At 65.5% G+C, this 54,483-nt stretch overlaps 1 protein-coding gene across 2 annotated transcripts; it reads right to left on the bottom strand.

Annotated features, from left to right (window-relative positions):
* Positions 1–6,104: 6,104 nt before the first annotated feature.
* On the bottom strand, positions 6,105–51,783 carry KDM4B (lysine demethylase 4B). Of its 2 annotated transcripts, XM_040990665.1 has the most exons (23): positions 51,701–51,783; positions 48,845–49,012; positions 46,538–46,713; positions 46,285–46,399; positions 45,387–45,580; positions 35,304–35,353; positions 32,812–32,915; positions 29,368–29,505; positions 20,724–20,920; positions 17,403–17,504; positions 16,903–17,099; positions 14,167–14,591; positions 13,933–14,053; positions 12,597–12,775; positions 11,953–12,175; positions 11,120–11,196; positions 10,966–11,021; positions 10,656–10,764; positions 8,521–8,706; positions 7,865–8,029; positions 7,669–7,788; positions 6,752–6,844; positions 6,105–6,633 (listed from the first exon to the last, which is right to left on the bottom strand). In XM_040990665.1, the coding sequence occupies exons 2-23, from the start codon at positions 48,983–48,985 to the stop codon at positions 6,472–6,474; spliced, it is 3,330 nt and encodes a 1,109-aa protein (XP_040846599.1). In that variant the 5' UTR covers positions 48,986–49,012; positions 51,701–51,783; the 3' UTR covers positions 6,105–6,471. The 2 variants fall into 2 exon arrangements, with proteins under 2 accessions (XP_040846599.1, XP_040846600.1); XM_040990666.1 differs by lacking the exons at positions 6,105–6,633; positions 6,752–6,844; positions 7,669–7,788; ... (13 more) ...; positions 32,812–32,915; positions 35,304–35,353 and adding an exon at positions 43,877–44,545.
* Positions 51,784–54,483: the final 2,700 nt, after the last annotated feature.

The following is a 54,483-nucleotide window of genomic DNA, read 5'->3' as shown; positions in this document are numbered from 1 at the left end:
GAGACCCCTCACGCGCAGCAGAGCCCACGGCGGCGCCTGCCCCCTCCACCCACACCGTGCCAGCCCTTTGGCCCCAGCTGCCCCGGTCTCACCCCAGGAGGGGCGGACCCGAGGGTGACCCCTGGGAAGGGCACCTGGGGTGGGGTGGACGTGGGGGATCCGGCCCCGCGTGTACATAATCAACTTTGTATTAAAGGAGCGCGTCCGACCCGCCCCTGGCTCCCGTTCCACCTGTGTGGCCGTGTCGCAGGGCGGGCAGGCGGGCGCCGCCTCCGTGGCCAGGCTCACGCAGCTGGGCCACGCGTGTGGGTGCAGGGACAGGAGGGCCAGGGTGGGAACTCTGACCCCGGGAGAAGGCACGCGGGGCCCACTGGCGGCCAGAGGAACCCCCCTGGGTGCTGGCTGTGTGCTTACTCACCCAGCACGAGGGGAGTGACGGGGAGGCTGGGGGCGAGGGCCCCCACACCGCCCGTGGCTTAACACGCCCAAGGACTGCACCGGCGCCGGGCAGCTGGGCCGCGAACCCGCGGAGGGCGGGCTGGGCAGAGGGCAGCAGGGGCTGACCGTCTCCCCTGCAGAAGGCCGGAGGAAGCCGCTGGGGGGTGGGGGACACGGAACACGCCTCAGCGGCTCCTGGGGACCAGGCATCCTGCCGCGCAGTGAACCCCCAACCTACAGGAGATGCTGGAGTCGCTCTGGGCTGCAGTGGTCCCAGACGCACCCACGTCCCGAGGGGCACCACGCACACCCAGACAGCTGACGCTGCCAAGGGGCGCCGGTTCATGTCCCGGCTGCCCCGCTTCCCACCCAGCTCCCTGCTGTGGCCTGGGAAAGCAGTGGAGGACGGCCCAGAGCCTTGGGGCCCTGCACCCGCGTGGGAGACCGATGCCTGTTGGGGGAGCAGGGGGTCCTGGCCTGGCACCTGCTGGCTGACTCCGTGTGGAGTCCTGGGTCTTTGGCAACCTCGGCCCAGGCACCACGCTGGAGGCCGAGCGCTCGTCGCGGCCACCGTGACCGAGGCCGACGTGCTGCACGGCTCGTCCAGGTCACCCTGCCCGACACACCAGTTACCGTGCTGACACAAGGAGACGGGATGTGGGGGCCCCACGAGTGGAGGGGAGCAGGAAGCCCCACCCTCAGCAAGGACACGGGCCCTGGGGTTGGGGGACACAGCGGGGGTCCCGTTGTCATCTCTTCCCCTCCGCTTCAGTCCCATGGCTGGACCTCCTTCAGCGGGGGGCTCAGGTGCAAGGGGGCCTGGGGGAGGGGAGGGCTGCAGCTGTGGTCCCCCACTTTGCTGGGAGACTCCCCGTCTGCTGAGCCAGCCCCTGCCAGCCGCACACACCCCGCATCCGTGTGACCCCCTCCAGCGATGCCCCAGCATCCGTGTGACCCCCTCCAGCGACGACGCCCCAGCGTCCCTGTGACCCCCCCAGTCTGCCGGAGAACAGCTGGGACCCCCCATCACAGCCCTACACGACACCACACAGCTGGCCCGTGGGCCCCCAAAGCACAGAGCACCAGGACACGTGACCCCATAACACGGGGTGGTGACCCCATAACACGGGGGCTGGAAGACCTTCCCCCCTCCCACCCCGACCATGGGGATGGGCACCTGCTGACCCGCGCAGCAGCCAAGTGGGCACCACCAGCCTGCCCCGACGCAGCCTCCAGCTGCCCCACCTGCAGGGAGCCCGTTTGGGGGCCGGAGAAGCAAGGTTCCCATTCCCGTGGGGTGGCTCGCTCCCCAGGGCCGGCCCAGGAGCCGCAGCCTTCCAGATTTCTCCCACAGGAAGGCGGCACCGAGGACCAAGCACGCGGGCACCACCCGCTGCTTCCAGGGGGTCAGACCTCCTGCCCGGGTCAGGGCTGAGCACAGTTGTGCTGGCCCCGCCTGCGGTCCCCCCGGGCGCCCCCACAGCCTGTTACCTCCTCTTCCCCAACCTTCCACTCCACTGCTGCAGGTCTGGCTTTGGACATCGCGCCAGGCCAGACTCATGGGAAACAGAGGATGGAGAGTCAGTCTCCTGTCTAGGGGTCTGCTCCGCCAGCCGGGGGCTCCCTGGGGGTCCCAGGACCAAGCGCAGGCATGGTCACCCTCCAGCACCCCTGCAGGCGCCTTGCTGGGTGGCAGGGCTGGAAGCAGCGCCAGGGTGGGCAGGTGGGCAGCCAGCAGCGGGGTGTCCCCCACTGGAGGCCAGACCCAGGGAGGGGCGGAGCCAGCCCAGGGAGGGGGTGGAGCCAGCCCAGGGAGGGGAGGGGCCATCCCAAGCCCCACCCACCAGCAAGTCAGCAGGCTGGGGAACTGGCTGGGACCTGCAGGATCCAAGATGGGGCCTGGCATACCCCCGGTTCCTGGAGGACCTGACCCCGTGCATTGCACTGTTGCCATGGCAACCTAGGGCCGGGACCCCCCCAAAAGCCTAGAGCCCCCTCCCATCCCTTGGAGCCAGCTGATGCCAACGCCTCCCACAGCACCCCAACACTGCCACCCCCAATCAGGGGTTCACCCCACCAATGACTCCCACAGTCACTCCATCAAGTCAGGGGTGAGTGGGGGAGCAGCTTGACTCCCCAAGTGCCAAAGCCAGGAGCTTCTTCCAGGTCTCCCACGCGGGTGCAGGGTCCCGAGGCTCTGGGCCGTCCTCCACTGCTTTCCCAGGCCACAGGCAGGAGCTGGGTGGGAAGTGGAGCAGCCGGGACACGAATCGGCACCCGTATGGGATCCTGGCACATGCAAGGAGAGGACCTTAGCCACTAGGCTACCATGCCAGGCCCCACCCGCTTCCTAAAGGACCAAGCGTGGGGTGAACGGGCGCGCCCGCGGGACCGCGCTGTGGCGTTCCTGGTCTCCCGGCCGAGGCCCCGAGCTGGCTCCAGCACAGCCGACTGGAAGCAGAAAGAACGCTTTTTCAAGCATTCTCAAAGGCTGTTTTTCTTCACCTGCTTAGACCCAAGCAGCTGAATCCACTGCGGCCCGAGGTGGATTTGCGTTTTCTTCTTGCATTTCAATCAGCACGGACAATGGCCAGGGTTTGCCCGCTCCGGGCCCTCTCAGGCTTCCAGACAAAGGGAGGGCGTGCGGAGGGGGAGCCCCACAAAGGCACGGGGCCCCCGCAAAGGGGGCTCGCTCTCCCCAGGGCTTTTGGCGATGTGAATAGGGTCCGGGCTCGGGTCTGGTTTAACCCCGTCCCTTCCAGCATGCACAGAGCTGAGCTGTACCCCTCAGATCCGGGGGTCCCTGGGGAGCTGGTGTAACCCCCGCAGCGTGGCACTGGCCCTCCCCAAGCAGCCACGCGGCTCCCTGCTCACGCCAGGAGGCAGAGGCCATTGCTTCTGGGATGGGGTCCCCCACCACCCACGGGGGAGACCCCGCCACCGCCCCCGGAGTCTGGCAGGACGCATGGGGCGCGCCCCTCCACACTGCCAGTCATGCCTGCCGATCCTCGGGGGGCCTGGCCAGGCCCACCCCTCCAGGGGCACAGCCGCTAGTATGGTGGGGGTCCAAGGAAGACCCTCCAGAGAGACGGGGACACGCAACACCGGACAGCAAACATCCCGGACAGAGGGATCCAGGGGTTGCCAGGGCAAGGTGACCTGGCTGCTTCCAGGGCCAGTGGAATGTTCTGGAATAAGTGGTGGCAGCTGGCAGGTGAGGAATTTCCTACTGTGAAATGACCTTATGCGGGGTCAGTGGCTCTGGCCTCCGTGGGAGTGCCAGGCCCGGCTGCCCCACCGCCTACCTGGTGGTGACCAGGGCCACACAAACACCCATGGTCGTGGCCCGAGTTTGGCATTTTCCCTTCTGTAATAATCTAACTGGAGCCAGGGTGTTTGTTTAATCAGGGTCAGTAATAAGAAGCACAGGTGCGTCCCCGGGAGGCGGGAATGCACGGCTGCCGGCCTGACCTCGGCAGGGTTCAATCACGGACTATGTGGGTGCCCTTCCCTTGGGGTCTCCGGCCCAGCAGGCTGCCGTCCTGCTCGGGAGCAGGAGTGGACCTGGACCGGGGCCGACCCAGCCCGGCCGAGGCGGGCCTGTAGCTGGGGGACCCTGGGGGCTCCAGGAAGGTGGGAGGCCGAGTTGTCTGCCCGCCTCCCCTGGCCAGTCCCGCCCGGCCCCGGGCACAGCTGTGTGTGTGTGTGTGTGTGGTGGGGGAGATCTCGGTGTGCCTGGCAAATAATTTTTTTTTTCTTGCAAATAATTTAAACATAAAAGTGTACCCAGAACTGCAGCATCCAGGAGGGCTTGCTGGCAGCAGCGGCAGAAGACGGGGAGGCTCTGGTGGGTCCCCGGGGGTGGGAAAGGCCTCACGGGGCACTGAGAGGTGGGGGGACCTGGGCCCAGGAGAGGGGGGACTGCTCACGGTTCCTGCGGGGGGCTGGGCGTCTGCTGAGGCTCCCCAAGCCAAGCGGTGTCTTCGGGGCTCTGGGCGAGGGGCGGCCTTCCCTCCCACGGCATCCTGGGAGTGCAGGGGAAGCTGGGAGCGCCTCGGGCTGGGGGCGGCGCCCACACACCTGCAGCCCATAATCCCACCTGCAGCCGATAATCCCACCGCCAGCCAGGCCAGCCCCCACCAGGGAGACCGGGATGGAGCTGCAGGCTTCCGCCCCGGCCAGGGGGAGACCGTCTCCTCGTGTTGTCCTGGGGTTCCGGGTTGGATTCACCCTGCGAGGTGTTGAGGATGGCTCATTGCTGTGGGGGGGACCCTGGTGGGGACACAGGGTGCATGGGGGAGCCTCCGTGGGAGAGGGCATGACACACACACCTTGCTGCTTATGTTTGAAAATCAGAGAAAGAGAGAGAGGGAGGGGGAGAGAGAGAGAGAGAGAGAGAGAATGGGGGACCAACTCCAAGCAGGGCTTGCAGAAGGCCAGGCACCGCGGCCATCACCGCTGCCTCCCCGGGCAGGACGCTTGGGCAGGACTCGGGGCAGGGCTGGGCGTGGCCTGTGGCAGTCAGCTCCTGGGCCTCATGCCCCACTGCCCATCTCCCACCAGGCCTGAGCTCGCGGAGCCGGCCAGGGCCCGTCCAAGCACGAGGTCTGGCCTCCGCGGCCCACACGGTTGGTGGGAACTGGAGAAGTGGCTCCTCTGAGCTGCCCCCCAACCCCCCCCCCGGCTGCCCCTGACCTCAGATAATCCGCTTTCTCCAGCCCCTCAGACCAGGGCTGGCGACCAGGCAGGTGCCCACGCCCACCAGGGGCCCGGCCGAGGCCGCCGGGGTCAATGCTCCCCGGGACCTCAGGTGGTGGTGGTGCTGCCCGCCTGCCCACCCACCCACCCCACGCTGGCCCAGAAATGAAGACGCAGGCCGGGACGCAGACTGGGGCTTTGCACAAGGCGGGGCCTTTAATTCATGAAAGGCCAAAACACAACAGATCCTTAATCTCGGGGCGGGGTGGGGCGTGGGGGCGTCCAGAAGCCCTGGCGGCAGGTACACGCCAGGCCGGCCGCCCCCCTGGGTCGGTATGATATAAATAGTGTCTTCCAAGTCCTGTGACCCCCGCTGCCATGCGGGGACCCCCCGCCCCAGGTTCTGGGGCCTGGCCAAGCTCCCTGGCGCGGTATCTTACACAGCCCCCTGGGTCCAGGCCCGGCTGGCCCACAGGCAGGCGTGGGTCCCCCTGGGTGTGGGACGGTGGCTCTGGAGGCCGCGTTGCGTCTGGGTCCCCGGAGGGGCCTCTGTGCACCCCACGCCTGTGAGGAGCCGGCGACACGTGGTCTCGTGCGAGCTCTGGGTCACCGGGAGGCCCTGTGCAACCGTGCCCACCTGTTCCTGGGCCCCTGGTGGGCCACCGCTCGGAGGGAGGGCGGGGCAGCCCTGGAAGCTTCTGTGGAAGGCTCTCCGCGGCCGTGGGGTAATGATGGGATGGGAGACGGGGGCTGGGGGCGCTGCACGGGCCTGACCTCCCGACAGCCAACACAGCGACAGGAAGGGCACCCCTGGCCCTGCTCCCGGGCCCGCCGGGGGCTCCGGGTGGCCGTGCAGCCCCCCCAACTACCTGTGCTGGGGAAAATCAGATTGGAAAAGGTTAACAAAGGAAAAAACCCAAGGAGGTGATGCCTTGTAGCGCATCCTGGTTCTGAGAAAGAGGGTGTGTGTGTGTGTGTGTCTTGTAAAGCCACAGATGCAGGAAATGGCCCGGGAGAGGTGGAGGGCCGGGGCGTTTTCCTCTGGCCTGGCCTGTGGAGAACCCTCGGCGGGCGGTGCGCCCTCGGCACCGGGAGACGAACGCGGTAGCACCTTTTGGAGAAGAGCCTAACAAGGTTTACAAATCTGAGTAGTTGGGCGGGCGGCGCGAGCCTGCGGCCCCGCTCCCTGAGTCCCGGCCGGCGCCAGCCGAGGGGTCCAGGCCCCCTGCGCCTCGCGGGCGGATGGGCGGCCTGGCCACGGGCTGCCCAGCACAGCGCACAGCGCCCAGGCCTGTTGGCCGGGGCGTGGGGGAAAGGGTGGCGCGGGTGGCTGTCCTAGAAGGGGGCCCCGGGCTGGGCCTGGGCCTGCAGCAGGTTCTCCATGAAGGCCAGGTAGTCGAGGCTCTGGCCCGCGTCCTCGGCGCCCACCCGCGGGCGCTTGGCGGCCTTGGCCTCTCCTGGGGCGTCCGGCTCCTGCGGGGCCCCGGTGCTCAGTGACTGCGGGGGGAGCAGAGAGCACGGTGGTTAGCGCCGGCGTTGCCCAGGACCCCTCAGCCAGTGGGACCAAGCTCTTGGGGGGCCTGAGGCGGGCGTGGCGCAGGCAGGGGACGCTCACCAGCCGGGACCGCACGCGTTTGGGCAGCTCTTCCTCCAGGGTGAAAATGTCCCCTCGCTTCACCGTCAGCTGGGACCCGTCCTCAAACTCCACCTGTGGCAGAGGGAGAGCGGGAGGGACGCGGTCCTCAGGGCTGGGCAGGTGCCACGGCTCCGGGCACCCACAGCGCACCCCGCAGCACCCACTGCCGCCGCCCACGTGGGAGGCACTGGCCGTCAGCATGGGCAGGGTGGATGCCTGGGGCCTGGCCCAGCCTGGCGGGACCTCAGCCTCCACCCACTCAGCACAGGCCCCTGCAACAGTATGCTGCCCCACAGTGCCACGGGGGTCCCCAGAGACCCCACAGAGGCCAGAGCCATGGATGAGAGAAGAGAGACTGTCACCCCTGCAGAGCTGCGGCCCCGTGGCGAGTTTCTGTGGTCCCTCTGGACTGTGGACCCTGTCGTGCCCCCACTGGCGAGGGCAGGTGCCTCTGGGGGCGAGGCTGTCCCAGACTGGCCCTGAATCCACTGCCCCGGATTCTGGGGTGAGGATGGGAGTACAAGGCATGCCCCACATTACCCCGAATGGCAGCCCCCCAACTAGTTTTTCCTGCTCCAGTGTGTGCCACCCCGTGTGGCTCCTGCACCCATGGCCTGATAGGTGCTGCCCTGGGTGACACCTTGCCAGCAGGTGGCGAGGGGTAGGGGGCGTCCCCTGGGCCCAGCTGCTGGGGATGCTGGGGGTGGCACACGGGAGGGAGATGCTGCCAGCTGGAGACCCCACCCACCATCTGCCAGGGGCAAAGGGCACGGCAGGGGCCCAAGCTCCACAGCCCCAGCCGTCAGGGTCAAGACAAAAGCCAGGGGTGCCCAACCCGCACAGCAGGTCAGCAAGCAGAAGCCCCGGGCCTTGGCTCGTTGTCCTGGCTCGCTCACCTGGTAGAGGTGGCTCGTGGTGGAGGAAATGAACCTGGCCTTGTACAGGTTGCCGTCCGTCCACCGCAGCTCCACCAGCTCGCCCTCGGGCGGGGGGCCCAGCCGCACACAGTCCCTGCTCTGCGTGGTGGGTGACAAGTGAGCGGGGGCATCGGGCCCGGTGACCCCCCCGGCACCCCACGGGCCCCTGGCCTACCGTGATGCTCTCGGGGTGCAGGTTGTCGCTGTAGGAGCCGTCGTCAAAGTTGACCTCGTAGAAAGTCTGTGTGGCCGTGCCGATGACACGGCCACGGTAGTAGAGGCCACTGCGGTGCTTGGCCAGCACGGCCTGGCCCAGTGACACCGACCGCAGGAGCTGCACCTGCGGCAGGGGCGGGGTCAGTGCAGGGCAGGAGGGGCATGGTGGGCGGGGCATGGCGGGCAGGGGCGGGGCATGCTGGACGTGCAGGGCGGGGTCAGTGAGGTGGGCATGCTGGACGTGCAGGGTCAGTGGGGTGGGCATGCTGGACGGGCAGGGTCAGTGGGGTGGGCATGCTGGACGTGCAGGGTCAGTAGGCAGGGCATGCTGGACGTGCGGGGTCAGTGGGGTGGGCATGCTGGACATGCAGGGTCAGTGAGGTGCAGGGTCAGTGGGGTGGGCATGCTGGACATGCAGGGTCAGTGAGGTGCAGGGTCAGTGGGGTGGGCATGCTGGACGTGCAGGGCGGGGTCAGTGGGGTGGGCATGCTGGACGTGCAGGGTCAGTGGGGTGGGCATGCTGGACGGGCAGGGTCAGTGGGCAGGGCATGCTGGACGGGCAGGGTCAGGAGGCAGGAGGCAGGAGGTGCTCCGGGACGAGGGCCCTCTGCTCACCGTCTGGCCCCCGGGCTTGTGCTTGAGGCAGGTGATGGAGACCACGTAGGGCCAGTCGTCGGGCTCCATGAGGACGCCGGCGGCCAGGGCGCAGGTCACGTGGAAGGAGGTGGAGCAGTGCTCGTAGGAGCACTGGATGCAGGCGCCCGACACCTTCTTCATCCGCTTCCGGCAGTACACGCACTTCTGCGGGGACACGGGCAGCGCGGTTGGACAGTGACCCAGTGACCCCCACCCAGCCCTGCCGCGCCCCCCAGCGACCCCCACCCCAGCCCTGCTGCGCCCCCCAGTGACCCCCACCCCAGCCCTGTCGCGCCCCCAGCCCTGCCGCGCCCCCAGTGACCCCCACCCCAGCCTTGCCGCGCCCCCAGCCCTGCTGCGCCCCCCAGTGACCCCCCCAGCCCTGCTGCGCCCCCCAGCGACCCCCCCCAGCCCTGCCGCGCCCCCAGCATGGCCTGGCCTGCCCTGCACGGTACTGCACGCTGCTGCAGGGCTGCGGGGAGCAACATGCCAGCTGGACACCAGGCGCTCCCTGCCCAGGTGCTTCCTTGCCATCACAGGCCCACCCCAAAGAGGGGAGGCAGCCAGGAGGTAGAGCTCCTGGGGCCGGGCTTCCTGGCGTGTGTGTTGTGAGAAAGTTCTGGAATTAGCAGAGCTGGCTGCACAATCTGAGAACACGCTGGAAGCCCCTGGGCTTTTGTTGGCACAGCAGGCTTTGTTCCGTTTCCCACAGAGCTGCCTCCTGGTTCGGGGGGCAAGGGGTGGCGAGGGAGGGGCCGCCCGCTCCCTCAACTGCCCCCACCAGCCGTGTTATCATCTCGGTGGTGTTTTCGCTCCATAAACCGCGTTCAAAGGTCAGGGAAGTGAGTGCAGCCCCAGGGAAGGCCGATCCATGGCAATCAGATGTCATAATTAAGGTGTCGATACCCGGGCTGCCGCCAGCGGGGATGGGCACCGATGCTTGGCACACAGTACGTGGGGCTGACCCCAGGGGCTCACACTCCAGTGCCAGGCGGCGAGGGCAGAGCCTGGCACCCATCCGATTCGTCCCTGCCCCTCGGAAGGCAGCTTGGCACAGCTGCCCAGCCCCTTTGGTTACCTGCGACCCACGGTGCAGTTCTGTGGACAGCAGGTCCAGCTGGCTCAATCCCCCTACCACACACACACACACACACACACACACTGGCCGTGCTGGAGTGGAGTCACCCACTCTGAGCCCCTCCCCCGGACTCCCCAATTTCTCCAGCAACTTTGCAGGGCTTCAGCCAGCTGCCAGGAGCCAGCCCAGCTTGGAAGGGTGCAAGGGTCCTCTCCACGCAGGCTGCCCTGCACTGTGGCTGCCAGCCACACCCCATCGCCCTTCAAGCCCAGGCTGGCGGTCACCCTGGAGACGGCTGTAACCGTCCCGTGCCTGTGGTCCCCAAAGGCGGGCAAGTGGCACTGGACCCAGGGAGGGCTGCGTGGAGCAGGATTCTTCAGTTTCTCTTGTGAGGACCGGAGAATGACAAACGGGGAGCAGGCCGTTGGGAACCCGCTTGCGGAGAGGGGCCCCCACACTGGCCCTTGGCCACTGGCACTGCAGAGTACGCACCTGGAGCTGCGGCCGGCCCGTGAGTCACCCCTGAACCAGGCCCAGCGGGCAGGCATGCTCCGTGAGCAAGGCGCCTCTCCCTGCCAGCCAGGTGGCCCTGCACCTGCGTGGCGCCTGCCTGCAGGCACGCAGCCGGGGTCGGCAGTAAGGGGTTGGCCCAGCCCTCACAGGACTTATCCAGCAGGCCCCGCTGCCAACCACACTGCCCACAGCCTGGTGCCTTCCTGCCCAAGACTGCCACAGGCAGCTGGGACAACCAACCAGGCGGTGAGAGAATAGGCGGGAGGCCATTGGCGCACAGCCTCCAACTCCTGAAGCAAAGTCCCCTTCTTGCATTTGCATCTGAGAACACGCACTTGCCAGCACTCGCCAAAAGGGGGCCACCCCGGCCCCACACAGGGCTTTGCAGAAGGGGCACGGCTGCCCCGCTGCCCGGAGGTCATGGGGGCAGGGCCAGGCTCTCCAAGGCCACTGGTGCTCATACGGGGTGGGCCCGGGCCAGGCTGGGGGTCTCGGGGCGGGGCGGGGGTCTCGGGGCCCATACCAGTTTCCACCGCTGCTCGGGGATGGCGCTGATGTCCACAGGGTGGCGCTCAGTCACGTTGAGGAACCGGGCCTCGGGGACCGCGATGGCACACAGCACGTGGATCCACCTGCGTGGAGGAGGGGCGGCGTGCGGGGGGCTGCATGGCCCCGGGGCCCAGGCCAGGCAGGGTAGGGGGCTGGACGTGGCTCCCACCCCTCCAGGACACTCAGGATGCCGCCCCTCTCCGCCCCAGCAATCATGCAGCAGTGGATAACCAGGGAGGCCTCCGGACGCTGCCAAGCCCCTCTCTGGCGGCAGTGCCACCCACCTCCTGTCGGTGGTCACCTGCAGGGCGCCCCCCCGGAGGTTACACAAGCAGCACTCCTGTGGGGACACACAGCGGGGGGCTCAGGGTCGAGGTGGGGGCAGGCTGTCAGGCCCAACCCGCCAACCCCACACGGCCCAGGGCACGGGCTCCTCACCGCGTTCCAGGCGTGGGCTGTGCACCGGGAACACGTCCATTCCTCGTTAACCAGCTCGGGGCGGATGCCATAGCAACCTGGGACAGATGGTGGCACCGGCTGAGCCCGCCAAGCCGCCCAGTGGGGAGTTGCACAGCCACCGCAGGAGGGCCCGAGGGTGGCTGGACACAGGGGTCAGGAGGGAGGCCCCGCACAGCCCACCCACATGCCCCAGCCTGGGGGTGCCTCACTGCTCCCCGCCACCTCCACGCTGCATCTAGGAGGACCCCAGGCTCAGCTCTGCCAGCAAGGCAGCCCCGCCATTTCTGGGCTACACTGCTGTTTCTCCGGCCTCGAGCCAGAGGCCAGAGGGGTTCCCAGATTGGAAATGGGCAGGGGGTGTGGAGGAGGCAGTGGGAGGGCTAGGTCAGCCCCCAGGTGGGAGACGGGGGCTCTTGTCTGCGCCTGGGGGTCCTCAGGGCCAGGGGAGGAGGCAGCCCTGTCCCTTTGCTGTCAGTAGTTTCCCATTATCCCCCTGCTCCGAGGGCGGAGCTGGGGGGAGCCCTACAGAGGTGGTCCGTCCACCGCAGCTCCACCAGAGGGGCCAGAGGGGTGATCCTGGCCCGGGTTCTGAAGGGAAGGAAGCTTCTAGAGATGGAAGGTGTCTCGGGTCCTCTGGGGAGCATCAGGGCTGCTCCTCGGGGGTGGAGGGACCAGGGGCCAGGCCCCCTGGCCACAGGCATGTCGCGGTGTGGAGAGCCCCGGCTCTCAGAGCTGGCCCTGCTGCCCCGCTGCCAGGGAAGCTGGGTAGGAGGCCCCAGCGTGCCCATCCCCGCGGCCCGGGGGACACTCACTGGCGTGCACCTGCAGGCAGCACTTGGAGCAGACCATCAGCGGACTGGTACCGTCGTCGCCGACACCGGAGCTGGCGGGCAGGGCCTCGGGGTTCTCGCTGCTGCAGGTGAAGCACAGCTCGGGGATGAGCGGCCGCGTCCTCCGACGGCTCCCGGCAGGCGGGGCAGCAGAGGGGCCCTCCCCGAGGGAGGCCGGGGGCGCCTCCTTCTCTGTCTGCAGGGCCTGCGGATGAGAGCAGCAGCCTTCAGTGGCACCCTCTCACCTGCACCTGCCCTGGTCAGTGGGGGCCTGCCCTGGTCAGTGGGGGCCGGGGCAGGTGGGTGTCAGCGGGGGCCGGGGCAGGTGGGTGTCAGCGGGGGCCGGGGCAGGTGGATGTCAGCAGGGGCTGGGGCAGGTGGATGTCAGCAGGGGCTGGGGCAGGTGTCAGCGGGGGCCGGGGCAGGTGGGTGTCAGTGGGGGCCGGGGCAGGTGTCAGCGGGGGCCGGGGCAGATGGGTGTCAGCGGGGGCCGGGGCAGGTGGATGTCAGCAGGGGCTGGGGCAGGTGGATGTCAGCAGGGGCTGGGGCAGGTGTCAGCGGGGGCCGGGGCAGGTGGGTGTCAGCGGGGCCGGGGCAGGTGGGTGTCAGCGGGGGCCGGGGCTCACCTGGCTGTAAGGGTAGAAGAGGGTGCAAATGGCACAGTACGGCTCTGTCCGCGCAGCCGCCGCGTTCAGCTTTCTCTCGGCCTGGAAGCTGACCGCCTGGCTCTTCCACTGCAGGGACAGCGGGGACCTCAGGGCGTCGGGGTCGCCCGCATCCTCCTCCGCAGACAGAGGGAACGCTTCTAGAATAAACAGGAGCAGGGTGGAAAGCTGAGCGCTGTGAGAAAGCCATCCAACACAGGCCTGCATCGCGCTGAGTGGAGGCCCCCACCCCCCCCGGCGCGTCCCCCCCCCCGCCTGGCTGCATGGCCCAGCTGTCCTGTCCCCTTTTCCCATCTGCCCAATGCCCACGACGGTCCGGGTCCCCTAAGCATGTGGAGTGTCTGTCTTGTTCCCTAAGGTCTGTGTCCCCTACACGCTGCCCCTCGGGGCCATTCCGGGACAGTGAGAGCTGCTGCGGCCCCACACAGCAGGCGGAGCCTCCAAGCTTAAGACACCGGCTGCTCCCCGCAGCCCTGCCTTCTTTGAGCGCCTGGTCTGCCAGCCCAGGACCACTCCCTGAGACCCAGGCCTAGCCATGGCTGGCCCCTCGTGGGCCCTGGGTGCCTGTCTGTGAGTGGGCATGTGGCCGCTGATGGCCGTCCCGCCATCACGCTGGGCTGTGGGGCCATGGGATTAGCCAGAGCAACACCCTGGGGTGCAGAGGAGGGGGAGGGCACAGTCAGCCCCCTCCTCCCCACACCTGCCCGCCCAGACTCCTTCCTGCCTTGGGGGCTCCAGCCCCACCCTTTGAGGTATTTCTGGGGACTCCCCCTCTTGAAACCCTCAGAACAGACTCCGATTTGATAAAGGGGCCATGGAAGGATTTCCAAAGCCTGTTGGGGGAAGCGCATCTTACAAGAAAGGCCGCAGCTGAGGCAGCCTGCTCTGCCTCTCCCTCCCTAACACAGCTCCAGCCCACAGCCGTACCCCCTGCGCCCCGAGGCCTCGGAGGTTGGCTTTTTTCCCCTTCTAGGGGGACACCAGGGGCTTGCTGACTCTGCCAGATGGCACCCAAGGTGCCCTGATCAGTCTAGTCCCAGCATCTGAGGGTGTGAGCAGAAGAGGTTTGGGCAGGTGGATGTGGACAGCTGAGGCCATGGCTGGAGGTGGGAGCCAGTTTGCACCCAGCGCCTGAGCAAGCTTGGGCACAGGGTCCTTCCCGACTGCCCACTGGGCGGGGAGGACCAGAGTGGGGGGTGGGGTGGGGTCCTGGGCAGGGGAAGCCGGGACTGAGGGCGGGCTGGAGCACAGGGAAGCTGTGTGATGTGCCGAAGGTTGGGGGCGGGGGGCACCTCACCCTCGTCGCTGGAAGCCTCCTGCTTGACCACGGACAGTGGGGAGCGCGTGGGTGGCCTGCCCAGGGGGTGACGCCGGCTCCTCTTGATCTCCACCCTCAGCTTGGGCGACACAGATGGGACCTGGAACGAGGGAGCAGGGCTTGTGGGGACAGGACTTCCCTAGGTTTCCCCAGAGGGCAGCCACGCAGGAGCCACATGTGAGACAGGGCTGCTGCGTGAGCAGCTTTGCTTACCTGCACCTCCTCAGCCCTGGCCTTGGACTCCTCCGGCCCCGTCAGTTCCATGGGGGCAGCCTGATCCTTCTGGGCCAAGTGCTCCGAGGCCTGTGGGCTGGCCACCCGCTCCCTATCGGCCCCCGCTGTGCCAGCCCGGGGCACCACGTACAGCATGGGAATGATGGGCCTTGGCTTGACTTCCTGCTCATCGCCGGGTGTCTCGGGGGGCACCACGTTGAGGGGTGCCAGTGGTGGACTCTCCTCTGCAGTCCCAGGGCCCGGGGCCAGCACCGGGAGCTCCACGGGAGGTGGCAGCCGCAGCGCCTCCTCAGCGGGGCCAGGCACCGATGGCGCTGGGGGCAGCGGGGGCGACAGGGGAGTGCAGTTTCTCTTCCTGCGGTCACCCTTGGCCTTGGCGGGCCGCATCTTGCCCCTCCCGTCCTCTGTGGAGAGGGCAAATGGTCAGAGTTGGAACCCAGAACCTGTGAGGTTCCCAACCCCCCCCCAGGCAGCGGGGCTGGTCCAGCCACTGCGGGCCACAGGTCAGCTGGAGACTGTCATGCCCAGGGCAGAAACGGGGCCCCGGGGTAGCTGCTGCCGGGGGCCTGGGATGACCAGTGGGCCGTGGGCATTGGTCCGGGTGATGTGGCACAGAGCTGCCGACATTTGTGTGGTGCTGTAACCACCATGCCCACAGCGTGTGCCCAGGCACAGGCCAGGGCAGAAGCAGCCCGTTTCCTCCCACGGCTCAGCCTGTGCTGCCCTCACCTCCCTGTCAGCACAGATGTCCTGGGGACCCTCTTGGCCCAGGCCACAGGAGCAGGCGGGCCTTCCTCACACGGTACTGCTGGCTTTGGAGATGCGGAAGCAGCTGTGAGCCCAGGAGGGTGCTGTCTCTAGCAGCTGGGGGACGTGCCCTGTACGTACCCCAATCCCAGTGAAACCCCAGCGGGGGGCTCACCGGCTCCCCTCCCACCACCTGTGCCTCGCGGGGTGCACAGGGCAGCTCGCCTTGCAGGGGTGCACCTGCCGCCCAGCACTCTGCCCTGGCGGCCACAGTCCCCTCCTCACATCTCCAGGTTCCAGGGCTTGGACCCTCCCACAGGCAGTGATGGCAGCAAATACAGGGTGTGACACCCCCAACTGCCCTGCGTGCCTGGGTCCACCAACGGCCTCCCTACCCCGTTCACGGCCAACCCGGGTGGCTCCTCCTTCACCACCTCAGCTCCTAACCAGCTTTGTGAAGGGAAGGAGCGTGTCTGCCTTGGGCCTTGAGCGTAGGGTGGACGCCTCCTGGCCGTCAGCTCTGGACGGCGTGACACAGAAGGCACAGCGATGGGCAGCCACCGATGCCAGGCACGGCCGGGCAATGCTCTTCGGGGCGGCCATCTCCAGCGACCTGGCTCGGGCCCAGGGGCTGGCCTGTCTTCCGACAGCCAGGCGTCCCTTCCTCCACAGGAACCGGCCAGGCTCGGGCCTTCTGGTCGGTACCAACATCCTCCCACTCGTGTCTAGCGACTGCCATGCCTGGTGTCTCCGACACGAGTTTTCAGGCAGAGCCGTCTGTGGCCTCATCTTGGGGGCCGATGTGGAGACACTGGGGGCCACGAGCTCTGGGACCAGCCGGGACAGGCAGGACCTGGAGTCTCTGTGGGCGCCCCAGTCCCCGTGCCATCGGCTTGTCCACTCTCCGACCACCCAGACCCCAGAGGGCCAGCTGGGAGATGGCCATGTCTGCACATCTGGGTCTGCTCCTATGGCCGAGACACACAGGGCTCATGCGTTCATAAGCCTTTTCTGCTCTCCGAGACCCTCCCCGCTTCTACATCGTGGGGTTCGCTGGGGCAGCCGTTTGGCCTGGCAGCCAAGGGCACTCGCTGGTCAGATGTCCTGGTCCCCTATTGGAGAGCCGGGTTCTAGGGCTCCAGCTCTGGGCCGGCAGCTTCCAGCTGGTACATGGCTGTGCCTGCTACTCACACAGGCAACAACGTGGCCTACGGTGCTGACTCATTGCTTTGGCCCTGCTGAGCCTAGACCACTGTGTGGCCAGGGGTGTGCAGGGGTCGTCCCCCCAAGCTGCCTCTGTCTGCCTGTGGTCAGTAGAGCGTCCTCCTATAGGCTCCGTTCTCTGGGCGGCCAGTCTCCGCGGACCACCTTCCTCCCCAGAAAGGCTCTCTGGGTAGGTGACGGTGTCCACGTGGCCACAGGACGCTCCTCGGGGCCGAGGAAGGAGTGCCCTGCAGGTCACTCTGCCCTCTCAAACCCAGGGTTCAGGGGCGCAGGCTCATCTGCACAGCCCTGCTGCGTGGTGGGCGGCGTGTGGCTGGGGAGACTGCAGTCTGCAGACAGTGCCAGGCAGGGATGGTAACCCCACGCCCTGCACACCCTGCCACTGGCCTCAGGATCCACGTGGGAGAACTGGGGCACCAGACAGGAATGCTGGGAACACACTCATGCAACACCACTGCCCCGTCTCAATGGCCGTCTCACTGGCCCTCGGAAGACGCCCTGGAGAGAGGCAGACACCAGAGGCCAGTGGGAGCCCTACACCCAGGCTGCTCCAGCCCCCAGGCCCGGCTCCCAACCCCTAGGCCTGGCCTCTGCCCAGGCTGTCTCATGGCCCACTTCTGTAATATCCACCACACACTGGAGACTTTTACAAACGCCCAGGCCTGTCGGGCTGACATGGCTGGATACAGGGATGCACTCAGGCTCCAGCCGGGAGGCACCAGTGGGGGCCCCGTGGGGACTGACCTTCTGAGCCCTCAGCCTCGCGGCCCGGCACTGGCTGCAGCCCCTCCTCCTCCTCCTCGGGGTCGGCCTCCTGTGCTGCCTCTTCCTTGGTGCTGCCCGCGGCCTCCTCCAGGAGGGCTGCCCCGGCCGCCTCCTCTACGGGGGACTTGGAGTCTTCTGGCTTGGGCTTCTTGGGCTGTGTCCGCTTCCTGTGAGACCTGGGGAAGGAGACCCATCAGGCGGAGGGGGGTGTGGTGTGTGGACAGCATGGGGAGGGTGCCCTCGGTCCAGGTGCTCTGTTAGGCGGTACCACCGGGCCCCACCCCGCGCCCCACACCTGGACGAGTGCCAGCTCCAGAGGCAGGGGAGGGAGACGAAGGGGGACAGCCTGGGCAGGGTCTCTCTGGGGAACAGGGTGGGGGGTGCTGATGGTGGCTGCAGATGGAAGCCAGCTGACACTGAAGGGACGGGGGACAGGAGGGTGAGCTGGACGGACATGGACAGACAGAAAGGACACTTACGCCGGCCCCGGCTTTTTGGTCTGCTCTTTCTTTCTCTCTAGACTCGGTTTTCTCTCCTCCTCAGCCTTTTTCCAGTGTCTGTTTTCCTTCAGACTAATTTGTCTAGAATGTAAATTTCAGGGGGTTGCTCTCTTAGCCCACGGGCATGGCTGCTCGGGGCGTGGGGGTGGGCGCTGCCTGTCGGGCCTTACGTGGCGCGTCGGCCCCGGCTGGCTGGCCCCCCTGGTCCTCTCTCCAGCCCCTCCAGAGGCATGCATGGGAACTCGAGTTCACTGCCGCTTCTTGGGGCCTCCTTGGTGCCGAGATGGGCACAGGGCAGTGGGAGAGCACAGCCCGCGCCCGGCACCTCCGGCCAGCCCCAGGTGCGATGTTCACCCTGTGCCCGGCAGGCTCGGCTCAGCTCCAGCCTCACAGAGGCGAGGGAGGAGCGGGAGGGACAGCCAGGAGAAGGCAGGAGTGGAGAGGTGGGCGAGCCTGCAGACGCATGCTGGGCCCTCCTGGCTGCTACTGAGGGGTGCGTTGCCCCACAAGCAGGGGAAGGTGGGTGGGGTGACACCTGTGCCTCCTCTGTCTGATGCCCCATGAACCCTACAGCGGGCTGGGCAGAGCCACGAGCCCCTGAACTCCGAGTGGAGACCCCCAGGCCTTGCCCCTGACTCCTGCTCGCCCCTCCCCTCCGCCCGGAAGCTCCCCCAGCAATCACAGCAGCATGAACCTCACAAGATGGCCAGTGGCAGGAAGCGGGTGCATGAGCAGGGACACGTCACACACGCAGGGTGCACGGAGGATGGTGGCTGCGGGGCAGGAGGGGCAGCTGGGCCCCGGTGTGGGATGGGAGCGGGAAGGGAGGGGGACAGCCAGACCCTCTCGGGGTCTCCCCACGGTGGGGCTGCACCAACTGCCCCAGGCCACCAGCTCCAGGCGCCCCTTGGCCGTGGCAGGAGCTCGGGAGCTGGCACTGGGGTCACACCCGCCCCAACCTCCACCCCAGCAGAATTCCATCTGTACCAACTCACCTCGCATGACTCCTGCCTCCTCCTCCATGTCCCTCTGGCCCACCCTCCACCCACGACGCCTATCAGCCCTGGGGCCACTTCTGACCGTTCCAGCTGCTGTCTCCCCAGAGTCCCAGGCAGCCCTGGTCCCCCAGGTTCACTGGGCTTCATCAAGGTGGTACAGCCCCAGGCCACGACCCCAGCCTTGCCCCTGACATTCTAGAAGGGGCCATACCCAGGCCAAGGTGGGCAGCCATCAAGGAGCTCCCACCCTGAGAAGATACACAAGGGGACCCCGAGTAGGGAGGCATGCTGAGCTGGCCCCACGCAGACCCACAGCTCGCCTCCATTCACCACCTGTCTTCTTGCTCTGCTGGCAAGGGCGGGCACTGGTTGTGGCTGATCCCATCGGGTAACCCTGGGACCAGACGCTCAGGGTGTGGCTGTCCCTGGCCAGCAGCTGCCATCACTGCTATCTGACTCTGCTATTCACAGCTGCCCTGCAGGTACTGGGCCAGCCCGGGTCCCATCCTGGTTTTCCAGGGAGCTCCGAGCCTCGAGACTGCTCGAGCCGAGGTTGGCTCCGTGTCTCCGGCCGCTGGCCACCCTTCAGGGCCTCACCCGGGCTCTCCCTAATGAGCCGCTTCGGTTTCTGCCCTCGTCCAGTTAGTGGGGGCGTGCCGGGGTGCGCCTGCTGCGGGAAGGAGATGGCTCTGCATCCTGATGCCCTCCCGCAGGCAGGTGGCCACGGCCACGCACAGGCTGCTGGGACTTCACACCCCTGATGACCGCGGCAGCCACAGCAGGGCCGGGATGAAGGCAGGAGCTGGGAACTCCATCCGAGCTTCTCCCAAACTCAGGGGCCTCGGCACTGGGTCACCTGCTGCTTCCACCGGTGCGTGAGCAGGGAGCTGCGATGCTGGCGTCTCCAGGGATGCCAGCTTGTCTCTGCCCCTCCAATTCTCCTTAGACACACTACACCCGGGCCACAGGCATCCTCAATTCTGGATGCCTAACTACCTTCGCCTCTCCCTGGGGATCAGTGTCCCTGTGGCAGCAGCAGCAGGCCAAGGGACCGTACCTGGATCAGCAGCCCTCAGGGTACCAGCTGTGCCCCAGGCTCCTTCCACTCCGCAGAGTGAAGTGGGACCGCCACGGCTGCCCTGCCAGCAGGGCCTGGCTCTCACTGCGGCTGGGAGGCTGTCCTGGGTATGCAGGGCTCTGCCACCCAGCACCATGACCTGAGATGACATCTTAGCATTGAGGAATCCCACCTCTGGAGACCCTGGAGCACAGTCACCTGGCACTGAGACTTGGTGTTTGGGGGGTGGGCCCTGAGGCCAGCAGCAGTTCAGGATCGGGAGGGCCCGCCCTGCGCAGTGGGCTGTGTCTGAGGGAGCCAGCGCGAGCACAAGGCTGGCATGCTGCAGACACCTGCTTCCTGCCAGCCCGCTCTGATGGCCAATTAGCTTGAAATGCATGCAGTCAACTCAGGACTCCGCAAACACCCCGCCTGCCTGGGCAGGCGCAGCGTTCGGGAGCCACTGGGATCTGCAGGGGTGGCTAAGGGCTGACCAGACAAAAAGCAGGCTGGGAACGCTGTTATAGCCATCAGAAAGAGATGCAGGGAGCTGGGAGAGAGGCAGCACCAACACAGGGCTGTGCCCACAATGAGGCCACGGGGTCAGAAGGGCCCAGAGCGGCCGTGCAGTCGGGGAAAGCGGCATGCAGAGTGGAGGCCACCGCTCTAAAGCTAGGAGCCCAGAGCCTGTCCACGGGCAGCCACGAGCTGGCCACGGCAGTGCTTCCACGCTGGGCACGCCCCTATCTTGTGGCAGGGTCCACAGATAAGGCCCGGCTCACTCCCTCACCGTCAACGGAGTGGAGGTAACAGACTGGCTGGCCAGCTCTGGGTCAGTGTGCTTAAAGAGAGCTGGCCTGGCCTGCATGTGGCCTCCTGCAGACGGGCCTGGGGCTGGGGGCTTAGCAAGCCCCTCTCTAGCCAGGGCCAGCGGCTGGGCTGCGGCACCTGGGAATGGGGTCTAATGTTGACGCGGTTGAGTAATGCTGATGGCAGAGGCAGGACGGAGCGGAGGGGACAGACACTGCTGTCCCTGGGGGGGCCTGTTCCGAGGGGCTGGAGGCCCTGGTCAAACAGTCCCTGTGGCCCCAGGCCCCAGCCGGGTCTCCCCAACACACACACACCCCTCACCTCAGGCAGCGCCCGCGACCCTGAGAAATGCACCTTGCCTTGGAAGCAGCAGTGAAAAACAGAGCAGAGGGGGCGGGGGAGGGAGCCGAGGACGGACGGCGCGGGGGGCCTCACCTGCGCAGGAGCTTGGCCTTGAGCGAGGCCCGGGAGGCGCTCCAGGAGCTGAGCTCGGGGCTGCTGAGGGCCGTGGGCCGCGTGTGGTCCAGCACGGTGAGGTCCTTGCCTTGCTTCCACAGCTCGTAGCGCTCCGGCTGCAGGATGCGCACGAACACGTCCATGGAGATCTTCACCATGTCCTTCCGGCACGTGCACTGTGGGCGGGACACGAACCATCACGGGAGCTCACCCCACGCTCACGCTGCAGGTCCCCCACACACAGAGCAGGCCTCCCCTGCCCCTTCCCCAACTCAGCTCCCCCTTTCTAGAGCCTTCTAGCCAGAGGTTTCTTTTCTCCCCTAGGTAGGGAGACTTGGGAACGTCCCCCATCCAGGGCCTCACGCTTGTTGCCCCAGTGCGGGTCACCACCGCCCACAAGTGCGAGCTCCAGGGGAGGTGGCAGCCGCAGCGCCTCCTCAGCGGGGCCAGGCACCGATGGCGCTGGGGGCAGCGGGGGCGACAGGGGAGTGCAGTTTCTCTTCCTGCGGTCACCCTTGGCCTTGGCGGGCCGCATCTTGCCCCTCCCGTCCTCTGTGGAGAGGGCAAATGGTCAGAGTTGGAACCCAGAACCTGTGAGGTTCCCAACCCCCTCTCCCGGGTGACCAGGCAACAACAGGCAAAGCGTTTACTGAAGACAGGCCTAGCTGCAGCGGCTCAACGTCCATCCACGAGGCACGTGGGCACCGAGGGAAGTGGACGGTGGAGGCAAAAGCCAGATTCCCACCAGCCCCCTGCCTCCGGGTCTCCTGCATGGCCCTCGTGGGTTCCTGAGGCAGGCACCCAACTCAGGGCTGTCCTGGACACAATGGAGAGCGACGAGGGTGACACACTCAGAACACCACTGCCTCGCACCCCGCCCTGACGGCCACATCACCTCCACTGCAGGTGGCTGTCTGCCGTTCGGACTCCACTACATAGCAGTCTGGGCTGTGGTCTGTCGGCTCCTGGTTCGCACCCAACAGCACACAGCAACCCCAGAGGCAAACCTGGGGACCAGTTGGGTGATGGGATGAGCTGGGTGGTCCCAGCTGCCACCCACTCCTGCAGCTTGGCCCTCCCATCGGGCAAACAGGCTTAGGGGAAGTTGCTCCCCGGAGCACGGCCTGCCGGAGGTGAGGGACTCAACTGCCCTTGGCACTCGGGGCCAGCAGGGACTCCCTAGGGGGAGTCTTCTGCAGCCCCTTCCCATGCCTGGCCTGTCCCTCCCCATCCCCGCTCACTGAATCGAGGGACAGGGACTCGGGACAGGGAGGCTGTAGCCATGCCGAGAGGGAGCATTTACGGTCGAATGGGTCCCAGTAAACTCGACCGCACACGCAGGGGAGGAGAGGCTGGCACAGCAGCTGGGCTGCGGCGTGACGGGGCACAGATGGTGAGTGCACCTTCCGAGCCTGGCCCGGCAATGGCCTCCCTGGCCCCGCCATCTAAGGCAGCAGCTAACGGGGCCCGCATCCAAGCGGTTCTGAATTGCTTTTGCTTAACTCATTAAAGCGAGCACCTGCGCGGGCCGTGGGGGGACCTGGCGTCAGCTCCCTGCAGCCTGGCCTGGCTGCCTGCCTGGCTGCCGGGCAGGTCCGTGCCCAGGGCTGACACCAGCCAGGACAAGTTAGAGACACTCACACAGACTCGGAGGGCACTCAGGAGGAGCCAGAAGAGGAACGAGACACACTCGTGGGGACACACGGGAACAGGGTAGCATAGAGGTACCTGAGGTCAGGGAGGACCCGGGGACCCCGCGCCGAGTGGCTCAACAGGGGCTGTGGGGAGTTGGGGGGGACAGGAGGCTAGTGGCTCCACACAGCGAGCTTGTGCCCTGTAGCTGCTTTGTCAGCCCTCTGCAGGGGCCCCATGGTCTCCCCCAAACCTTCAGGAATCTTTCTGGGACCTGCTGCAGTCACTGCGGCTCTCAGCCCCACCCCAACCCGGCTCAGCGGCTCTGCCCGCGCCGTTAATGGAGATGAAGTAACTCCAGGGGGAGTCTAACCGAGTCATTAGCTTCTGATGAAGGAATCAGCCGTGGACCGGGGAAACTAGGTCTGGGCGGCCCCCTCCACGAGCCTGAGCACGCCCCAGGGCCCTGTGTACCTCGCACGGCTCAGAGCACTCGGCCACCAGAACCGGGCAGGCAGGCGGGGCTGCCTCTGGGGCCAGGGCCACGCGGCCAGCCACGAGGGTGCCAGACAGCCGGCAGACGCCCATGGTGTGGAGGGGGCTTCTGGGGACGCGAGAGGGGACACGCAGAGCCCTGGAGCCATCTCTCACTTGTGCAAGGTGGGTTTGTCCCCTGGGGCTCCCACGCCCAGCCCGGTCCTGGCACACGGCTGCCCCCCACACCCCCATCGCTCGTCCGTCGCTGGGAGTGGAGCCCTCCCTGACGCTGGAAGGAAGGGACGGTGCCTGAGCAAGGGACACCTCCCCGATCCACTCGGTAGTGTTGCTCGCCAGAGCTGCCCATGCCAGTTTAATGAATCAACAGATATGCTAAGGGCACTGCCAGTGTGCGTGTGGGGAGGTCAGGGCGTGGAGAGCCACTGGCCCTGCAGGGGGTCCCAGCCAGGCTCAGGGCTCCTGGTTGGCGACAGCTCTGTCCCCTCAGGCATTGTGGGCAGCACGTGGCAAGGCTGGGCCCAGGGCACGGCGACAGGGCCAGACAGGTCTGTGGGAGGCAGCTGTCGCCTGAATGACACATTGCTCCCCCCCCAGCATGGAAGGGGCTGGTCCCAAGCACGTGTCTCCATAACAGGACCAGGAGCCCATCCTGCCGGCCCCTCTGGGCTGAACGCCAGACTGACCATGACCCTGGCGCTGCCTGTCCCCTCACGGGCAGGCGCAGCAGGCTACAGGGCAGCAAAGCCATGGAAGGGGTCGAGCCCCAGTGAGTGCTTCAGCACCCCTCCAGGTCTGGAGACACCTGAGCAGGTGCAGACACACCCGGTGAGAGCTCTGGGCGGCCCCGGCCATGTCCGTGGACACAGCCACACGTGCCCCACCCCAGAGGAGTAGCCGCCCTGCAAGAGGAGCCCAGCCTCATCCCTGTCTTGCTCGCGTCACTGCCCAATGCCTCTGGCCTCAGTTTACCCACACTCAGAGCCCAAGGCGGCCTCCAGGAGTTGGGGTCCGGATCCCCGGGAAAGGCCTGAGGGGGGCCCAGTGACCGTTCACGCTGCCGCAGCCGTCCCTCACAATGACAGGAAGTTGACGGCTGGGGAGCCACAGCCCCGGGAACCTCTCGCACCACCACGGGACACTGTGCAAGCCATCGCTGGAGGGGTGGGGAACGTGCGAGGAGCCTAGAGGGGGACTAACTCCTCTCCTGGCTTTGGGGGTTTTTCACAGGCCCCTTCCTGCTGGGCTCCCACGGCCCTGCCCTATTGCAAGGGCACGGCGGGCTGTTAGCTGCAGGGGCCGGGCCTCAGGCGGGAGGACGAAGGGGGCACCAGGACGAGGGTGTGCAGTCAGACACACACCACCCAGCAGGGCCCCTTCCCTAACTTCAGCGCTATCCTGTACCTTGGCCATGGCCACTGGGACCCTCTGATCCTTTGCAGGGGAGGTTCAATAAGGACTCCATGATGAACGGTGACCAATGTGTGGCCCTCAAGTGACCGTGTCTCCCACTGTGGAGCAGACCACCACCATGGTTCCAGGAGGGTGCATACCCTGGAGGCAGCAGTGAGGGCTCGAGCCTTGGGGTCCCTGCCACCCAGGGGGCGGTGGGAGACTCAGCTGGAGCTCCAGGTTCGGGGTTTCACCTCCAGGTGTTGTGAGGTTTGGGGTGTAAATCAGTGACAGGAACTCGCCCATCACACGGACACTAACTCCCACGCGTGAACGCATGTTAGCCCACACCGACACGGCCACAGTCCCCGCTAACCTCTCTTCCCACAGTTCTAGGACACAGGCGTGCAGGCTCCCTTGGAGCCTCTTTCTGCACAGCGCGTCCTCCAGCACCCGGCTCTGAGGGTGGCCGCTGCGCAGACCCTCTCGGGGAGCCCCCACCCCCTGACCCCACCGCCCCAAGTGGCCCACTTATGGCCTGCTTATGGTAGGGCCGGGAGGCTCAGGGCGCTGCATGAGGCACTGCAAGGAGTCCGTGCAGCACCCAACATCCTCCAAGGTTAAAAGCCTTCCACCCTGCCCCCTTCACCCCTGCCATCCCATCACACACTCCTGTCCGGGCAGCAGCCTGCCCCGAGGAGTCTGGGCCTCTAGGACCTGTCCCAAGCTGCCTGTGGCCAGGGGTCTCTGAGCCCAAGGGGCAGGCTGACACACAGGCCCCCTCTGCCATGTTGAGGACCCTGCTTGTTCCCGTCCCCATCATGGGGTACTTGGCCGCCCCAGAGGCAGAGACAGGCAGGGGGCAGGCAAGGGGGCCCCGATACCAAGGAACAGGTCAAGACCGGGCTGCCGGGGAGGCCAGCCACTCATCCACGTGGGTCCCCTTTGCTGTGACTTCCCCCTGGGCCTCCATCAGCGGCCATCTCGTTCTACAAGATGCAACAGCTCTTCGAATTTGCTCGTGTAAAAGAGCAAAGCGGAGAGGGGCGCGCAGGAGAGGCTCCCGCCTGAGGAGGGGATTATTAAACACGGTTCAATAAAGTCATCAGCCCGACAGCCTCTGACCACGGGGGCCCCGACGCCTCATCAGCACCGCTGTGCCGGCTCTCACCCGGGAACCAGGGCAGAACACGGAGGCCGCACCACGCCGTGCCGGGCCGTTAGCCGCTGGCTGAGCACGTGGGGATGGCTGCTGCTCGTCCCGCCGTGGAAGAGGGGCGGAAGCAGGGGTGTCCCAACGGTGACGGTGGCAACAGACCCTTTGGGGAGGTGGGCAGGGACAAGCTGTCCCCCAGTGACTGTGGATAGGATCAAGTCCAGTCACCAGGCCCGGCTGCCCCAGTCTCTGCATTTCCCCTGCCACTCTGTCCCCTAAGACGCAACCCCAACCTCACCCCCCAGCCCCTTCTCCACGCCCTTGGTCCCAGGCTGGCCCGGACCACAGACCTCCAGTCTCCCCACATCTCTCCCTGAGCCCAGGGCCCAGGGCCACCCCCCACAGCCCCGGGATGGGATGGGGCTGAGGGGGACAACAGCTGTCCCATGGAGCCCAATTCCCTTCTCTGCAAGGAGCATATTGGGGGGCAGCATGGCCAGCACTGGGCTTGCCTCTACAAGTGCTTTGGCCCCCCAAAGCATTGACTCCAAGGGGCTGACTATAGCGGCAGAGCCCACCGCATCTGCTGGCGTGTGAGACAGGCCGCGTGACCCCCTGTTTCTGATGCAATTAGTGGCACTGCAGCGCGAGGCATTCATTAGGAACTCCAAGGGAATTCACCGACAAGGCTACAGAAACAACACCGGCCCGGCTCCCAGCTCCCAGGCCTCTTCTCTGAACATCAGAAACCAGAGCCCACCAGGCCATGTCCCGTCCTGTCCACAGCTGGCCTGGGTGGGACAGACGGCCCATCTCAGCTGCCCATGGTCGACAACAGCGGTTCCCACCCACACAGCACCCGGAAAACGACACAACCACCAGTGTGGGGCACGCCCGGGCCCGCTGTGTCCCCAGTGCCGCATGGAGCCCGGAGCGCTGGGTACCACTGCCCTGCAAGGGTGGGGCAGGCACAGACGGGACCCCCTCAGCTGATGGATGGACGGATGGCGACACGGGGCAAGCGCGTTGGATCTAGGACCCGGGGAGGCGCGCTCTTGTGCTGGCAGCCCCCTGTCTGCCCGCCTGCCCTCCCCTGCCACCTCCTGGGACCCGGGATAACAGCCCCGAGCAGACATCAGCGGCCGACAGAAGGAGCTAGCATGCACCCTCCCAGGCAGCAGGAACCACGTGGCGCCCATTTTACGGTAATTAAGTCCCCTGCCCACCCCAGCCTGGGGGTACAGGAGCCACCCCCGACCCCACACTCCAGTCCTGTGCCAGGCTGACTGTGGGGGACCATCTCCAGACGCAGTGCCCCTGTGTGTGTGTGTGTGAGGGGAGGCAGCCAGCCTGTCTGTCTTTCCCCAGGGATGAGAGCTGAGCTGTCAGCAAGAAGCGAAGAGCGCCGGGCTCCCTCCCGGCTTTCCATCTCTCTCGCTCTGTTTCATCTGCAGTCAGCTCCGTGCCCAGCAGGCGTCTTGAGGGCACCAGCACGTCTCAGGCTCTGGAGAGCAGACCCCCTCCGCTGCCAAGCGCATCCGGCACCAGCCACGGCCGCGTGCCGGGCTAATCTAACACGGCGTGCAGCCGTGTAGGACTAATTCAAGTTCAGGGGGGAGGCCGGTGGCGGATCGCTTGTTCGCCTCTAGCAAGGTGGCAGCGGCACTTTGATGTGCCTGGTGGTAACTCCACTACAAAGTCAGCGTGAGCCCAGCTGGCCCCGGGACTGTGCCTCCGGCTGTTGCAAACCCCCCAACCCAGGTCCAGGACGCAGCCATCACCCTGGGGTCACCCCCGGGGTCAGGGGAATGTCACATCCCAGACCCCGCAGGAGGTCATGGCTCCAGGCGGGGACAAGGCAGACAGAAGGGGCGGGGGGGCCCGCCTGGCACGGAGGTGGTCTTGATGGTCAGAGGTCTGGACCAGCATTCAGTGACAGGCAGTGCAGTCTATTAGGGGGTAGGCAGGCAGAGGGAGCAAGAGAGGGTGCTCTCATTGGCTACTTGATCCCCCATTGGGACCGAGGTTGGCAGGAAGCCAAGGGCTCTGTGGGCCGCCGTGCGGGTGGGCAGGCAGGGACGCCATGACTTGAGTGACCGGAGCAGGGAGGGGAGCCAGGGCCAGGCCTTGAACCCAGGAGCTGTGATGCCCACAGAGAGCATCACAGCCCCCAGCCTTCACGTGGCAGTCTGCTGCCAGTGTGGCGAGGCTAAGGGCCATGGTCCCCAGCCCCCTGAGACTGGGTCACGTTCAACAACGCCCACTGGCTTCCTGGGTGCGGGAGACAAGACGAAGCTGCCCAGCCTCCGGGGCATTAGGGCAGACAAACGGGCCAGGCCCTCAGCTCAGCCTGTCCTGGGCGCTTCTGGCAGGTGTCCCTCCCCGCTGTGGCGATCAGGAGTTCCACTCCCCCTGTCGGCATGGGTTCCTCCCGCCGGTGGAGGAAGCTACAGGGGTGTCCCCAGCTTGTCCTGGGGGTGTCCCCGTGACCCTGGCACCCATCCCCCCACCCTCTGGCCAGCAGGTTCCACTTCACTGGGCCTGGGGAACCCCAAGCGCAGGCATCCCTCGGGGGACGGGGGGTGAGTCGCGGGTGGGTGGGCCGAGCCCTCAGTCGCACAGGAGGTCCCAGGCAGGCACAGCAGCCGGAGCCGTGGGCCCATCTGCAATAGCAGACGAGGAAGAGACTGGGACGTGACACAGCCCCCTGACCACCAGCCCCGCGCTCAGCTGGCTCCGTGGGCTGCCTGTTCAGCAACTTCACACTACACTGCCTGACAATGGAAGCATGGAGCCCAGTTAAGACCACGCTCCCCACGTGGCCATACTGGCGACCATACGGCGGAACCTGAAATTGCTTGTAATACCTGCCCCGTCCCTCGGCCCCATAGCCCTCTCAGCTCTGAGCACAGCTCCGTCAGCCCGCGGCTGGCCTCCCGCCACCCAGCGTTCCCGCGATCCCTGTGTGTAGCCCGGAGTGAGACCCCCTCCCTCTCTCTGCCAGCCGAGCGGAGCCGGTGCTGGAAAAATACCAGCGGCACCCACAGGGCTGTCACCCTCTACTGGCCGTGTTAGGAAAGGACACGAATAAAGCCAAATCCATCTGGGCCACATTTCGCTCAAGCCGCGTCTGTGACACGCTGGGTACAAGTCATTTAGGACTGAGCTGTCTGCTGCATGCAGGGCCGGGGTACACGGGATGTACCCCGGGGTGCAGCCGCACCCTGCCCGGACTTGCTCTGACACTGTCTGGCTGAAGCAGCCGGCACGGCTCTGTGAGTATCTGACTTCTAGAAAATGCTGGGCTGGTCAGGATTCAAGCAACCGCCTCGTATCCTGGGCCAGCGGAAATCTGCAGTCTTTCCCACCCCAGGAAAGGACCCTGCCCCCCAGGGAGCCCCCAACTTCTCCTCTCGCTTCCACCACCTCCAGCTGAGGCCTGGAGCCACAAGCTCACTGCCACGTCCTCACATCTCGACCTAAAACGCAGGGCAGAGCCCAGACAGGGTGTCCCACAGGACCCTCCCAGAAGCGCGCACAGTTACAAGGAAATTTCAGTAAAATTCTTCCATTCTGAGGCCAAGTGGATTGGCTCAAGAACAGCAAATTCCCGCAGGGGCAGCAGCAGGCAGGGGGACAGGGCCAGGGCCTGACCAATGTTTTCTAGTGTTTCCAAACCTAGGCCTCTGACAGCCCCGAGACAGCAAGATGCCTCGGGGACCCACAGCTTTCCCGCAGCTGTGGGCACCTGCAGGCCACAGCATCCCTGGACAAGCAGGGACTCCAGACACCCACCATGGGTAACAGCTAAGCGATGCACGGCCCGGCCTGGTCCAGCCCTGCCCTGCCCCTCCTGCTGTACTCTGCCTGCCGCTCGCAACAGCCGCTCTGAGCGAGCAAGCGAGCGAGCAGCGTAGGGGCCGCCGCCCTCCCACCCCCGGCTAGTACCTGACTGGCCACTTTGCCATAATCGATCCACCGCAGGGTGGCGAAGTTGGTCGACTCGGCGCAGTTGAACCCGTGGTTGAACCCGGCGTGGTAGCCGTAGGGAAAGGTAATCATGAACTCCCCGGCCTCTTGCGTGATCTGAGGAAGGAAACGGGGACGGTGAGGACGGGAGAGGGGTGGAGACCCCGGGCTCCAGGAATGCTGGGACCACTCAGAGGCCTCCAGCCCCATCTCCCCCCTGTGGCAGATACAGGATGTGGGGCGAGGGGCTGCAGTGCTTGTGGGGCTGGCAGCCCTCATCCGAGAGCTGGTTCGAGACCCATCCCCGGCTGCTTCCGCCTCTGCTCGTCCAGCCTCCCGCTGACCTGCCTGGGAAGGCAATGGACGGCGTCCCCCAAGAGTTCCGGTCTCTTGCCGCCCGGGGGGGAGGCCCTGATGGGGTTCTGGTCCTGGCTACAGGAAATGCAGAGGGAATTTCAGGTACTAAGTCAGCACATGGAAGATTCTACATCTCCCCCTCTCTCTGTCAGCCTTGCAAAGAGACTGAAAAAACCATCAATCAGGTTGTACGTGGGCGGGCCCTCGGGCCACGGTGACAGCTGCTGTCATGAGGGGCCACCCGATGCCGGGGCAGGTGCAGACACTTCTCACAGACGGGGTGTGGGCAGAACTGGGCCCTGTCCTTGCACAAGGAGGACCCGTGAGGCAGGCAGGCCCCACGCTGTGCCCCGGCAGTGGGTCAGCGCAAGAGGTGGGTCAGGTGCACGGAGCAGCACTTCCAAGCACCCACACCTCAGACAGCACAGGGTCACGAGGCTCTGAGAGGTGGAGGGAAAGGTTGGGGCGCCTGCAGCTCGGGCGGGGTGCTGGGAGGGGCAACGCAGCCCATAGTGATCGGTAATGATGCAGCCCTGCCCTGCGGCCTGTCACCCAGGACCCACGTGCACACTTCAGAACAACGCCTGTAACAGGGACGATTGTGCCCGCTTGCTGTGACCCGGGAAACAGACGCTGCTTCTCGGGCAGGCGGCCGTGGGCCCCGGGCACGGGCATGGAAACCCGGGGCCCTTCAAGCCTCCAGGGCTTTGACGGGGAGCAGGTGGTGGCCCCGCTGCCCCACTGGCCACAGGGGCCACGGAGCGGGCATCTGCGTGCTTGGCAGCTTGGGTCTGGTGTGTGCGTGTGTGAGCTTCTTTGTGTTGGCATAGGGTTGGGCGGCATCCGGTGGCATGGGCACGTCCTTGCTCACGTCAGCCGTGGCTTGGGGTTCTGATGGGCACTGCCTCATGCCAGGCCAGCAGCTATGCCTCAAAGCCGGGCTTCTGTTAGTCACCTCTGACTGCCCGGGCCCGGGGCACTGGCTGTCTACACCTGACTGCTGCCCACCCCTGCTCCCCAAAACCCACTTCTCAGGTGGCTGACGCTCATTTTGTCGATCTGCGGGGGTCCGCAGGCTGCTCTGGGGACCACTGGATCTAGCGGGGGGGAACAGCAAGGACTCGAAAGCCCGCTGGGGGAGCGGGTGGCAGGAGCTGGGGGGGAGGTGTGGGGAGCGAGCCTCGGCGAAGTCGGCTTCGAGAAGTCAGCCGCGGCCTCGGAGATCAGTCAGAACGGACGCGCCTGGAGGCACGCCAGCCGTTACCAACGCTCTGATATTTTTCTTTTCCAATTTAATTAATTGAACCGATCACAAGAAGTCAGTGTCCATTAAGTTACATGTTTAAGCTCCCGGTGACAGCGCGGGGGGTGGGCTGGGTTCCTTCTACAAGATGCTGGGGGTGGGGGGTTGGGAGTGGGATTTCCTCACCTAAGGCCAGGCCAGACGGTGGCCCTCTCCCCCAGGGATCTGTCCCCCAGCATAGCGGAGCCGCCCCCCAGGACTAGCCATGGCAGGTGTGGGGCAGGACCCCACCCCCTCCCGAGAACTGAAGCCTGAACCAAGAGGCGCTGGGCTAGGAAGACGGCGAGATTGTGTTCTCATCACTGCGTCTCCGCGCCTACGGCGTCTGTCACGGCGTCACCGTTATCCCGACAATCAATTAGACGACGTGTCTGGGATGATGGATGGGCCGCGCGGGCGAGCCATCGGCGTCCCCGCCCGCCTGCTCGTCCGTCCGTCGCCGAGGGGCTCGGGACGAAGCATCCCCACAGGCTCTCGCAGAATAAATGAGGAAGTCGATGGCAGATTGCAGAAATACACACTTTTAATTATTAAAGAGCCCCGCAATTGATCTGCTTCTTCTTGGAGGAGTAAATACCATTACAGGGATTTATAAGTGGAGCGTGCGGGGCTCGTCAGCTGAAGGATGCCAGGAATTCAGACGAAGGGAGAGCCACATGCACACGGGCAGGGACGTCTGCCTGCAGCCCCTCCATGCACGCGGGCAGCGATATCTGCCTCCAGCCCCCGTGCCCCAGGGAAGCTGCCAGGCGGCGGCCCCTAGGGCTGGCTGGAGGGCCACCTGCCATCATACGCAGTCTCCCAGTGCCAGCAACTAACTGCCTCTGGTTTAAGTTCAGGTCCCTGTGGAACCCTAACCATGCTGCCAGACACGTCTGTGATGGCTTCTCTCCCCCACGAGGTACCACTCTGCGGAACGTTCTAGACCAAGCAACCAGAAAACCAGCGTTCCGCACAGTGTGTGAGCCAGGCCTGCCTGCAGTCCGTGTCACGAGCCAGGGTTATGTCGGATGCCAGCGGAGGTGGGAGGCAGCCACCTGCCCTCCCCGGGCGCGTCTCCGCTGCTCACCCCCCAGGGAAGGCGGAGGCGGCTGCTGGAGCGGCCTTTCTCGCCCAGGCCCTGCTGCGTGCAGCCTTGCTCCGCGCGGGGCTTGATTGAAATATCAGAAGCGATTTCCGACACGCTGACACTTGAGCATGCAGAGCGAGGCCTCGACAGAGCATTTTCTGGGCCTGACAAACTGCTCTTCGCGGAAACTACCAACTGGATCCCCACAGGGGGGCTGTCTCCTAGCACACCCTCATTTCCGGAAGGTTCTGGCCTGGGTCACTACCTTCCTGCCCCTTCCTAAGGGGCCTGCCTCCAAGCTGGGTGCACCACACCCGGCTGAGTGTCTCCTGGGGCCAGCCCAGCTCCTAGGTTTGCAAACCCAAGGTGGCAGTCAGTGTGAGGCCCACCTGCTGCCCACCTTCCTGGCCGGGGCCAGGGCTTGTAGGCAAGGCGGACCCCCCCTTGTAGGCAAGGGGGGCCCTGGCGCCCCCATCCATCAGTGCCTCCTGTCAACACACTGCCTGCCCTGAAGGCTGGCACAGGCTGCGATGGAGCCAGTCCTGATCTCTGGGCTCATCTCGGGCAGGAACGGGGGGCAGCATCGAGCCTCCCCTTTCGACGCCCCAGCACAGAGGAGGAGGCAGAGGTGGGGGCCCAATGCGGAGCCGCCTGCACCCCGCTGCCAACTGTCTCCCCACCGCCCCGCACGTACCCGGCTGAAGGGGATCCCGTACTTCTTGAGGATGATGGGCGAGATGAGAGTCATCTTGTGTCGCAGGAAAGCGTCACAGCCCTGCGAGCTGCCGGGGAAGAATCCTAGGATGAGAGAGATCAGGGTGAGTCTCCTGGAGGACAGGAGACCGGGCCCCGGGGCACCCATGGCCCCCAGGAAACACAGCCCGCCGGAGCCACCCCAAGGCACTGGGCACCCAGACAGGGAAGCCCTGACCCTCTGATGGGTGGGCAGACTGCACCAGACCCAGCTGGGTGGGGCCAACGCCTGCACCACTGCTGCCAGCTCCCCAGGCCCACGCAACACACAGCTGTGGCACAAAGACTCGGGTGGCTAACGCCCTAAGACCAGGCTGAGCTGGGAGCAGGGTGGGCATGCTCCTCCAGCGCCAGGCATCCTCCTTCAAGGTCACGGGTGATCTCCAGGGAAAACCGCTGCTAATGAAGGGACAGTCCCAGGAGCGCTCTGCCCCGTGCCAGCTGAGCCTTTTCCACACAGCACACCGCCCCCCACACCGGACAGAGATGGGGTGGACAGTGAGGCCTGGCCACCTGTGTGGAAGCAACCAAGCTTGCATCCCTAGTGGGGAAGCCTCTGGACCGTGGACTTGAAGTGGCTTTGCACAGTAGGGGCTCCCATCCCTCCAGCCCCCACTGACCATCAAGCTGACACACTTGAGCTGTTCAATCAGTAAGACCTAAGCCCACTGTGGCTGGACACATCCCCCAGACCTCCCAGAGGGACCCACATCCTCAGGGTGGGGTGCTCAGTCCCTGAACTGAAGCTGAGGAACGCTCACGGCTCAGGCTGTCCCCAGGGGCCAGCCCCTCGGGAGGCGACAGGCTGCTGTGGCACCTGCTCACTAGGGCTCCTGGAGTGATTGTAGTAACTGTGAACGGGAGGAAGAGGGGCCGGCACACACTGTGAGGTGGACCTGGTGGACCTAGAGGTCCCAGGGTCTCCAGGGCCCCCAGTCTCCCTGCTGCCAGATCCACGCCTGCAGACTCGAGGCCATGGACACGAGCGTGGGAGGGGTGAGGCCAGTGGCTGAAGGGGTGCTCCGGGACACACCTGCCCCATAGCGGCAAGCAAGGCCCCTCCCGGAAGGCCAGGGCCCCTGTGGGGTGCGTGTGCACACACTGGGCGGACACGAGGGCATGCACCGAGCCGGAGACTCGAGGGCGAGGTTCTGGGATGGCTGAGCCCGGAGACTCAGGCACTCCCATTAGTTAGAGTGCGCCTGCCGCCCAGCCCCGGCCGCCTGCCCACACTTCCTCTTTTAAATGCGCCGTTTAAGTGGTTCTCATTAAAGCTCTAATAAAGGCACGCACTCCTGGTGATTTGCACCGAGAGCATCAACCCCTCGCAGCTCTCCCAGCGAGCCCATCCGGAGGCCGCCAGTCCATCGCGGCCATCTCCTGAGGTTGGTGGCGACATCGGGGCTGCAGCCCCAGGACAGGCCTGGGGTCATGCCAGGCTTCCTTCCCAGGCAGGGCTAGGGTGCCGGGCCTGTGCCCGGGAGGGTGGTACGGGAACAGCCTGGCCAGCTGGCTGAGGGTGTGTGTGTGGGGGGCGAGGTCCTTGCCTCCATTTCCTAATGCTGAGCCAGCACCCCCAGCTGGGGCCGCCTGGGGAGGTCTCGATTGGAGCCAAAGAACAGAGAAGGGTGGCGCCTCTAGCCGCCACGGGAAAGCAGGTGGGCGAACCTGGCTTCTTCCAGAGCCTCCAGCACTTTATAGACAAGTGGGACAGGGCCCTGCCATCTGCTGAAGGCTGCCCTTGCACCCAAGCCCGCAGGGCCCTCACAGCCCTGAGCTACACAACCCTGCTGTGTCGCAGGCACCCACGGGCACACGCGCGCCTTTCCAAGGGGGCAGGTGCCGACGGGGCGGGGGCTGGTCCAGGGTCCCTCCAGCAGCCCTGTCAGGAACCCTCAGCGGGAGGGGGCAGTGCCCGGGGAACTTGGTGCCACCACAGCCCAGATGTCGGCTTCTTTCCCAGTCTGGGCATCTGCCGTCACCCAGGCGGTCCCTGTTCCTCCCTGCTTCTCCCTGGACAGGTCCTAGGACCCCATCACCTCCTCCTCTCTGCAGTGCTTGCGCCCAAGAATTCCCACAAAGACGTGAGCATAGCCTGCTGGCGGGGGTTGGCAGGGACATTTGCAAAGGGCACCCAAGGGTAGGCAGACACTTGCACAGGGTTTAGGAGTGACCCCCTCACCAACACACACACACACACACACACACACACACACACACACCCTGCTGCAGAAGAACCAAGCTCTAGCCAGGCCCAGAGCCGCCGCTGAGACCCTGGGAGGCAGGTACACCACGGCGCCCAGGGCCCAGGCATTGGGAGACGTGGCAGCCACGACTCCGAGCACACACCCACTCCCAAAGGAAGCCTGCATGGGCAGCCAGCCTGCCCGGGGTGTCGCCAGGCCGCCCTGCCTCGTGGGCACAGACACTTACCAATGGCCAGCCGCTCCAGGCGCTTGCCGTGTTCCGGAGGGATGGCGTACCTATGAGAGAAGGGAGGCGCATGAGACGTGGGCTGGTGTGGCCGCCACAGCCTCAGGGAGACCTGGCTGGATCAAAGCTGAATTGTAACTGGCCGTGGGCAGGGCAGCAGGAGGGGATTGTGGAGGGCAGGGGTGCCAGCGGACAGAGGAACAAGTTAAGGCCGCCGACTTGGTGCCAGCAGTGACGATGCCCCCCGTGCCCTCACGGTGACAGCAGAAAACCTGCTGGCTGGGGCCCCCAGATCCCTGGGCTGGGAACTTCTCACTCCCCTGCCCGCCAGGTGACACTCCTGGCAGGTGGTACCTGGGGACACTGACGCACGTACCCTGTGGTGCCCAGGACAGCCCCGCCCCAAGGACTGGTCCAGGCCCAGCAGCCACAGTACGAACCCAGCACCACAGTCTCTCCTGCCAGCCCTCACGGCACGGGACCCGGGGCCTTGGAAACTACCAGAAGGAACCAGCCACTCCAATCAGGGACCTGGTTTTTTTTCTTTCTTTCTTTCTTTTTTTTTTTTTTTTTTTTGTTTTTACTAACAGCGGGTGGGGGAGAGAGAGAGAGGCTGAGGCGAGCATGTGGTCTTCCGTAATCTTACCAGACACAAATAATTAATTTCTGGGCTCGCTCCCAGCGCCAGCCCCCGACAGAGGCGACCCAAAGCATCTTCAACCCCTCGTTGCCAGAGAACCGGCCCCATATGGACAAAGCTGAGGTCTTCCCAACAGCCTTTTATCATTCACAGCCCACTGATAACAGCTTATCCCAACCCCAGCAGTGTGGCAGGATTAGCGACCCCCCCTTCCTGGTCAGCCCTGTCTTCGGAAAGACCCCAGGGAGGTGGGGGGCCTCGGTGGGGGGGCGGCTGCATTAGGACTCCAAGGCTACGGTGGTGGATGCCATGTCCCAAGCTACAATGCTGCTTTCACTTAATTACCGCCTGTAATTGGGAGTTGTAAAGATAAGATTAATTGAATCTGGTGGATGTTAAAAGTTTAATACATTGGAACGCCGCTTCCCCCACTATCGGAGCGTACAGACTGCGGGATTCCGGCTGAGCGTGTGCGACAGCGGCCCCGTAAGGGAGCGTGAGGCCCTTGGCGGGAGGGGTGGGGGATGGACTGCCAGGCTTGTGGGCTCTGTGCCTCCCGCCACCCCGAGAGCCCGGTGGTGACGGGCGAGGGCCACACTGCACTGCCCAGCCCACCCGAGGCGGCCCACCCGAGGTGGCCTACCCAGCATTCTTTGAGCAAGGTTCCTCAGTCTAAGCCACGGCTGCCTTAGGCCTGACAGCTGCTCCCTGTCCACATGGAGCTGGAGCTGTTGGGGGACCGCAGTCAGCAGGTGTCATGGAAAGCCGTGATGGGCGGGAGAGGATGCAGCCAGCTGGACAACCTTCCTGGGCCAGTGGGCAGCAGGTATGATGGCCCCTCTCTCATAGGAGAAGGGTCCCCAGAGCACGGCCTAGGGGGACTCCAAGCAAGCATGAAAAGCTAGTGTCCAGTACCCGACTGGGGTGCTTCTGACCTGTGGCTGTGGTTTGGGGCAGAGGGGTACAGTGGCTGCTGACATTGAAATGTGTGCTCGCTAAGCAGGCTGGAGGCGTCTGGCTCCCATGAGCCCCTTCTGGAGCCATAAAGAGCGGGTTCCTGTTTATAGTCACTTTACTACGAGATCAATTTGCATTGCCGCTCCCGACCCCAGGTGGCTGGCACTTGTTGGGCATTTGCACCCACAATGGAGTGGGACGATGGGCAGCACCCCAGCTGAACTGCCCTCACCCACATGGCAGCCTCCTGAGTCCAGGGTGGCCCCAACCTCTGTGGTCTTGCCTTAGGCACCACGTTGGCACTGTCCTGAGCCTGGGGTGGCAACTGGCTGCCCTCGCAGGCCAGTGGTGGGGAACCGGCTGGGTCCTGGGAAGGGAAGGCCAGCGACCTGGTGTCCTCTGGGTGCTGGGAGATGGACGGGCAGGCAGGGCAATGAGGAAGCTTCCAGCAAGGCAGGTCATAGGGTGGCCAGAGCCAGGGAGAGGGCAGTCGGTACGAGGCTCGCTCCCCTGGCATTTTGCTAAGTCAGTGGTTGGAGTGGCACAGTGCCTCGAGAAGCCAACGCAGGTGCAGGGACACACGGGCAGCCCACGTGGTCTCACCCCTCAGCCATCAGCCCCGCAGCTGCCCTAAACTGTCTCCTGGTTCCCACGCTTCGGGCACTTCCGCAAAGCCTGCAGCAGAGCGGGCAGAGCGAGGCATGGCTCTGCCCGCACGCGCCACGACCCAAGGCGGCCATGCAGACAAGACTGGGCAACACGGCCAGGTCAGGGAGAAGACACGAGTGGGGAGACCAGCTTGGAGGGTGGTGCCCCTGAGGAGGGGCGGCCGCCATGGTCGGGGAGGGGTGGGGGGCGGGGGAGGTCTCCCCGGCCGCCACGCAGGATGCTATTAATAGTGTAATTTTCTTGGTGTTTTGTTTATTCCCCTGGAATGGCTTGATGGATGTGAGTAATTATCAGACTATAAAAGCTAGCAAATGTGCTATTTTCTATCGCTCTAAATCATCAAACAAATAAAGTGTGAAACAGCATTTCGGAATATAATTTTCCCCTCTAATGGTTCAGAATTATTACCGAGAACAATGGGGGATAAGTAAGCCAGTGCCCGTGGGTTAAGATCCAGACAAGTGTGTCGGCGAGAGGGACATGAGCGTGGCCGGCCGGGGGCAGGACCTGCTCGGGGAGCAGCGGCTCAGGGTTGCCACACGCGAGGCACCGGCCAGCCGATGGCCATGGGGATGGGAAGACAGGTGGAGTGGGTGTTGTGGTCAGGGACACAGGGAACCCTGTACCCCCAACTTCACTCGCCCCCTAGTGGTCCTGTCGGTCAGGGATCTAAGACCCCACACCGCCTGCTCTCCACCATGGCAGTGGTCTCCCGCTAGGGACTCAGAGCCTGTAGGGGGGTCTTGCAACAAGGAGAGAGGTGCCATGCCCTCAGCACCCACAGACCCACACGGCTTCCTGCTCCGGAGATTCGGGGCTGCTGCGGGGCCTGGGGCTGCCCGGAGCCCTTCGGAAGCACCAGCTCAGCCCGCCGCAGGCAGGCAGGGAGAAAGGTCACTTTACAATGTCTGTCCCGCCAGGTCACTCAAACAAGCAGGCCGGGCCGACGCATGCCAAGAGCAACCCAGAGCCAGTCACCCCTCTGCGGCCCTGGGGACGGCGTGGTGTGGAGGCCAGACTGCCGCAGGCCTCGGTATGCGTGCCCCTGCGTGCTGTGCTCCGTGGGGCCAAGTGGGAGTGCGAGGCTACAGGCCACTCACTCAGGACCAGGGAGCTGGCTCCCCTGCCCCCAGGGCCGAGCCCCAGCACCCTAAGGACTCAGGTCACAGGAAGCTACAGGCCACTCACTCAGGACCAGGGAGCTGGCTCCTCTGCCTCCAAGGCCGAGCCCCAGCACCCTAAGGACCCAGGTCACAGGTGCCCTCTCTGCAGCCTGCCCGCCCTCCAGCTCAGGGCACAGCACCCACCCAGGGAGGCCTTCTGAGAGCAGAGCCAGCCTGTGCCAGAGGCACGGGTCACACCTGAGGGGGTTCCTTCCCGGAGAGCAGAGGCCACACCCAGGCTGCCTGGACCTGGACATGACTGACCCTGGCGGGACTCCAGGCACATGGACCCACCTGGCACACCCAGAGGCCACTGGGCAAACAGGGGGACGTGGGGCCCCAGTTTCTACCATGACCAGGACTCAGCCCGCTTGCACAGCTGTCCCGAGAGCAGCAGCCTCCGGCTGGCACCGAGCAGGGACGTGCCCCGCTCCTCCGGGGACACCCTAGTTGTATCTGTGCGGGAGGGCTGAACGCCGCGACACAGGCACCGTGCTCGGAGATCAGTCGGGCTCCGCTGAGGTTTGTTCCCGGGAACGCGCGTTATCTGAAACGCATCATTTCATGGGACAACGGGCGCTGGATCGCCATCCCCCACCAGCCGTGCTGCGACTGCTAAGAACGCCATTTGCACGGCCGCACACACCGGGCCAGCAGTCCTGGGAGCGTGCGGGCGCAGGAAGGGGGAGGGGTGCCAACCAGCACTGTGAAAGGACAGGAGGAGGCCTGGCATGGGGGTGGTGGGCAGCGTTCTGGGCATGGTGGCTGCTTGAGGGCCCCCTGCCCGCCCTCAGCCTCTGCTGACTCGGAGATGGCTCACACAGCCAGGCACGGCCACTGCCCTTCCCTGCCTGCTGCTCTCCAGTGAGGGGCGGGCTCCTGGTATGCCCTGTACAAAGCCAAAGGGCAAGGGCCTGACCCCAGCCCCGGGGTCACTGCAGGCGACAAGACCAAGGTCACAGCCTCACAGGTGCCCGCTAGTTGAGGGTGTTCCTGTGGTTGCCCGGCAGCAGGGCAGGGCAGGGCAGGACAGGGGAGGGCAGGGCAAGGCTGGGCAAGGCAGTGAAAGCCAGGCCCTTAACCACTGGCAGCCCCTTTGATGGCGTCAGCTCCTGCAGCCCCCTAGCTCACTGCTTCTATCCCAGGCCGCCTCCAGCGCCGTGGGCACCTGTGCTGGGGTCTCCCCAGGCTGCCCTGCCCGGAGAAGGGCGTGGGGGTGGAGGGACCAGGCCAGGACAGGGACCAGGGCCACTGGTGACCGAGCGAAAACCCAGCCAGGACCTGCTGGCAGAGGAGCCCCTGGGGATTGGGGTGGGGGGGCCAGGAACGCAGCCCCAGCCTGGGAGTTCCAGTTCTGTTTGGATGTCTACCCCTCCCGGAGGCCGTGCCCCAGCTCTGGCATCGGCAGGGTCGTGTCATGTTCACACAGTGTGGGTTAAGCAGGCTCTGCCGAAGGCAGCCCGACCCCAGCAGGGAAGCTGCTAAGCAAGGGCCATTAGCACCGTGAGCCAGGGCCTGCCCTCTCCCCACCTCACCCCTGCTGGATGGAATCGGAGGTGGGGGAGCCAAGATTAACAGCCTCTCCTGTTCCCAGCCCCCTCCCACTTCGCCTCCCTCCCCCACAGCCTCCGCTCACACAGGAAAACGGAGTGGCCTGCGGGGCTGGGGCGGCCCTAGCCCTGATTCACAGCGCCTGCATGGCATGGGGGGGACCAAGGGACAAGCCAACAGACGGATGCAGGGAGGATGCCTGCGATGAGTGCTCCCACGCTCCGCAGCCAGCGAGCTCCTGCTTCGCACAAAAGCCCATCTGCTCCACCAGCCAGCAGCCCTGGCTCCCCCGCACGCCCCGGGAGGAGCGGCTGCACGCTCCCTCCCAGAGCGACACCCAGCCCCGGCCACAGGCGGACTTCCCCAGAACGCCGCTTGCTCTGTCTGCCTCGAGCTGGGCACCCTGCGCCTCCTGCGTGGACAGCGCACCCCGGGTGGGGACTCTGGCCCCATCCTGCACTGCCAGGGGCTTCCCCCAACCCCACCTTGCGGGCTCCCAGGCCCGGTACTGTGCGTGGGGGATGTAATGAAAGCCCCCGGCTCACATACAGGGCTGCCCCATCTCCTTCGAGGTCCAGAAGCCCCCCACCAGGCTCCTGCTTTTTTGCTGCTTGGTCCCCACCAGAGGACATTTCCTAGCCTCCCCCTGCACCCCACTCCTCCTGACGGCAGCACAAGAATGACCCTGCAAGCCACGCGTGGGAGGAGGCACCCGGACCTCCCACCCCCACAAGAGCCCCACTGAAGCTGCTGGGAGGCCAGGGCAAAAGGGGCTTTGCTCTCCCACTCCTTCAAGTCCCTGCCAGCTTTCACCAACCAGGTGCCGCCCCGCCCCAAGGGCACCTGCAGGCAGGGGTTGGGCAGGCAGGCTTGGTGGTCAGCCCAGGTCCCACGCCTTCCAAGCTCTGCAACCACAAGCCCACGCTGTGGCGGCTGCGACAAAGAGGCCACGTCCAGTAGTAGCCAAGGGACACTGCCATGGCACAGGAGCTGGAAGGGCAGTCCACGTGGGCTGCTCCACACTGCCTTGCCACGGAGGAACAAGGACTGCAGAGCCCGGGCCGGCCACGCGGGGGTGCTGGCGGGACTCGACACCCGGGCACCATTTACTGCACTCTGTCCTTGTAAGGAATGCTCACTGAAGGACTGGCACTGCAGGGCAGCGTGACAAGCCACCGCCTGCCTGCCTGCCGGCGACAACAGACCTCGCCCACCAGGGGACCTGCTGGGGCTGAACACGTGGTGGGGGCACCCTGGCCCTCGGCCCATCCTATAGCTGCACCTGACCCAGAGGGACCTCTCCCGTGGGCTCCTAGACTCCAAGCCGAGCCAAGCCGGGGCGAGGCGGGGGCATGAAGGCAGCGCACCCTGTGGCTGAGTGCCTGGGTTCAAATCCCGGCTCAGCTCTTAACTCCCACTTCTCTGCTAACATACACCCCCTGGGAGGCAGTCGGTGATGGTTCAAGTCCAGCCCATGGGAATTGTGTGGCCTGGAACCTGGGCTCCCGACCTGGCCCAGCTGCCATGGACGCTTCAGGTTCGCTGTATGGAGGTAAACTACCTGTGGCAGGTGAGCCTAAAGAGAGAGTCCCACCGGGGGATTCCAACCCTGGGATCCCGGAGCAGGGACCCTGCCAGCTGTTAGGGTCCCACAGTGCTCTGGGTTGCGTGGCAGGAAGCTCCCACCGCCCCACCCCAGGGAAGGGGAGCCGAGCAGCCCGCGGCCCCGCTGGCAGACACTCGCCGGAATGTTCCCATCCGTGCAGCGTGGGAGGCGGGCACCAGTCTGTTCTGTTCATTACCATGTTTTTCTGGTAATTAAAGTATTTTGTTACAAAAAAAAATTTTTTTCACGTGGTGGGGGACCCCGACACGGCGCCCCCTCGCCTCGTGGGAGCAAGGCCTGTGGGGAGCACTCCCTTTTGCGGTGTGGCCACCCAGCCTAGGGGACCTTCAGTGGAGCGCCTGGCCAGTCCCCCAGCCTGGCTAGGTCAGCAAGGGCTCTGGGGGACCACCACATCCTCCGGGGGCGGGGAAGGGAGATGACATGCCTGCATGTGCCTGGCCACGGGTTGGGCTGAGCAGGGGGAGGAGGAAGGCTCGGCCCCCTGCCGCCCCCAGTGACAGCCCAGCGTGCGGGGGCCACTAACCCTCGGGGGGGCCAGGCTTGGCCCCTCTCACTCCCAGCCCACGTCACCTCCTTGCAGCCCAGCTCTGACGCCACAGCGACCTATGCCTGAGGAGCTGGGCTTGGCCACGGGGCGTGGAGGGGTCCCTGTGGACCCCCCCCCCGGCCCAGGACCTCCCACACGCTCCAGGGCCCAAAGCAGACTTCCTCTGGAGTCCTGTGTGCTGTGCCCCGGGCCTCCAGGTGCTGCCAGCAGGGAGGCACTGCCCCGTGGGCTGCCCCGAGGCCCTCAGGCAGCTGGCTCCGTGGCCAGCCGGGGCAAGCAACCACTCCACCTGCAAGGCCAGAGGGGGGATGCCTCGGCAGGCCTGCACGCAATCGGGGAGCAGCCCCCTGCACCCCAGGACAGCCTATCACACCCCTCCATCCAGGTGCAGTGCAAGCAGCCCTCCACAGCCGGTCAGCTTCTCCTTCTGCCCCACATCAGGAGCCCGGCGCTGAGGCCTAAGTGCACAAGGGTATCCCCGACAGCCAGAGGAGAAGCTGCCAGTCTCACTCACAAGCACAGCTGACGTCAAGAGGAAGTCGGGGGGAAGGGGAGGGCTCAACTGGCTAATCCTCCCCCGCCAAGAGCCAGCATCCCATAGGGGCGCTGGTTCGTGTCCTGACTGCTCCACTTCCCATCCAGCTCCCTGCCTGTGGCCTGGGAAAGCAGTGGAGGACAGCCCAGAGCCTTGGGCACCTGTGTGGGAGACCTGGAGGAGGCTCCTGGCTCCTGGCTCTGGCTGGTTAGCCCAGGCCCTCATGAACACTTGGGGAGTGAACCAAAAGTGGAAAATCTTTCTCTGTCACTTGTGCCTTTCAAATAAATAAATCTTGTATTTAGATACATATATTTGTACACACACACACACACACACACGCTGCCAAGATGGAGGATACTGCTGCCTCCGACCCTGCCTGACACGTCCAGGGACCTCCCGTGGGTGCTCAGGGCTTCGTGGACACGGGTATGGGGGCGTCAGACCAGCCTGTGGGGCTCAGCCCTCCCGGTGGAGTGCACAGCGGGCAGAGGTCAAGGCCGCGGTGCAGACCAGCGTTCACGCACACGGCTGTCCCAGCCCAGACCCCTGCGCCCCCGCCCTCTGTGGGGGCTTCACCTGGAGAAGGCCCCTTCCTGCACTCCCAGCCACCCTCACCCCGGGCCATGTTTCCCTGGGTGCTGCCTGTGCGGGGCGCAGGGGGAGGAGTGCTGGGACACCCCGTGTCTTATCAGACACCTGACCCCACTTGGAGGCCGCCACCCTGCTGCACGCAGCCCTGCCAGCCGGAGGCCCCACCCCCACCCTGACCCCACGGAGCGAGCAGGTGGCACTGGGTCCTCGCTAAGATCCCCCACCCAACCCCCTGCAGTGGCCTGGCCTTGCCCAGCACTGCCCACCTCAGGCCTGTGTCCCCTAGACGAGTCTCCTCACCCAAGGCCCGTGAGGCCAGCCTGCCCGCTAGGGCCGGCCGCGGCTGGCTTCCTTCCTCCTGGCTTTTCACGGGTTTTGTTTTGTTTGAAACAGCGATTTTGGGGGACAAGGACGTGTGGTGCCCCCTGCTCCTGCAGGCCGACTCACAGCTCTCCTGCCCTCGCCAGCCCGGGGTGCCCACAGCCACATCTCCAGCGGGCTGGAAGGACCTGGGGAATGGCCAGGCCGAGCGGAAGGGCAAGAGCGCCACCTAGTGGCGCTTGGGGGGCAGGACAGGAGCCTGGCCCCTCCCTCCACACTGCAAGGCCAGAGTAACACGTCCACACCGCAGTCCATACTGGGGTCTACACTGGGGTCCCCAACACACACACACACACGTGCACACGTTCCCACGCGTATGTGTGACTGTGGCACTGGAACTGGAACGCCACCCCATGGGAGATGACCAGCAGAGCCCAGGCCACAGTGCATAAGAAGTCAGGGGGCCAACAGTACGGCCGGCCAGCCAGGACAGCGGGAGAGGCGGGGGCCGCTCAGGAGTCAGCAGCTCACACGGAGCGGGGCGGGAAGCAGCGTTGTGGGGTTCCTGGTGCTGCCGCCAGGCTGGGTGGGATGGCCAGTATGTGACAGCCACAGCATGCATGCAGGCCAACAGGCCACTGGAAGACAACACACAGCACAGCTCCCTGTCAAGGACCAGCCATGAGGCCTGGAGAGTGTCCTGCCCCATCCCAGCTCGCGGGGACCCTGGGGTGCCAGCCACAGCTCCAGGAGGACCAGCCGTGAGGCCCTGGGACGCCCTGCGCCATCCCAGCTCGCGGGGACCCTGGGGTGCCAGCCACAGCTCCAGGACAGCCGGGGGACCCGGGGTGCAGCCACAGTCAGGAGGACCAGCTGTGAGGCCCTGGGACGCCCTGCCCCATCCCAGCTCGCGGGGACCCTGGGGTGCCAGCCACAGCTCCAGGAGGACCAGCTGTGAGGCCCTGGGACGCCCTGCGCCATCCCAGCTCGCGGGGACCCTGGGGTGCCAGCCACAAGCTCCAGGCACACGGAAGTGTTCTGCTGGAAGATCCCTGTCCCTCCCCCACCTACTGGGAGAAGCAGCTGGGCCCCACCCACCTCACCATTCAGCCCCGCCCACTCACATCCAGCCCCGCCCAGTCTAAGTCTGGCTCCCTCCAGTCCGTCCCCGCCCACTCTGGCCTCAGGCCCCGCCCACTCGCGTCCAGCCCCGCATGCCTCCGGCCACACCCCCTTTGGTCCAGCCCCGCCCCAGCCTCAGGCCACGCCCCTCCTGACCGGCCCCGCCCTCCTGTCTGGCCATGCCCCGGCCTCAGGCCCCGCCCCGGCCTCCGGCCACACCCCCTTTGGCCCAGCCCCGCCCCAGCCTCGGGCCCCACCCCTCCTGTCAGGCCCCGCCCCGGCCTCAGGCCACCCCTCCTGTCAGGCCCCGCCCCGTCTCGGGCCCCGCCCCTCCCCGGCCCCGCCCCGCGCGCTGACCAGGATTTGGGCTCCCCGAAGTGCAGGTAGTTGATGCTGTACAGGTCCATGTCCTCCGTGTGCCAGGCGAACGTGGTCTTCCACATGCCGAAGTAGAGGTAGGGCGTGTTGACGCCCTCGATGATGGTGCCGCACTCGCGCTCCACCATGTCCAGGATGGTGTGTAGGTTCCCGATGTTCCACTGCGACACGTCCTGCGGGGTGGCGGGCGGACGGGCGGTCAGGCCCGAGGCCACCAGGCCACCAGGCGACCATGCCACCATGGCACCATGGCACCGGCGCCCCGGGGCCGGCGAGGCGAGGCTCTGGAGGCCAGCACGGGACCTTGCACGGGATGCTCGCTTGGGGCCCCCGCTGTGGGCACCTGCATGCGGCCGTGCCACCTGTGGTGGGCAGCACGTGGGCGACAGACGTCCCCCCACCCAGGGGCCAGGCCCTCACTTCCCAAGGTCGGTTTATAAACCAGCAGGCCGGGGCCTGAGAGCCGGCACTCACAGGGACACATCTGATGGAAGCCCTTCCAAGCCACACGGGGCATCCTGTACGGGGGCAGTGCCTGCTGGAAGCTGCGTCGGGCAGCAGGCCCATCAGAGCAGCCAGACAAGGCCGGCGCTGCGCTCACAGCCAGGGTGCCCCAGGGTGGGGACAGGGCAAACACCCACAGGGGTCGGGGGGACGCAGGACAGCACACGCGTGGGGTGGGGATGAAGGGTCGGGCGACGAACCAGCCGGCCCGTCAGGACAAATGCCACCACGCCTTCTCCCTCTGCTCAAAGTCTCGGCGATCTGGAGCCCAACTCAGTTCCCGCTGCCCTCCCTCCGCACGACTGCCACCCCCGGGCCTACCCTCCCCACAACCGCCCCCCGGCACCCCAGACATCAAGCGCTGGGCTCCCACCTCGTCGTACAGCGAGCCGCTGATGTCGGCCCCGTAGATGGGCGACACGAAGGTGAGATTCTTCCAGTACTTTCGCTCTAGGTCGTCGAAGTCCTGGTGCCGCGGGGTGCAGTACCTGGGGACAGCCACACCGGCGGCCGGGTCAGGGCTCTGCTCGGGGCACCCGTGCCCGGCCCCGGGCAGCCCCTCCTGGCTGCAGGGAGGAGACGGGGGCAGCGCAGGGAGGCACCCCAGGCAGGCCAAGGCCACGTACTTCTCGCTGTTGGCCAGGCGCCGGTACTCGCCCACGGTCATGGCCTTCTTCTGGATGTTGTACTGCGTGAAGAGCCCCGACTGGCCCGTGACCACCTGCTGGATGGGGGCCGGGATCACCACGTCGTCAATGTCATCGTACGTCTGGCGCGGCTTCCATTCCTTAGGGGGGATGATCTGTGGGGCACAGGCGGGGGAGTTGGCGGTGCCCGCGGCCCCCGGCCAAGGCTGACCGGACACACTGCCCAGGCCCACCCGCCGCCTCACTCCCACCCACCTACAAGCAGCCTGGGCTGGGCCCGACGGACGCCAGCAGCCGAGAGCTCCTTCGGGGGTCTCCCACGTGAGTCCGTGAGCCAGCAGCCCTGCTGTCCCCAGGGTCTGCCGGAGCAAGGAGCCCAGGTCCACCCCAGCACGCTGGCCTTGGCCCAGGCACCTGCTTCCCACAGCAGACGCTGTGTGCGTCCGTGCCCTCCAGTGGCTGCACGGGGCGCTGCACACAGCCCTGGTCCAGCCACCAGTCACGTCCACAGTCGGCTTGGCCTGTCCACCGGCCACTGACCAGAACCAATGCCCTGTGTGAGCAGCTCTCAGCTGGGGTCACTAGGCTGTGTCTGGGGACATCTGTGGCTGTCGGCACAGGGGGAGCCCCTGGCACGGAGTGGGGGCAAGCAGGACCACCCCCCAGAACAACCCTGGTTCCCCCAGTACTGAGGGCTGAAGCGGCTCCTTCCAGCTGCTGCTGTGTCCTCCCACGCAGCGGGCATCTGTCTGGGTGCCCGTAGCTGGCATAGGCCTCATAGCCAAGGGCTGACTGCTGCCACCACGGCCCTCATGTGCCCAGCGCCTGGATCTCCTGCTTCTAGACATTTCCACAAACACGGACCAGCTCCACACCCCCCAGAGGCCTCGGCTGACCGGACCAGGCAGGCCCACGGCAGTCCTGTGCGGGCGACTACAGGGGGCACAGCTGGAGACGCCAGGCGTGCCCGCCCCTCCGAGCGTGCCATCTGGGGCCATGCGTGGGATGCGTTGTCCTCGCTCGACCTGTGCGACCTGTGCGAGGCAACAGGCCCAGCAGGAAGAAGGTGTGAGCCGAGGCCTGTGGGGAAGCCCTTAGGGCAGGGGGCAGCCTCATCTCCCCCCACTGGGATCCGAGAGGAGGCCCCTGGCCCGGACTACCAAAAACCCCTCCAGAATGAGACCTGAGGCGTGGGGAGGGGCAGGGGGCAGCGTGATGGCTCAACTGGCTAATCTCCACCTTGAAGTGCCAGCGTCCATATGGGCACTGGTTTGTGTCCCATCTGCTCCATTTCCCATCCAGCTCCCTGCCTGTGGCCTGGGAAAGCAGTGGAGGACGGCCCAAAGCCTTGGGACCCTGCACCCACATGGGAGACCTGGAAGAAGCTCCCGGCTCCTGGCTTTAGATTGGCTCAGCTCTGGCCATTGCAGCTGCTTGAGGAGAAAACCAGCAGAGGGAAAAATCTTCCTCTCTGTCTCTCTGTAAATTTGCCTTTCCAATAAAAATAAATACACCTAAAAAGAAGAGACCCGGACATCCCCGATGCACACCCGGGGCCCGCAGCTGGCCCTTCCCGCCGAGCCCCTGACCGAAGCCAGCAGGCAGAAACGGGCTGGCCTTCAAGTCGACAAGCCCGCCACCAGGTGGGATGGAGCTCCACCCCCTGTTCCGGCTGCAGGGACTCCGCCGGCAGCGGAAGCCCCCAAGCCCGAGCCCACACCAAGCCCCTCTGCGGCTGCTCCCAGCCCAGCCCCTTGGGGACCCCCCAGAGCACACGGGCGGGGAGCTGACCAGGACAGCTGACCACTGCCCAGCACCCTGGCATGGATGCCCGTAGCCCATCCCCCACTGTAGCTCCATCAGGCCCTGAAGGTCTTTGGGGGTGAGTAATCAAATACAGATGTCACCAGGAAAGCCCTCCCACTCCAGCCATGGACACACACACACACCGGCCTAGGTGGAGGGGAGCAGCTGAGGGGGACAGCTGAGGGATCCCCAAGGCTCACACAGGGACAGGAGGGCCCATGGGAAACAGATGGAGGTGCCCGGAGCTGGGCAGATGCTCCTTGCACCTGCTGGGGTCACTGCGTGGCGGGAGGAGGGGTGCACCCACACGACTGCTCACCATTCTCCTGCCTCCTGGCTCGCTCACGCGTGACGCTTACCCGTGCCCCTCCCTGCACCCCCACATCTGTCCCCTCCATGATACGAAATGCCCCCAGCATCCAAGGAACCTCCTGAGCTGAGCAGGTAACAAAGACACCCCGAAAACGGAGGGGCACCCACCTTGGCCAGGCCCGCCCGGTGGGCGCCCTGCGACTCGATGTAAGCCACGTATTTGTTGAAGTCTTTGAACTCCTCCATGGTGGGGCGGAAAGTCATGATCTTACAGCTGGGGTTCTGCGCCCCGTGGTCCTCGGACCCCATGGCGGCGGCGAGCGGGGACCACGACGCCTACAGGGGACAGACAGGAGAGCGCCTGAGAACGAGGGTGGCCACCCACAGTCTCCGCCCCTCCGCGCACCTGCAGGCCGGGGCGGCTGGAGCTAAATCAAAAACAGAGGTGGCCTACTTCCCAGAGCCGGCGACACCGGCAGAAGCCAGCAGGGACCTCAGAAATACAAGCTTTCCTCGCCTGGGGACGGTCGCTGGCAGCAGCCTCGAGCCGGTCCCGTGTCTCTGGCCTGCAGCGGGTGGGGGCTCAGGTATTGGTCTACCTGCAGGGAGTAGAGCCCGGACCCCGGGCAACAGTCTGTGACTGGCCATCCCGGTCCACTCCTGTCAGCAGCGGCGTCCAGGGCTGGACAAGCCACGGCAGGAAGTCGGGGATCATGGTCCCCCTACAACTTCACGCGACTGGCACCATCGGGCACCAGCGGCCCCTTCCTAGGCCAGCCTGCAGGAGGCACTCTGTCTCATTGCCCCATCCCACAGTCAACAAACACTCGCCGCTGCGGGCACCAGAGGGCAGCACTACCCAGGAATCAGGGCAGGCCGGCTTCTCCAGTAGGGTCATCCCTCCTCTACCCAGGCCCCCCTCTTCCACCTGGGGCACCTACTTCTCCTCCAGCCGGGCCCCCCTCCTCCAGCCGGGCCCCCCTCCAGCAGGGCCCCCTTCTCCAGCGACAAGGCACCTAGAGACATGCCACTTTGGTTCTTCGGCCCTCTGTCCACCTGTCCACCCTTAAGCACCCCACCTCCCACTGGGGCACCCGGGGCAGGTGCTGGGACAGCTGAGCTGATGGTATAGGAGGAGCCCCCAGGAAGCACAGAAGCTCATGGCCAGAACCCACGTACAAGGCCCAGGCCTGGGGCACCCATAGAGGCTGCGTGTGCCAAGGACAGTGGGTGACTACACCCGTGGGGGACTGACCAGTTTCTGGAATCTGGGACAGGTGATCATCTCACAGAAGGGTGGTCCCAAATACCCCCTCTTCTCCCAGGAAGCCACCACTGCCAGAGCCCTGACCAAGCCCTCAGTTCCCAGGGTCAGCCAGACCACTACCCAGCACCGTCACCCAGGCCATAGCCGGGACCTGTGCTCACTGCCACCCATGGCCTCCTGGACCTAGGGAGACCCCCACACTTCCCTGCTCCCAGCTCAGGGCTCGCTCTGGGCTGCTGTGTCATCCAGCTGCATGAACGTAGATCTCAGACAGCCAGGAATGTGCTGTGGCCTGTCCCACAGGTGAGTGACAAGCCCCAGGCCCCACCCACCCCTCCCTGGGAGTCCCAAGAGAAAGCTTCGCCCGCTACCCAGCTCTGACCCTCGGGCTCTGAGGCCGGGGCCTCCCACTCCACCTGGCCGCCTACACTGGGAGGAGCCATGAATAGCTGGCCTCTGGCACACGCCTGCCCACTGCCCAAGGCCAGCAGGTAACAGGCGAGGGCAGAGCCCGGGGCCCTCCTGTGCCAGCAGCCATGAACCCTGGGCAGAAGTCCCCAACGTGGCCTTCATAGACCAGGGAACTCCACACACCTCCCAGGCAGGTGTGCGCCTGCGCCTGGCGAGCAGGTGCACTTAGCCCGCCCACGGGGGACAGCAGGCAGGTGGCGCAATGGCTGGGCAGGCTCCCCGGATCCTCCACTCCCCTGCCTTGGAGGCACTCCCTGGGAGACCTGGATGCGGCCCCAGGCTCCGGGCCGTTAGGCGCAGCCCTGGCCGTGGCACACATTCGGAGAGCGCGTTAGTGGATGGCACACCTTCCTGCCTCTGAATCTGATCTTTTCAACAAAGAAACAAGGCCAGACAGCCCGGTGATCGGGTGGGCCAATAATTCGAACACACACACACACACACACACACACACACACACACACACACACCTGCCGGGGACCCCAGCACACCCAGCAAGGCTTTGTAGAGGCTCCCGCCTGCGCTTCCAGGACCCCCACCCCCATTCCTGCCCACGGAACTCTGTGGCCACGGGCAGGCACCTTCCTCCCTCTGCCACAGAGCTGGCGGTGCCCTGAGGCCAGCAGCTCCGGACTCTGGGAGGGTGAGTGTGCCCGCCCCACGGGTCACTCGCAGTCCTGCCCCAGGCCGCCACTGGCAAGGAAGCCAGAAGTGACGTCACTTCTTCCTCTCTCAGGAGCATTCCTCGCAGCCTCCCACTGAGCTGTCTGTGGCGTGGCAGGTGGCCACGGGGCTAGTGAACGGCATGTCTGTCCAGGGCATCTCCTAGAGGCCAATAGCAGGCCGGAGCTCTGGGGTGCACCACCTCTACAAGTTGCCCTGCCCACACACACACACGCACACACACACACACACACACACACACACACACAAGCACCCCGCACCCAGCAGGTGCACCCAAGCTGGAGGGAACAACACACACAACTCCTCCCTGTCCCGGTCACTGACTAGAAACAGCGTGTCCCCGGCAGCCCCCCATCCTCAGAGGTTCCCCCCGCCCCGCTGCTGCACCTCGCCCCAACACAGGTCTCCCTACTTCCTGCACGGGAGTGGAGGGGAGCCTAGGAGAGGTGTCCACGGGCAGGGCAGTGTACGGCTTAACCCACGAGGGAGTTACCGGTCGCTGGCACGCACATGCAGCCAACACAGCAGCCCAGGCCTCCCTGGCTAAGGACAACCCGACCCTGAGGTCAGCGCCCTCTCTGATCGGGGCCCGTTGTACTTACTGCGAAGCCCTGGCCACGTCCCGGAGAGCAGAGGCTGCTGCTGGAGGAGGGCTGCCCCGGAGCCCGACGGAGGCTCCTGCTGCTGGAGGAGGGCTGCCCCGGAGCCCGACGGAGGCTCCTGCTGCTGGAGGAGGGCTGCCCCGGAGCCCGGCGGAGGCTCCTGCTGCTGGCGGCGTCTCGCTACCTGTAAGAAACACGGGAAAGCTGTTACCCAAGGTGGCCGAACACTCTCCTTGCTTATCTGAAAGGAGAGTAACCGAAAGCAAGAGAGAGAGAGAGAGAGAGAGCCGCCACATCCCAGGCTGTGTTGGCGGGGCAGCTGTCAGAAGCAGGAGGTCGGCGCTGCAGGCGGCAGCTTGGCCCGGCAGGCCCCTGCGCGCATGTGGATTCTCAGCTACCCTTCCAGTACCTGCGAGCAGCCCACCCCCCACTCCCCTCCAGCTCGGGCCAGCACCCTGACCTCCAATGTCTGCCCACTGCAAGCTCAGCTCCCCAGCAGCAATCTCTACAACCACACTGGAAGCCTTAAGATGCTGAGGCGTGGGCCTCTGCCTCTGAGAGGCACCCCTGCCGCGCTGCTCCAAGGAGCTGGGCTGGGGGTGCGGAACGGCGCCCAGCCCTGGTAACACGCAGAGAGCACATGAACAGACGGCGGGGCGGGGGGCTGCAGCGGAGGACGGCCCAGGGCCTTGGGACCCTGCACCTGCACGGGAGACCCCGAGGAGGCTCAGAGCTCCTGGTTCCCGGGGAGTGAACCAGTGAATGCCAGGTCTCTGTCTCACCTTCTCTCTGGAAATCTGCCTTTCCAATACCAAAAGTACATCTTTTTTTAAAATAGATAAACTTTACATTTTTAAGATTTTTTTTTTCATTGGAAAGTCACATTTAGAGAGAAAAGGAGAAACAGACAAAGATCTTCCATCCGCTGCTTCACTCCCCAAGTGGCCGCAATGGCCGGAGCTGAGCCAATCCAAAGCCAGGAGCCAGGAGCCTCTTCCAGGTCTCCCACACGGGTACAGGGTCCCAAGGCTTTGAGCCGTCCTCCACTGCTTTCCTAGGCCACAGGCAGGGAGCTGGATGGGAAATGGAGCAGCTAGGATACAAACCAGAGCCCATATGGGATCCTGGCACTTGCAAGGTGAGGATTCAGCCACTAAGCCATCATGCCAGGGCCAATAAATAGTTTTATTTATTTATTTATTTTTGATAAGGAAAAAAGATCAGGTCAGCTGAGAACAAACATTGCATCAACTCTGGCATGCCAAGAAAGGGGAGCCCCTGCTTAAACCCAGCCAGGGGAGCTGCAACGTCTGGGTTGGGGAGGCAGACAACAGCAGGACCCAGACCCCAGCGAGGCCCACCACGTCGGGATTGGACGGGCAAGGAGGGGAGGGGGGGCGCCTCACTTGGAAATTGCACCAGCCGGATCGCTGTTTTCTTTCACGTCCAGGCCCAAGGCGGGCTACCAAAGCCACCCAGGACAGCAAAGGGCCACCTAGACGGTGGGGCCACCACATCAGAGAACATGATGAGAAAAGATACACGCAAAACACAGACCCCCTCATTGAGGAGGAGGACCTGGGGCGGGGAAGCGGTGCGCTCCTGCTGGCCAGGCGGAGGAAGGACCGGCCTCTGCAGGCCTCGGCTGGACAAGCGGCGATCTGCAGATGGACCACTGGAGGGCGCCCACGCCCCGTGCGACCCATCGACCTACCCGCTAATCCACCCGCGCACTTGCCCACCCGTCCAGGCACCCGCTTGTCCAACGGTTTGCCCACCCATTCATGCACCCGCTCGTGGGTCCCGGAGTATGTCCAACCCCCGTCCCCACTCGTCACAGCTCCAGTCACCCAGCCCCACGCTCAGGGAGGGGGTCCTGGCATCCACACCCTCCTTGCCTTGTCTGCTAACTCCCTTCCCTGGTGGTGGGGACAGGCCGGTTGCCTGTTGATGCAATGTTTGTTTTTCGAATCTGGAACGTGTGTCATCCCAAAGCTGTATTTTTAAAAGTTTTCTAAGGATTAGGAGCTGGCTGTTTGCGGGACTTGCATCCTGCTCGGACACCAGCTCGGTTCTGGATACTCAGACGGACGGGAACGGGCAGGCGTCCACAGCACGCATGCATGTCCATCTCCCGGCTCTGTCCCTGAGGATCCCAGTGGTAGCAGGAACACCCCCCCCCTAACGCCAGGGACACCCCGATCTCTCCATGGGACAAACCCGGGGCTCCCTGGAGAAGGGGCGGTCCCGAGGGGGGTCACGAGCAGGGAGGAGAGCTGCCGGCATGAGGTGGCATCTTCTCCTGGCTGCACCTTCCAGAAGAAGGTTGAATAATGCTGACCTCCCTGAATAATGCTGACCCGACCGTGCGGGCTGATTGATGATGGGGGCGGCCCGTGACGCACCACGGGACACAGCAAGAAGCGGCTGCCCTTCCTCCGCGGAGAGGCCGAAGGACGCGCGCAGAGAGCAAAGCCTCTCCCACGACCACTTGGCAATCTGCACCGGAGCTGAGCCAGAGGCGCCCTACTCCTCGTTTGACACCCCCCACCCCGGGGTCCCCCCACTGCCTGCCGGCTTCCGGTTAGACCCAAATGCCAGGCAGTGGCGCCGGCGCGCACGGTGGGGACCTGGCGTCAGCGTGGCCATCTCTAGCCCCACGGCGCATGCTCTGGACGGGTGCGCGTGCAGGGCCACGGGAGGCTGGGGAACAGGACGGAGGGTGTTCCAAAGCCAAGGGCCCCTCCCCGCTGGTCCAGGCATTTACAGACGGCAGACACACG

The sequence above is a fragment of the Ochotona curzoniae genome, unplaced genomic scaffold (assembly GCF_017591425.1).
Source record: "Ochotona curzoniae isolate NIBS_2020 unplaced genomic scaffold, NIBS_Ocur_1.0 contig_605, whole genome shotgun sequence".
Taxonomy (NCBI): domain Eukaryota; kingdom Metazoa; phylum Chordata; class Mammalia; order Lagomorpha; family Ochotonidae; genus Ochotona; species Ochotona curzoniae.
The sequence above is the reverse complement of the archived record's forward strand: the minus strand, read 5'-3'. Positions and strand labels throughout refer to the sequence as shown.

Excerpts from the sequence above, each read along its gene's own strand:
- KDM4B (XM_040990665.1), bottom strand. The coding sequence starts at position 48,985 with ATGGGGTCCGAGGACCACGGGGCGCAGAACCCCAGCTGTAAGATCATG. Across the intron at positions 17,505-20,723 it reads AAGGCCAAGCTCCTGCGCAG|ACAAATTAGTCTGAAGGAAA; the intron begins GTGAGGCCCCCC and ends TTTACATTCTAG. Across the intron at positions 11,197-11,952 it reads CTGCCTGCAGGTGCACGCCA|GTTGCTATGGCATCCGCCCC; the intron begins GTGAGTGTCCCC and ends CATCTGTCCCAG.